Source organism: Dendropsophus ebraccatus, chromosome 1 (assembly GCF_027789765.1).
Source record: "Dendropsophus ebraccatus isolate aDenEbr1 chromosome 1, aDenEbr1.pat, whole genome shotgun sequence".
In the NCBI taxonomy this organism is placed as follows: Eukaryota; Metazoa; Chordata; class Amphibia; order Anura; family Hylidae; genus Dendropsophus; species Dendropsophus ebraccatus.
The window spans coordinates 13,327,034-13,398,472 of NC_091454.1; the positions used below are offsets into that span (position 1 = coordinate 13,327,034).

Sequence of the window (71,439 nt, forward strand, 5' to 3'; positions counted from 1 at the left end):
CGGAGTGCGGGTTAGCCCACATATTGCATTAGTCTAGTGGCCGTTAGACATTGGTACAGCTGGGTAAGGTCTAGGTAGATTGCTTCACAATGGTCTTGCCCTCACAATGTTGTGCTAGATCTAGATCATGGGTGACCAAGTCCTCACCAATTCCTGGGGTTAAGGACAAGTAGCAAGAATTAAAGGCAGTGTGCAAGTAGAAGTGTGGAGTTTGTCCACAAGGTGGCAGCAGAGTTTTGTCAAAAGCTGTCTCCAAGCTTACTCAGTGTGAGCTCACTGTAGTACTGTATAATTCCAGCTCTTAGTAAATGGAGGTATAAGTGAGAGAGTAAATATTATCTTTTCCTGCGTGTGATTTTAAAGGAGGTCAGTCCCAGTAATGTAGGGCAGCCATGGAAACAAAAAAGAACTGGATGTTGTCCACCAGTACGCCAGAGGGGGGCAGCTGCTAAAATCGCAGTCAGTCCAGTGTATTGCACATGTGTCCCTCTCTCCCAGTTCTTAGGGATATACAGGTGTCCCCTACTGCTTATGAAGAACCCCCTCTACAATGAGGCAGACAGGTGGTTTGTTTTTCTCATCACACTGAGTACTGTATCAGTGTGTGTGTTGGCACTTGGTACTTTCTGTGGTCTCTGATTTTGTCCTCCACCTTCCCCGCTCTGTATTCATGGTCTGTCGGGGCCCTCAGAGGACTGAACCCCACTGATGTTGCAGGGGGGAGGTAATGGCCGCAAGACCTATCACCAATCTGTTGGCTCCGCAGGCAAACCTCCTGCTCCGACCTTTCTGCGCTGTGCATGAGGTCAAGATGGCGCCCGTCTCCAGTCCTCAAATCTGGTCCGCGGTCGGGAGCGCTGGTGGTGAAGCGCGTCCGCTCAGAATGATCCTGTGTCCAGGTGGGCAAAATCTGAGAAAGCAGGGGAGGCCAGACGCAGTTTCAGGGTGTATGTCCCCCTAAATAATCTCTGCTTAGCTCCACTGCTAGCCATGCCCCCATGCCAGGGACTCTTCGCTCCAACAGTCAGGACAGTTACCCCAACTAGAAAACTGATTCCCAGCAAGACAAATAGCATAACGCTGAAGTCTCTTGCTGACCATGCACGGCTCTTCTGGGAAACCTTAGATAGTCTGCTGCACCCAGTGGTAAAAGCCTGGCACTCGTATTACCCCACCTGGCACTCAATAAACTGGTTAGGGCAGAAGCTAGTGACATTTAACTATCTGAACGTGAGTATGAGTATTTTCCACTCTTCAACACTACTCTTAGGGTGGTATTACACGGAACGATTATCGTTCGAAAAATCGTTCGGATTTGAACGATAATCATTTCGTGTAATAGCAGGCAACGATTAAACGACCAACGAGAAATCGTTGATCGTTTAATAGGATCAGTACCTATTTTTATCGTTTGATCGTTCGCTCATCGTTCGCACATCGTTCGGTGGAATAAGAATTCACAGCTGAAACGTACGCAATAGTGACGACTAAACGACCGCAAGAACGATCATAAATAACGATCATCGTTTCATGTACTTGGGCGAACGATTTCGGGTCGTTTGCCTTAGCGGTCGTTTAGATCGTTTATCGTTAATCGTTAGTCGTCGGAAAATTGCTTGGTGTAATAGTACCCTTACTAAACTATCCCAGCAGATTACATAGCTACCTAGACAAGGCCCCCTACACTACTTGCAAGCTACCAGTTCTACTTACTTTTCATCTTCTGTCTCATCTGCGTATTCCTTGCCTTAAGTAATTCTTAAAGGGGACCTGTCACAAAGTTAATTTCTCCAGAGTGGTGTGCAGACGTACAGTAGCTGCTGCTGGGAGATCAGGTATATTGTTGTTATTTTAAAGAAGTCCAAAGAAACTGAAAAAGGCAGACAGACAGACATGTGGGTGCGGGAAAATAATTTTAAAAAGTATCCTTACCTATCCTTGTGCCCCGTAGTGCTACTCCTGCATCCCGTTGACAGCTCTCCAAGCTGCAACATCACATACCTGGCTGAGTGACTGCCCTGTCTGCCAATCAGTGACTGGGGCAGAGCACCGCCCTAGTCACTGACTCAGCGAGTGGGCAATCACTCTGCTAGGCTGTGACATTGCAGCTGGTTTCTAGCAGAAGATGGCAGTCGATGGGACCCGGGAGCAGCACATTGGAGGCATGGGGATGAGCGAGTTTACTTGTTTATCATTTTCTCGCACCCCCCTGCCTGTCTGCCTTTTTCATTTTCATGGAACTTCCTCTTTAATTCCTACCCTACCAGGACAATTTTAGTTTTTGCGTTTTAGTTTTTTCCTACTCATGTTTAACCCTTAGAGGACCTGGCCAATTAAAATTTTTCCTTTTTCGTTTTTTTCCTCCTTGTGCTTAAAAGGCCATAGCACTTGCATTTTTCCACCTGGAAACCCACATGAGCCCTTATTTTTTGCGTCACTAATTGTACTTTGCAATGACAGGCTGAATTTTTGCATAAAGTACACTGCGAAACCAGAAAAAAATTCAATGTGTGGTGAAATTGAAAAAAAAAAAAAAAAAGCATTTCTTTTATTTTGGGGGTATTTGTTTTTACGCCGTTCGCCCTGGGGTAAAACTTGTTATATGTGTTTCTCAAGTCGTTACGATTACAACGATATATAACATGTATAACTTTTATTGTATCTGATGGCCTGTAAAAAATTCAAACCATTGTTAACAAATATATGTTCCTTAAAATCGCTCCTTTCCCAAGCTTATAGCGCTTTTATCCTTTGGACTATGGGGCTGTGTGAGGTGTCATTTTTTGCGCCATGATGTGTTCTTTCTATCGGTACCTTGATTGCGCATATGCGACTTTTTGATCGCTTTTTATTACAATTTTTCTGGATTTGATGCAACCAAAAATGTGCAATTTAGCACTTTGGGATTTTTTTTGCGCTGACGCCGTTTACCGTGCGAGATCAGGAATGTGATTAATTAATAGTTTGGGCGATTACATGCGCGGCGATACCAAACATGTTTATTTATTTATTTTTATTTATAACATGGGAAAAGGGGGGTGATTCAAACTTTTAAAAGGGGAGGGGGCTTTTTATTGACAACAACACTTTTTTTTTTACTTTTACACTTATACTAGAAGTCCCCCTGGGGGACTTCTAGTATAAGTACACTGATCTCTAATTGAGATCTATGCTGCATAGATATGCAGCATAGATCGATGAGATAGGCACATTGATTGCTTCCGTCTGCTGCAGCCGGAAGCAATCGAGTGCCGAGACGGGATCAGCGCCATTACGGAGCTGACTCCGGAAGGGATAAGATGTGTGGATCGCTCCTCCGGGACAGCGCCCCGGAGAAGCGATCCTCCCCACTAGACACCAGGGAACGGCTGCATCAAGTAATCGGATGCAGCTGTCAACTTTGACAGCTGCATCCAATTACTATATTAGCGGGCACAGCGATCGGACCGTGTCCGCTAATAGCTGCGGTCCCGGGCTACATGCGGCACCCAGGACCGCGGCGGTTCATAGTGCAGCCCCGCTCTGAACAAACGTAGGCGGCCCAGGGCGTACAGGTACGCCCAGGGTCACCTAGGGGTTAAAAGGCCATAGCGCTTGCATTGTTTCACCTACAGACCCACATGAGCGCTTATTTTTTGCGCAAATAATTGTACTTTGCAATGGCAGACTTAATTTTTGCATAAAATATGCTGCGAAATTAGAAAAAAAATATACAAGCTGTGTGATGCACTGTTAAGCCCTTCAAGAGAGGACTAGCCCACACATCACCTCAACCCATGCCGAGGACTAGGAGTCACTGATCCGGGTGGAGCAAGGTTACTAAAAGTCAATGAACTCCTTCTCACAGTGCCAGTGTACTTAGGAAATCCTAACCATTCCGCTCAACCCAGGTAACAGGGTCTGGGGCCTGTGTCACCCATTAGTAGGGTTCTGCCAAAGCTAGTGGGCATCAGGTGGTGTGAAGACTCTAGGAAAGGTCAAAACACAGGCACAAGTTGTTTCTTCTTCTTCTACAATTATTCTTCTATGCACTCCAACATCCCGGCAGATCACATTACTAATTGGGTTGAGACTCTCACGGCACTCTCCTCTCTACTACCTCAGTACAACCTTACCAACTCTACTCCATCCTACTCCGCACTTATCTCACAGATCTGGTGGTTTTATGTAAGTGTATTTATTGGAACTGTATTAAGTGTATTTCAAGATTCGTTGTATTACCTGCTGCACATTTACAAAGAGTAAACCAAGTCAACGTTAACACCTGAGTCTGTGATTATTCGCTACTACCTGCACAGCACTTGCACCGCAACCTTGGGACATTTCCCCTTTCTGTGGGGGGCGGGTCCTACCAATATTCGGGAGGGTTACTACACCGCTCTGACCACCTGTGACTACATAATCCCAAGGGACCCTGCAGAAACCCGACAGGACAGCGACCACAGGGGAGAAGGGTACAACCGGCCAAACACTAGAAAAGCATGCCATCACACCTGTGGGGTCATGTGACAAATCTCTTAAGGGCCATCCACCACCAGCAGTGGTGTCACACTTCCACCTAGCAAATGACTGCCCGTCCCACCGCTACAATATCGTATGGGGGCTCACCACACACTTAGTCATTTAGTTTACAGTGTGGTAGTCTGGAGCACTGGGGGGGGGGGGGGGGGGTTGTTAGGAGCACTGCCTCATCCCCCATAGCGCCGATTTGGCCAGGGACGGATAAGCTCTATGGGGCTGGGCAGTGCTCCTAACGGTTGTGAACGGGATTGTGAACTAAATGACTTAAAGAGAACCAATCATCAATGAAAATAAAAAAATTTTTTTTCCCTAATTAGATGTATTTACTTATTTTATTAATATTTGTAAATATAATTTATTACTTTTTTGGCTGTGTTTTTAAAATATTAACTTTTTACTTTCCTATCTCGCGCCGGCTCTTTTCAAAAGAGCCGGCGCGAGACAGGAAGCTCCCGTCATGCAAAGCGGCAAGGCCGGGCGCCGCCATCTTGATGACATCACTTGCGTTCCACCGCTGGAACGCAAAAGACTAAATCAAGATGGCGGCGCCGGTCTTGCTGTAGCGGACCAGAGGATCAGGTAAAGTATAAGATACAGACTGCAAAGGCAGTCTGTATCTTCATTTTGTCTATTTATTAAGATACAGACTGCCTTTGCAGTCTGTATCTTATACTTTACCTGATCCTCTTGTTCGGTGAAGAAAGGCCGCGCGCCGCCATCTTGAATACGTCACTTTGCGTTCCAGCGGTGGAACGCAAGTAGCAAAATCAAGATGGCGGCGCCGGCCTTGCTGTAGCGGACCAGAGGATCAGGTAAAGTATAAGATACAGACTGTAAAGGCAGTCTGTATCTTTCTGAAGTCTATTTATGAAGATACAGACTGCATTTGCAGTCTGTATCTTATACTTTACCTGCTCCTTTGTTCCGGTGCAGTAATGCCGGGCGCCGCCATCTTGATGACGTCACGCTGGAACGCATCGCTGGAACGCACGTGACGTCATCAAGATGGCGGCGGCCTGCATTACTGCACCGGAACAAAGGAGCAGGTTGTCACGGCCGCGGCGGCTTCCCGCGTCCCGGGTTGCCGCCGCGACCGCCTCCTGTCCCGTGCAGCCGCCGGGGTCCTTGTGTTGGGACCCGGCGCTGCTGCTGCTTCGGCCCCTGGGGCGCCTCACCTCTCCTCCGTGCATGTCGCGCTCTGTACCCGCCCCCTAGGGCGCGCGCGCGCCGGCTGTCTCAGATTTAAAGGGGCAGTGCGCTCCTAATTGGTTAGTGGCACCAATCACTCCCCTATAAATTCCAGCATGCCCTGTCCTTAGTGTTGGAGCCTCTACATGCTTCCCATAGCGTTGGCCCAGCCCCCTGTTGTTCCTGTGTCCTATTCCGCTACCTGGTCCCAAGTCCCTGTTCCTGAGTCCTATCCGTTACCTGGTCCCTAGTCCCTGTTCCTGTTCCCCTGTCACTCCATCTGTTCCCGTGTTCAGCCTGTCACGTGCGCTCTCACCTGCAGACCATTGCCTGTGCCATCTCCTGCCACGCCTCGCCTGCCGACACCAGCAACCAAGCCAGGGGTAGCGACCTGGGGGTCGCCTGCCGCAGCAAGTCCATCCCGCCTTGCGGCGGGCTCTGGTGAAAACCAGCGGCCCCTTAGACTCCGCCCCCTGGTGAGGTTAGTGCCATCGCTGGTGCCGGTCCAGTGGATCCACTACTCCAGGCGTTACAGTAGGCTCCAACCATGGATCCCGGCGAGGTGCCTGATCTCCGTGACGTCGCCAGAGTGGTCACTCAGCAGGCGCAACAAATCCAGAGACAGTCGCAGCAGATCCAGCAACTCACTACCGCCTTACAGCAGCAGACTACTGCCCAGCGCACACCACCTCCTGACGCTTCTTCTTCACTCCGACTGGCTCTCCCTAACAAGTACTCTGGGGACTCTAAGTTGTGCAGAGGATTCTTGACTCAGTGCACCATGCACATTGAACTTTTGAGTAGTCAGTTTTCCACCGAGCGCTCTAAAGTGGCTTTCATCATCAGCCTATTAGAAGGTAGAGCCCTGGCCTGGGCCACGCCACTGTGGGACCGTGATGATCCTGTTGCTGCCAATCTCCGGGCCTTCCTATTCGAGTTTCGCTCCGTCTTTGAGGAACCTGCCCGTGCTTCTTCAGCCGAGACTGCTCTCCTCAACCTCTCTCAAGGCAGCTCCTCTGTTGGTGACTACGCCATCCAGTTCCGCACCCTGGCAGCTGAATTGGACTGGAACGAGGCCGCCCTATTGGCCACCTTCAAGAAGGGTCTGTCTAGTCGAGTGAGAGACGTGCTCGCTGCCCGAGACCTGCCTACCTCCCTGAACGAACTCATTCTACTGGCCACCCGAGTTGATACTCGTTTTTCGGAGAGGGAGGAGGAGGTTCGGCATGAACATTTACTAAGCCGTTCCCGTCGCCATCCCCAGCTGGCGCCGGTTTTCCAGAATCCTGACCTTTCGATGTCCCAGCCCTCTCCTGAGATTCCTATGCAGGTGGAACGGGCTCACCTGACGCCTGATGAAAGAATCCGGCGCCTGGAGCGGAATCTCTGTCTCTATTGCGGTGGTTCCGATCACTTCCGGCTGGGATGTCCCCAAACATCCGGAAAATGCTCGCACCTAGGTCCGGTGGGACAGGTGTCCCTAGGTGTGAATGCCACCTTTCCAAGTCTGTCTATGCCAGTTTCCATCCGGACTCCCTCAGGACAAAATCATCAGACTACTGCCTTCCTCGATTCTGGGTCAGCAGGCAGTTTTATTGCGGCAACATTGGTCCAAAGATGGCGGCTACCCGTGACCCGACTAGCCAGGCCCCTGACTATCTCCTCGGTCACGGGCGAAATTCTTACCGACCGTGTGTACTACCAGACCGCACCTTTAGTCCTCCAGGTGGGTCCTTTACATCAAGAAGAGATATCCTTCTACGTCCTGCCCCATTCTTCCCCCGCGGTCCTCCTGGGACTCCCGTGGCTGCAAGAACATGCCCCTCAGCTGGACTGGAGAACCGGGGAGATTCTCAGTTGGGGTCAGGACTGTTCCAACCAGTGTCTCAAGTCACCTCAGTCCAAGGGTACTATGTCGTTTCCTGTCCCTGCCAAGCCTCTATCCGGCCTACCGGCAGAAGACCAAGACTCGGCAGATGCCTTCTCTGCCGAGGTGTACCCTCTCTCCGTACCCAAGACTGAGCTCATGTCCTCTCACCACCGGGAGAACTTACAGAAGGACCTCGTCCACAGGCCCACATTCCCTTGCCACGTTTTACCGCCTGATCGCCTAGTACCAGTCGTCACCTCCACTCTTCGGAGAGTACCCCCCGGAAAGACTCATGTTCACCCTGCGCTTCGAAGAGGTATTTTGAAGTGGGGACATTCCTCGTTGGAGGCCGGGCACCCTGGAGTCCGTAAGACCGGCCAACGGATCTCTCGCCACTACTGGTGGCCCAGTCTATCCCAAGAAGTCAAAGACTTTGTGGCTTCCTGTGCCATTTGCAGGCAAGAAAGAGGGGGAGGCCAAAGGGGGGGGGTACTGTCACGGCCGCGGCGGCTTCCCGCGTCCCGGGTTGCCGCCGCGACCGCCTCCTGTCCCGTGCAGCCGCCGGGGTCCTTGTGTTGGGACCCGGCGCTGCTGCTGCTTCGGCCCCTGGGGCGCCTCACCTCTCCTCCGTGCATGTCGCGGTCTGTGCCGGCCGGCGCGCGCGTCCCCGCCTCCTAGGGCGCGCGCGCGCCGGCTGTCTCAGATTTAAAGGGGCAGTGCGCTCCTAATTGGTTAGTGGCACCAATCACTCCCCTATAAATTCCAGCATGCCCTGTCCTTAGTGTTGGAGCCTCTACATGCTTCCCATAGCGTTGGCCCAGCCCCCTGTTGTTCCTGTGTCCTATTCCGCTACCTGGTCCCAAGTCCCTGTTCCTGAGTCCTATCCGTTACCTGGTCCCTAGTCCCTGTTCCTGGTTCCTGTTCCCCTGTCACTCCATCTGTTCCCGTGTTCAGCCTGTCACGTGCGCTCTCACCTGCAGACCATTGCCTGTGCCATCTCCTGCCACGCCTCGCCTGCCAACACCAGCAACCAAGCCAGGGGTAGCGACCTGGGGGTCGCCTGCCGCAGCAAGTCCATCCCGCCTTGCGGCGGGCTCTGGTGAAAACCAGCGGCCCCTTAGACTCCGCCCCCTGGTGAGGTTAGTGCCATCGCTGGTGCCGGTCCAGTGGATCCACTACTCCAGGCGTTACACAGGTAAAGTATAAGATACAGACTGCAAATGTAGTCTGTATCTTCATAAATAGACTTAATAAAGATACAGACTGCCTTTGCAGTCTGTACCTTATACTTCACCTGCTCCTTTGTTCCGGTGCATTAATGCCGGCCGCCGCCATCTTGATGACGTCACGTGCGTTCCAGCGGTGCGTTCCAGCGTGACGTCATCAAGATGGCGGCGCCCAGCATTACTGCACAGAGGAAGAGGAATTAGGTAAAGAATAAGATACAGACTGCAAAGGCAGTCTGTATCTTCATAGATAGACTTAGGGAGAGAGAATCTTTGATAATAGGGATAGTAAATTTTAGGTGATTGGTTCTCTTTAAGTGGACAGGAATGGTGCAGAGAATAAAGCTAAGAGACATACCTTCATCTCTGGCGTCTCCTGTGCAATAAGGACAAATCAGCAGGTTAAATTTGTCTAACCTGCTGATAGTTCCCCTTTAAGTGACTGGGTGTAACCACCGCTCTGCTGGTTATTCAGTGGCAGACATTAGGTTTTGTTTCTTCCTTTTTCCGTCAGCCATGGCGTCTGCTATTCTGAGAGAGGAGCTCCTATGCTCCATCTGTTTATCTGTATTTAAGGATCCTGTAATGCTGAGATGTGGCCACAACTTCTGCCGGCTCTGTATTGATCTTGTGCTGGATACACAGGATGGGTCTGGAGTTTATTCCTGTCCTGAATGCAGAGAAGAGTATCAGCAGCGGCCTGCACTGATGAGGAACATAAATCTCCATAATGTAGCAGAACGTTTCCTGGTTACTCAGCCAGACCAAGAGGAGATCACCGGGATCTGCTGCACTTACTGTGTGGACTCTGCTGTACCTGCTGTGATATCCTGTCTGCTCTGTGAGGCTTCTCTGTGTGATAAACACCTGAGAGCTCACAGCAAGTCACCAGAACACGTCTTATCTGAGCCCAGCACTTCCCTGGAGAAGAGGAAATGTTCTGTCCATAAGAAGATGCTGGAATATTACTGCACCGAGGACGCCATCTGTATCTGTGTGTCCTGCAGATTGGATGGAGAACATCAGGGACACAGGGTGGAGATGCTGGATGAGGCCTCTGAGAAGAAGAGGAGAAATGTTCTCCAGAAACTGATGACAAAGAGAGAGGAGACTGAGGAAAGAGTCCAGAGTGTGGAGGAGCGCAGGAGAAAAGCTCAAGAAAAAGCAGCTGGAGAAGACGAGAGAGTCACTGCCCTGTTTACAGACATCAGGAGACGGCTGGACGACCTGGAGAAGAGGGTCCTGAGCGAGATCTCCAGGCAGGAAAAAGAAGAGTTATTGTCACTATCTGCTCTGATCCAGCAGCTGGAAATAAAGAAGGACGAGCTGTCCAGGAAGATGAGACACATTGAGGAGCTGTGTAACATGGCGGATCCACTGACTGTTTTACAGGAACCAGACACAGGTGACTTGTGTGATCCTGAGGAGGGGGGAGGTGATGAGGACACAGGGAGACGTGATAGACAGCTCCATGATGTAGATGATCTGGATGTGACTGTGATCTCAGACACATTCCGCACATTATGTGACATAATATCAGGTATAAGGATCTATGGGGAGGGTCCTGCAGACATATTACTGGATGTAAACACAGCTCATAATAATCTCCTTATATCAGACGACCTGAAAACTGTAACCTGGACCCTAGAGAAGCAGAATCGTCCAGAAAGAGCAGAGAGATTCCAGAATTATCCTCAGGTGATGAGCGGCAGGAGATTCTCCTTAGGGCGACATTACTGGGATGTGGAGAGCAGTAGATCAGTGAGATGGATTGTGGGGATGTGTTATCCCAGTATAGACAGGAGGGGGCGTCAGTCAGTCATTGGAGATAATAACAAGTCCTGGTGTCTGGAGAGGGGTAATAATCAGTATTCAGTGATACATGACAGTAAAGGTTTCCAGTTACCTGACAATATCTCCAGTAATAGAGTCAGGATCTGTCTGGATTATGAGGCCGGGCAGCTGTCGTTTTATGAGCTGTGTGACCCCATCAGACACTTACACACCTTCACCGCCACCTTCACTGAGCCCCTTCATGCTGCATTATGGGTATGGGGAGGTTCTATAAAGATAGTGGGGGGAGGCAGCAGCATCCGCTAGGAAAACCTCTAATACGACCAAAGACATCACAGAGAGTGCCATCTAGTGGACGGATAGAATAACAGAACAGGTTAGGTTATAGCTGAGCTCTCTCTGTGCTGCACCTCTTCTCCACTAACAACAGGGGTGTCATGGCAGAAGTTGTAGAAAGTTGAACTTCCGTCTCTTTTCTAATATTTTAGTTTGTAATTTGTCTTGTGTATTACGCTGTAAGTGAAGTGAACAAAAATATTTCCTGAATTGAAATTTAAGTTTTTGTTGGGTTATGTCTCTTGGTAAAAGGGGGGTTGTCAGTCACTGTATCTGTATGGGGCCCAGTAATCCCTGATGGCGGTGGTGTTCAGTAGCTGATATAACAATCCATCTATAATAAAGATATATTCCTGTATACTAGCATGTTCAGTCAATGATTGTACTTTCTTTATTATCTGAAAATGTAAAGTACGTGCCCCCCTCCCATGGGTATACTACAGTCTCTGTAAGGGGCCTTTCTGTTGCCACCAATGTTTGTGTTGGAAACTGCAGGGCTGTCTAATACCTGATCCCCACTGTGATCCAGTGCAGCTGCACACACAAAAAGCTGTTGATACAGAGCAGTGACCCCCCCTCCCCCGTATACTCTATATTCTTATCAATAACCCTGTGAGTGCAGCAGTGCTGGATCAGAGCGGGGGAGCCTGGCAGCTCCCAACATGAACATTGGTGGCAGCAGAGAGGCCGGTGTCGCCCCCTACTACTGCCCGTAAAGGTAAAATCTATAAATAAATTTAGAAAATATACAATTACTTAAATTTATATTACAGAATATTCAAACTTTACTAAAGCAATGTATGACATAAAATAAAAAAAAATCTTACTTTTGGAGTACCCTTCCAGGAAGTAAAACAAAACTACTGCTTTCTTTCTAAAACAGAGCCACCTCTGTCCTCAGGTTGTGTGTGGTATTACAGCTTGGCTCCATTCACTCCAATGAAATTTAATTGCAATACCACACGCAAACTGAGGACAAGAGGCCATGTTTCCTGAATCTGGAATAACCCCTATTAGCTATGTATCTATAATATGTGACTCCTATGGGATCAGCTCCTTCGTGGTGACAGCTTACTGCTGCTGTGCAGGTCTCTGGAAAGACCTTAGGGTATGTTCACACTGAGCAAATGTGGCGGAATTCCGCCTGCCTCAGTGTCCCATAGTTTGTCTATGGGAGGGCTGGAGCGACTCCACTCCTGCCGCTCTCCATGCAAAGGAGGCAGGCGGGATGTAGAGACCTGTTGGTGGACTGTGATGCCTCCTGTGGTGGTATTGTAGAATCATACCCATGACACTATGAATCTTGTTCATAGAATATATTATTACTGCAGACTGGGCAGGGGTTCAATAAAGTTGGGCATATACCTTCAGGCTATGTTCCCACACAGTATTTTTGCTCAGAATTTTGCAACCAAAACAAGGGGTGGATTGAAAACACAGGCAATGTTCACACACTGTTGAAATTTAGTGGATGGCTGTCATTTAATGGCAAATAACGGCCGTTGTTTTAAAATAATGACAAACATAATTTAAAAAATAAAGAAAAATCCACTTTTTCCATATAAAAAATACATTTGACACTGCCTGAGCCGGATTTGCTGTAGGCACAGGCAATGTCTTTGTACCACTGTGTGTGCGCTGGGAGATGACAGAGAAGAAGCGCACTGCCGGATGAGGAGCTGCTGGGAGAGGAGCTGCTGGGAGAGGAGCTGCTGGGAGAGGAGCTGCTGGGAGAGGAACTGCTGGGAGAGGAACTGCTGGGAGAGGAACTGCTGGGAGAGGAGCTGCTGGGAGAGGAGCTGCTGGGAGAGGAGCTGCTGGGAGAGGAGCTGCTGGAACAGGAGCTGCTGGAAGAGGAGCTGCTGGGAGAGGAGCTGCTGGGAGAACACTGCTGGGAGAGGAGTTGCTGGGAGAACGCTGCTGGGAGAGGAGCTGCTGGAAGAGGAGCTGCTGGAAGAGGAGCTGCTGGGAGAGGAGCTGCTGGGAGAGGAGCTGCTGGGAGAACGCTGCTGGGAGAGGAGCTGCTGGGAGAGGAGCTGCTGGGAGAACGCTGCTGGGAGAGGAACTGCTGGGAGAGGAGCTGCTGGGACAGGAGCTGCTGGGAGAACGCTGCTGGGAGAGGAGCTGCTAGGAGAGGAGCTGCTGGGAGAACGCTGCTGGGAGAGGAGCTGCTGGGAGAGGAGCTGCTGGGAGAGGAGCTGCACTATTTGAGGGGGTTAAATATACTATATGGGGGCACAGAGGGGACACTATTACTGGGTGAAACAATACAGATGGGCACTTTGTAAAGAGGTGAGAATGGTGCTGTAGTGAGGAGCCTAAAATGTTTATCTCGCAGATCCTGTGGGGATGAGTAGTGGTCGGGAGAAGTCTTCATGATGGCCGAAATGATGTGGAAGAAAAGGAAAATGAACAACTCCCATCAGAGAAGACGTTGCCTGTAAGTCCCTGGGTGTAACCACTGTGTAATTACTTATATGAGGGGAAAGAGTGGGGGTACAATTAGGTTATGGGGTTCCCAGGCACATTCTTTGCACAGAGGTCCTCTGCTATCTATGTCCACCCCTGCTGAAGGCTGATATTGCTTCTCAATAATAATAATATTGCTGCAGCACATGGTTAGTGATGTTCGTGCAGTCAATCGTTATCAGCATCGGATAATTTTGAAACATATTTTAAGACAGCAATCATCTGATGAGCTCCTCCTCATCGGCTGTTCGCTGTCTGTATTACATAGGACAATATCTGCCTTATTTAGCAGATAATCTCTCTGTGTAATAGCACCCTAACACCCACTGATCAATATATTCCTAAATTTCCAGGAGGGATAACAGGGGAACAGCACTATTACAGGAGAGAAGTGTACCTGGCAGGAAGAAAATGGGTTACAGGCTGCTACACACACAAACACCTCACTGCTTAGGAAACAGTGCCACCTACTGACTTACTTACATTACTGCTGCTGTTGGATGTTTCCAGAAATAGGGAGGATCTATGCAAATTATGTCCATATTTAAACCCACTGTTACAGGAAGTCAGTTGAGTCTGAGGGGAGAAGAGCTGGAGGTGAGGAGGGAGACATCAGCTACATCTCTATGGGGAAATAGGCCCAGACAGGCTATTGTAGGGTATGGCACCAGCCTCCATCTTCACATAACAAGTATTCTCCCATCACCACGTCTTAAAAGGATTTTACTCACTACAATACAGTGAAGTAATACAATGTCAGTATGATAGAATAGAACTTACACAGGGAGATATATGGCGCTGTCTTATAGCGAGATTCCCTTTGTTGCCCATAGCAACCAGTCACAGCTCAGCACATACCAGAGAAATGTGAGAAATGAAAGCTGAGCTGTGATTGGTTGCTATGGGCAACAAAGAGAATCTTACTATAAGACAGCGCCAGAATCTCTATCCACTACAATAGATTACATTACTGCCAACCGTAACATAATGTAATTGCAGCGAGCCGGGGGTGTGGAAGAGAGTGAGGGGATGAGGAGAGGATGATGGTGATTGTAGTTTTAGGCGTGTAGGTGGCTATGAGGGGGTGCACTGAGGGCTGCAGAGTGAGAGCGTGCTGTACCTGCGGGATGGCTGGGTCTTGTGGTGCACCACATCCTTACTGACTGACTTGTTACGGTCTCTGGTGGGCACCAGGGGTTTCCACAGGAACAGGCTTCTCTCTGGAGCCTCCCTGTATTCTCCCTCTCTTCTGTGGGCTACTGCAGAGGTTTTTGTAGGGGGGCTTCAACTGTGTGTAAGGTGGTCGGTGGTGTGAACCTATAATCCCCCCCGGGGACAACCCCAAATACTGCTGTCCGGTAATATAGCCCTTGATGGTGGTTTGGTGCAGGTAGACCAGGACAACAGGAAGACAAGGAGGGAGGCAGGATAACAATAACTCCTTTACTGATGAACTTGTAGGTGTTTTACAGTCCTGTGGCATACAGCTGTTAATACTGACGGCCTTGAATGGGTTACTGTGCCTGTAGAAAAACTGGTGGTGTGTGGAGAGATGATCTGCCTCAGACCTTGGTCTGTCACTACGTGTGGGACGCTGGTGGGCACTGTGATCATGTGGATTTCTTCCCTAATGGTTCTTGAGTCTGTTTCCCTCCCTGTCAGCCAGGGAGCTTTCTGCTTTAAGTTACTAGGCCGGGCCGTAGGCCACAACTTTCGGGTCCTAGAGGTATCCAGGGGTCCTAATAAATCTTCCCCCCTGAATTCAGAAAGAGGGGTACAGAGGCCTCAGTTAACTCTGCTACCCTAAATATTGAAGTCCATTCACTTGGGTTCCTGATCTGAGGATTCCCACTGACTGTAGATCTGCTGGCCCTTTCCTGACAGTGCACCTGACAAACTTTCTCTCAAAGTCTTTTCCCATTCTGTCTGCAGCAGCTATGGTGAGTGCAATACCTCATCCAGACTTGTGCTGTTTGGGGGCGACCTTCTCCGCCGGCGGTGCTGGCCGGGTTCTGGTGTGGTGTTTTTGGGTCTGGTCCTGTGGCATGGGGGTCGCAGGGCCGTCCCATGGCCCCCGTTCCCTGACTGTGCACGCCTGCGGGGTTGGTAGCCACTGACTGGCACGGTGTGGACTTAGTGTAGGGACCCATGTGTATCAGATACCGGCACGAGGTACATGGGGCAGTATGGCTTGATCAATTCATACACAAAATTCTGATGTGTTTTTTATTTAGCCTAGGGGCACTAGTATCAGCCATAGGTGTGAGGTGCAGCGCTTTTTCTTCCCTGAACCACCTTTCTCTCAAAGTCTCTCTGTTTTAGACTCACCTCCTGCTGTTTTCTTGCTGCTCAGTTTATACTCTCTCTATCTCCGTGTTCCCCTCAGCAGCTTTCCTCTCTTTGCTCTGTAGCATATTAGCATACTCCGCCCACTTTCTAGTAAGTTCCAGGGGCTTACTACACTACCTGGAGCTATTCCCACTAAGGACAGTAGGTGTCACTGTTTCCTAACAGTTTGTGTGGTGTGCTGTGTAAAGCATGTAACCCATTCTGTGCCTGCCAGTTACACTGGTACAGAGAAACACATATAAGGCTGCATTCCCACGTTCCGTGATCCTGACGGATCACGGACGTGGAATGCATGTACCGGAGCCCCCCCGCGCCTGGACAGCATCTGTAATTAGATGCTGGGAGCGGGGGAGACTCTATTCATAAGCGCCGCGCTGTAATGAATCAGCCGCGCGGTGCTGTTACTACAGCGCGGCGCTTATGAATACAGTCTCCCCCGCTCCCAGCATCTAATTACAGATGCTGTTCGGGGCGCGGGGGGACTCCAGTACATGCATTCCACATACGTGATCCGAACAGTTTACATAGGAACATGTTACCTCATATAACATATAATAAAGCACTTGTGGACAGGTGCCATCCTAAACCCAGCCACAGAAATTGCGCTCTGGTATACTACATAATCACCCGACAAGCAATAAGGGAATTATCGGTCAAACAAATGGCCCTCTAAAGTCGGTCTTGGTGCCGGCCACTCAGTTCAGCAGAGTCTATGACGCCAGTGCACAACCTTTTTATGGTGTGGGACAGATTGGTGCCTCAAGGGCTGTAGTCCCCCCCCCCCCCCAGTGCACCAAACCACCTAATTTACATATTAATAACATGGAAGATTTAATAAAAATGGTGCTAAGGATGAAGGTAAGAAATTTGTCTTCATTCCCAGCATCCCAGTGTGGTAAAAAATATTATATTATGGTACATTATAATAAGTAAGCCACATCACTAGGCTAGGATCCTATCTGTGTCATAGACTCTGGTCAGGGTCTCCATTGTAGATTCCATTCAGCAGCAAAAAAAAAAAACTAAGGCAGGACCGCCTGCTGCATCCCATTTTAGAGGCTTTTTAAATTGGTTACCTTACACCTCAGTGACCACCAATATTCTGCTTTTACAGTGGTCCCTAATGGGATGCAGCAGGCGGTCCTGCCTTGTTTTTTTGCTGCTGAATGGAATCTACAATGGAGACCCTGACCAGAGTCTATGAAATAGATAGGATCCTAGCCTAGTGGTGTGGCTTATTAAATAAAATGTGCTATAATATAATAATTTTACCACACTCCTTCCCATGGTGCATCCTGGTGCCATCTCTTCCCCTGAGAAATGACCCACACGCATTCTGCCATCCACATGATGAAGAACATGATCAATCAGACCAGGTATAAGAGGGAACTAACCAGGGGCGTAACTAGGAACCATGGGGCCCCATAGCGAAAAAAACTGCATGAACTGAGAGAACAAAAAAGCGTTGTGTCGGGCAAGGTTAGCCTTGGGAAAGTATGGGAAAGGTTCTTGCGACTGGAGGTGCACAGCTATATATATATATTAAATCTATAGTATTTGTGCAAGCTTGTAGCTTTACCTGTAGATATTTGATGTAGCTCCTCTGCTGTGAGACAATGTCCCCCGGCAGGTCGGGTGGGTGGTTGGGGGGGGGGGGGGGGGGGGGGGGGGGGGGGCTTCAGTTCGCTCTGAGATGCTATGGTGCTGGCAAGAGGGAGTGGCGCAGTGGTGCTGTTACCCTGCTGATGCGGGCAGCTCAAAAACGCTGTGGCTGGCCACTATGACACAATGTGCAAAAATAAAGGTTAAGGCTCCCTTCACACATGTTTACAATATGGTCTAGTATCCCAACATACATTCCTAGCCAGTACCCACATGGCACTAGTGTACCATGTGTAGGGATCTTCCCGGGGGATGGTGTGTTTGGACACAGTTCACAGCAGACTTGGACTTGTAAAATAACAGCTTGGGATTTATTTGCAGCATAAACAATCCATCAAACAGAAATATAGCAACACTGTGCTTTAAGAACAAAACAAAAGGTCTTGCCCGTCTGGGCGCTAACTAACAAAGCAGGTTACCTCTCTGACACTTCAGTCGGCAGTATTGCGGGGTGTGAACAGGCCCCAACAGCGGCTGTCTTCCCAGCTCTCACCAAACAGACCACGCAGGCTGTTTACTCCTGTCTGAGAGCCCCCACCTGCATCTCTGTGGAGCTCTTACCTTCTCAGGCTGATTAGGGTCAGAGCTCACCTGATGGCAAAACCCAAACTGGATCGGGGGGAGGGAATGGCAAGTCCCACTACCAAAACCTACCTGCCATTCCATGTAAATCCAGGCCCGGTAAAAATAAATAATAACTCAGCAGCATAACACTGCTGAGCAACAGATCCCTCCTGGACTTACCATCTCACACTATGCATCAGCCTAGGTGAGATGTACACCCCCTCGAACACATCTCCTGTGACCTGTCTACACATGCTACCATCTCCCCTTCATGTACTGTGTCATTGTTTTATGTGTTGCAGAACTACAACTCCCATTGTTATATGATGTAGTCATGCATGTTATCCCACACAACATGCTGGGGGATGTAGTTCTACAGCTTACTCTGTACCCCATGCTGGGAGATGTAGTCCTGTATATTACCACACACCATGCTGGGAGATGTAGTCCTGTATATTACTACACACCATGCTGGGAGATGTAGTCCTGTATATTACCACACACCATGCTGGGAGATGTAGTCCTGTATATTACCCCCACACCATGCTGGGAGATGTAGTCCAGCATATTACCACACAGCCTACTGGGAGATGTAGTCCGGCATATTACCACACACCCTACTGGGAGATGTGGTTCTACTGCCACAGCTTCCCCGTCCTATACTGTGTCATCCTGTTGCAGAACTACAACTCTCATTATGACCTGCTAAGAGGGCTTGATGGGGGTTGTAGTTCTGCAACCTGGATGTCCACAGGCTGCAAAACTACAACTCCCACCATGAACTGTTAGCAGGACATGGTGGGGTCTGTAGTACTCTGGGGGTACTCTCACCTGCCCTGGTTCCAGCTCTGTTCTTTGCTGGTTGCTGTGGCTTCCTTCCCTTGATCTTCTCTCTGGTCCAGGAGGGAAGTGAAGGTGATGAGGGGGGTGCGGGCATCGCCACTAGAGGGGGTGTATGGTGGTCCTGGCACATTTTGCGGAGGATGGGGGAGGGGTACATGCTCTGGCACTGGGTGCAGGGAAAGGGAGGAGTGTGCGGGAGGCCTGGATTATAGTGAGGGGGAGGGGTACCTGCTCTGGCACTACGTGCGGGACGGCCTGGGGCTACTGGGGGGGGCAGGGGGGGGTGGCGGGAAGTTGCGGTCCGGCTGCTCTGACACTGTTGCGGGCGGCAGCCCAGGGCTACTGTTTGGCGGATGGGCAGAGGAGGTGGAGCACAGGCGACTCAGGGACACTCTGACACTGGGGGCACCCTCACAGAATGAGCAGAGGATGTGGCCCAGCTCAGGTGCTCCAACATCCTCCTGGGACTATGACTCCGCCCCCGGTAAGTGCGCGGCAGAGCATGCGTTCGGGCGTACACTTACGTGGGGGGAGGAGACAATACGGCAGCTGCTGCAGCATACAGTGCTTCTTATAGCACCAGCAGGACACGGGAGGTGGTGAACTTGAGAGGCAGGGCCGGCCCCATGCGGGTAGGTAAGGGCCCAGCCAGAACACACCTGACTAGCTTGCCGGGCCCCTTGATGTGGCAGGCCCCGTAGCAGTGGCTACAGCTGCTACGGCGGTAGTTCCGCCACTGGAACTAACCTTTAGTTACATCTCCTACTTTACCCTACAGACCCGCACAACACAATTTTTTTATTCATACATCATTTTTAGTTGAGTGGCAGCAGTAGAGGGCAATATCGGCTGCCCCCAATGTTCATGGTGGGAGATGCAGGGCTTCCCCGCTCTGATCCAGCTGTATGTACCCTGGATCAAAGCAGGAGACAGCCCTGTAGTTTCCTACTTAAACGTTAGTGGCAGTAGCGAGGCCCCTCAACGTAATATGATGTATAAGTAACTATACATTTATTTAAATGAAGTTATATAATAAAATTAGAGATGAGTGAACCGAACCGTTACGAACCAGATTCATTGCGAACTTTCAAAAAGTTTGTTACGAAGTTTGTTAAAATCGCAACAGCGTCGCAAAACTGTATTGTTTTCACAGAATGGAAGAGGATATAAGGAATTATTACTCCTATAATACCTTATATCCTGTTTTTATGTGAATATCAAGGTGTGTGATGTCACTACAGGAACAGGAAGTGCCTGAGCGTCCATACTCTTTCTCATTGTGTATCTAGACTGCAGAGAGAGAGGAGCTCTGTGCTAGTTAGGGAGGGAAAGCACATAGATAGATAGGCAAACAAGTAGATAGCTACAGGGAGGTAGAGAGAGGGAGAGATAGGCAGAGATATGAAGTAAAAAACTTGTGATATCCAGGCAGAGATAGGGAGATAAAAGACAGAGAAAAGTGAGAAGAGTCAGAAACAGCTACCGTTCTGTGACTGAGAGGAGACGCTAGTTGTTGCTGCTGTGCTGGGTGCCGTCAACCCCCGTATAGCTGCAACCAAAAAAGTTCATTATAAAAAAAACTAAAAAAAGAAAAAAAAAGTTTGTTTGTTTGTGATACCCTGTACATTGCTGCTTTGCTGGGTGCTGTCAACCCCGTATAGCTGCAACCCACAAAGTTGTTAAAAAAAAAACTAAAAAAGTAAAAAAAAGGTTGTTTGTTTGTTCGTTTATGATAACCTGTACATTGCTGCTTTGCTGGGTGCTGTCAACCCTGTATAGCTGCAACCCAAAAAGTTGTTTAAAAAACCCTAAAAAAGTTAAAAAAAAAAAAGGTTGTTTGTTTGTGATAACCTGTACATTGCTGCTTTGCTGGGTGCTGTCAACTCTGTAGAGCTGCAACCCAAAAAGTTGTAAAAAAAACCCCTGGCCTGGAATCAATCAACTGCTGCCTCCTCCTCCTCAAGTAGCCTCTCCTCCATAATACTGGCCTGGAATCGATCAACTGCTGCCTCCTCCTCCTCCTGAAGTAGCCCCTCCTCGATAATACTGGCCTGGAATCGATCAACTGCTGCCTCCTCATCCTCAAGTAGCCTCTCCTCGATAATACTGGCCTGGAATCAATCAACTGTTGACTCCTCCTGCTCATCAAGTAGCCTCTCCTCAATTATACTAGCCTGGAATCGATCAACTGCTGCCTCCTCCTGCTCCTAAAGTAGTCTGTTTTTAATTATACTGGCCTGGAATCTATCAACTGCTGCCTCCTCCTCCTCAAGTAGCCTCTCCTCCATAATACTGGCCTGGAATAGATCAACTGCTGCCTCCTCCTTAAGTAGCCTCTCCTCGATAATACTGGCCTGGAATCGATCAACTGCTGCCTCCTCCTCAAGTAGCCTCTCCTCGATAATACTGGCCTGGAATCAATCAACTGCTGCCTCCTGCTGCTCATCAAGTAGCCTCTCCTCAATAATACTGGCCTGGAATCGATCAACTGCTGCCTCCTCCTGTTCCTCAAGTAGTCTGTTTTTAATTATACTGGCCTGGAATCGATCAACTGTTGCCTCCTCCTCAAGTAGCCTCTCCTCGATAATACTGGCCTGGAATCAATCAACTGCTGCCTCCTCCTCCTCATGTAGCCTCTCTTCGATAATAATGGCCTGGAATCAATCAACTGCTGCCTCCTCCTTAAGTAGCCTCTCCTCAATAATACTGGACTGGAATCAATCAACTGCTGCCTTCTCCTGCTGCTCAACTTGTCTCTTCTCAACAATACTGGCCTGAGAGGCGAGCAATCAACTGCTGCCTCCTCCTGCTGCTCAACTTGTCTCTTCTCAACAATACTGGCCTGAGAGGCGAGCAATCTACTGCTGCCTCCTCCTGTTTCTCGACTTGTCTCTTCTCAACAATACTGGCCTGAGAGGCGAGCAATCAACTGCTGCCTCCTCCTGCTGCTCAACTTGTCTCTTCTCAACAATACTGGCCTGGGTGCAATCAAGTGCTGCCGCATCCTCCTTGTAAACTTTTTTTTCAATATTTTTTGTCACTATTTTGGCACTTTTATTCACTATATTTTATTATTATTATTATTATTCCTATTATTATTATTATTATTTTTTTTTTTAAATTTTCCTCATTATTTTTGCACTTTTTTCCCCCCACTTTTTTCATTGTAATATCAACTGCAACTAAACGAAACTATACCCTATCACACTCCCACTATTGTAGCTGCAATTATTCAGCCGTTAGAGCAAGGTTAGTTTTCGGTTCGGACTAATCCGAACTTCACAAAAGTTCGCCGAATCGAACCGAACCGAACTTTTCAAAAGTTCGCTCATCTCTAAATAAAATTATAGTTAAGTAATAATATATATATGTATATATATATATATATATAAAACTGTTAATCTCCGCTATCTTCTATGGGCTACCCAGACGAGCAGCCCCTCCTGCAGCTTCCCCCCCCCCACACTTGCTTTCAGTGCATGTGATAGTAATAGCGTGTAGTAGGGAACGAGGTGCAAGTGAGTGCTGACCTGACAGATTGTTCCCTTGCTCTTTATTATCAAGCGTTTAATACGGCCCTTAAAGGGGAACTCCATATAAGGAAAACTTGTTTTCTATTAAAAGTACATTAAAAGTTATATAGATGTATACAGTGTATTACCATATCTGTACAGTTCTGCCACACTGGTAGCTGATTGAAATCCAGGAAGTGAAGAAAAATGGCCTCAGTGCCAATCCACATTGTCTCCTGCTCCCACTGCTCTAACACCTTAGGAGACAAATATTCCATGCCATTGTGTGTGCTTGCTGTGCACAGGCTGATGATGCAGACAGGGGGCAGGGTGTGATGTCACAGGAGGCTTGGCTGGATTCCCCAATTCCCTGAGTGATTCACCATCTCTGACCAGCCAGAAGCAGCTGCTGCAACTTTACTGATTGTGCAAAATTCTGCAGTGAAATTAGGGCTGTGTTCACACATGTTGGAGTGTCATTGCAGTACTGCAGCATCTTCACAAAAATGATACAGTAACAATTAAATGATGCTAAACGCCACAGAGGATCAGAGCCGACACTGCCAATCCCAACTGGAAATAAGGCATAAATAGTATATTCCATGTAAGATAATATCGGATAAAGTTCTTATTGTGGGGCTCAAAGATAAAAAGTGCTTGATCATAAAATGTGCATGGAGATTAGAAGAATTTTTTTTTTAAATAAAATTCAAAAAGTTCTTTATTCCAATATCAGCGTTACAGGTAGAGTATACAGTGTGCTGTGTGGGTGGGAACACAGGGAGATGATAAAGTACAGCAAATAATTCAGTAACACAATGAAACTGCAATGCACTCTGGAACCTGTAGTACTGTGTACAACTGCTCAACCAGGAAGTACAACCACACAATACAGAACAAAGCCCCCGAAAACAAATGCATTTTTGTTCGTTTTAAAACTGGGATAGATAGGTAAGTAATGCTATTTGCTTCTGCAGAAGGTTCATTTTTACTTACCTCTACCTGGAGTTCCCCTTTAATGTTGGTCATTAGTGGTGATTCTTGGCTGCTAATAGACTGTTTTGTTGACCCAGAGTGTATATCTACCCTATATGTAAAGTGTATGTTGTTAAGGGGTTAAACAATGTCAATCAGGTATGTGCCCCAAAAAGGACCTCAATAATTTGCAACTTGCCTTGTCACAGTACAGAACGTAGAACGGTTGCCTCCATACATTTAATAGTGGCAGCTTTGGACTACTGCAGCCACAGCTTCCATTCAATAGGAGTCAATGCTCCAGTATTTCAACGTACTCAGCATCCAGAGCTGGTCAGCAAAACTTCAAGAGGTTAAATTAATGGGGGTGGCCACTACTCTGGTTATCCAGCTCAGACACATTTTGTTTAATCTCTTCCTTCCTCTGTCAGCCATGGCGTCTGCTATTCTGAGAGACGAGCTGCTCTGCTCCATCTGTTTATCTGTATTTAAGGATCCTGTAATGCTGAGATGTGGCCACAACTTCTGCCGGGTCTGCATTGGTCGTGTGCTGGATACACAGGACGGGGCTGGAGTTTATTCCTGTCCTGAATGCAGAGAAGAGTATCAGGAGCGGCCTGCACTGATGAGGAACATAAATCTCCATAATGTAGCAGAACGTTTCCTGGTTACTCAGCCAGAACAAGCGGAGATCACCGGGATCTGCTGCACTTACTGTGTGGACTCTGCTGTACCTGCTGTGATATCCTGTCTGCACTGTGAGGCTTCTCTGTGTGATAAACACCTGAGAGCTCACAGCAAGTCACCAGAACACGTCTTATCTGAGCCCAGCACTTCCCTGGAGAAGAGGAAATGTTCTGTCCATAAGAAGGTCCTGGAATATTACTGCACTGAGGACTCTGCTTGTATCTGTGTGTCCTGCAGTTTGGCCGGAGAACATTGGGGACATCAGGTGGAGATGCTGGATGAGGCCTCTGAGAAGAAGAAGAAGAAACTGAGAAATGTTCTCCAGAAACTGATGACAAAGAGAGAGGAGACTGAGGAAAGAGTCCAGAGTGTGGAGGAGCTCAGGAGAAAAGCTCAAGAAAAAGCAGCTGGAGAAGCCGAGAGAGTCACTGTCCTGTTTACAGACATCAGGAGACGACTCGACGACCTGGAGAAGAGGGTCCTGAGCGAGATCTCCAGGCAGGAAAAGGAAGAGTCACTGTCACTGTCTGCTCTGATCCAGCAGCTGGAAATAAAGAAGGACGAGCTGTCCAGGAAGATGAAACACATTGAGGAGCTGTGTAACATGGCGGATCCACTGACTGTCTTACAGGGACCAGACACAGGTGATTTGTGTGATCCTGAGGAGGGGGGAGGTGATGAGGACACAGGGGGACATGATAGACAGCCCCATGATGTAGATGATCTGGATGTGACTGTGATCTCAGACACATTCCGCACATTATGTGACATAATATCGGGTATAAGGATCTATGGGGAGGGTCCTGCAGACATATTACTGGATGTAAACACAGCTCATAATAATCTCCTTATATCAGACGACCTGAAAACTGCAACTTGGACACTAGAGAAGCAGAATCGTCCAGAAACAGCAGAGAGATTCCAGGATTATTCTCAGGTGATGAGCAGCAGGAGATTCTCCTCAGGGCGACATTATTGGGATGTGGAGATCAGTAGATCAGTATATTGGAGGGTGGGGATGTGTTATCCCAGTATAGACAGGAGGGGGCGTCAGTCAGTCACTGGAAATCACAACAAGTCCTGGATTATAGGGAGATATAATAATCAGTATTCAGTGATACATGACCGGGAAGTGATCTGGTTACCTGACAATATCTCCAGTAATAGAGTCAGGATATATCTGGATTATGAGGCCGGGCAGCTGTCCTTTTATGAGCTGTGTGACCCCATCAGACACTTACACACCTGCACCGCCACCTTCACCGAGCCCCTATATGCTATATTATGGGCACGGGGGGGTTCTATAAAGGTATTGGGGGAGGCAGCAGCATCTGCTAGGAAGAGTTGTCATACCCTGCAACATGACCAGAAAGCAGTGACATCACAGAGAGCGCCATCTAGTTGATGGACAGCATAACAGGTCAGGTTATAGCTGAGCTCTCTCTGTGCTGCACCTGATGACATTATTGTTTCTCCTCTCCACTAACAACAGGGGTATAATGTTGTATAAAGCTGGTCCATATGTTACCTTGTATTTAGGCTGAAAATGACCAAAAATATGTCCTAAACTCAAACAGAAGTTTATTAGGGCTATGACTTTTGGCAAAGGGGGCCCAGTCACTGTATCTGTATGGGGCCCTGTAATGGTGCCTTTACACAGGCAGATTTAGCTGACCAATTTTGGAAGCCAAAGTCGGGAATGGACTTGAAAAGACAGGGAATCTCAGTCTTTCCTTTATGACCTGTTCCCTGTTTATAGTCTGTTCCTGGCTATGGCTTCAAAAATCAGTCAGATAAATCTCTCTGTGTAAACGCACCATAATTCCTGATAGTTGCCCAGGTGTTCAGTAGCTGATATAACAATCCATGTATAATAAACAGATATTTTACTGTATATTAGTGCCTTTCTGTATTACCGTGTCTTTAACTATACATTCTTCCACATTTGAAAACAGTAAGTACCCCTTTCACCGCTATCTCTGACTCCACCAATGATAAACTAAAAGAATAGGATCACTGTTAAAAAGAGGGTTGTGTCTTCAGGTCACCGCCTTCTCCAAAATGATTGACAGCTAGAGGAGGTGGAGTGGCCTGAAGACACAACAGGACAGGAGAGCCGGAGAGTGGGATGCCAGATCACACAGCAGCGCGCTAGTTATGTATGCACTGCATGTGTGATCTGGAAACTGAAAGCACAGATCTATGCATATCTGTGCTGTCATGGCCGCACAAACAATAGAAGGATTATTTGTGTGGCCTGGCAGCTAGATTTATTGTGCTTTGTAAAGGCACTGCAAACGAGTGCCAATCACGTTGATCGGCACTTGTTTGCATCCTTACATCGCCCCTTGTTGTGCCGTGTAAAAGGACCCTAATACATGACCTATGCCATGTGACCCTCTCATCACCCCTTGCCCAGTATTAGCATGCTGATGTTGGTCAGATCTTTGGTGAGATCTTACAGAGTGAAACTGCACAACACGGCAGCACCATCTACCTGCAAAGTTTCATACTGTCTAACATGGAGGAGGTTACGGAGAACCTAACCCCGGAGATCAGATTACTGCTACTCACACCAAGGTATAAATACTGACAACTCCTTCACAAGCACTGGTCCTGTGGCGACCCCTACTGGGCTATATACTGGCTGGGAGGACAAGTCAGGTAAGATCTGTAGATGACCTATGTCAACTCTTGCGGTCATATAGAGAAATGATACCCTGGACACTATAGTTATCTGTAATAATATTTAGTGATAGTTGTTACTGCTTTTGTACTACGCCGGTCTGGAGGGTAAAGGAGGGGATACAACCCTGTGATGGATTCTACACAATGAGGAGCAGATTACATTGGTACAGCTTTAGGCTGGGTTCACACTATGTATATTTGAGGCTGTATTTGGTCCTCATGTCAGGTCCTCATAGCAACCAAAACCAGGAGTGGATTGAAAACACAGAAAGGCTCTGTTCACATAATATTGTAATTGAGTGGATGGCCGCCATATAACAGTAAATAACTTCCATTATTTCAATACAACAGCCGTTGTTTTAAAATAACAGCAAATATTTGCCATTAAATGACGGCCATCCACTCAATTACAACATTATGTGAACATAGCCTTTCTGTGTTTTCAATCCACTCCTTGTTTTGGTTGCTATACAGCCTCAAACATACAGCCTCAAATATACGTAGTGTGAACCCAGCCTTATAGATAATGTTATGTTGTAGTCAGTAAGGGTTGGTTCCCTCTTCTCCCTTTTCTAGGTATCGTCTGGATAACGTGATAAATGACACAAGGATGTTAGGTAGATGTGGATGTGGAGCTGTATCCATAATCTGAATGTCCGAAGCCTACTTTGTTGTAATTAAAGGGGTACTTTAAATTTTCTTTCAAATCAACTGGTGCCAGAAAGTTCCAGAGATTTGTAATTTTCTTTTTGAAAAATCTTCAGTCTGAGCAATTTCTACGAATCTGGCAACCCTGGCTTCAGCACCGCCAGCAACTATAATTCTTGAAGTCCTTGAGGCTGAGCCTTCAAGTATCTGCCTTACTCTAAGGCTCTAAGCTTGACAGTGCACCCAACTAGCGTGCAGTCGCTCCAGCCGCAGGAAGTTCAGGTATCCATGGATACAAGCACGCCAAAACCCGTTACTTGCACAAGCCCCATTCTGATCTAATAGGGCTAGTGCACATAACTGACCCAGTATTGTTGTATCCATAGATATCTGAACTTCTAGCGACAGAAGCAACTGCATGACGATCAGGTCTTTAATAGACTCTTTCCTTTTAATCTGATAGACTAGAAGGTTGGCTATCTGTGGGACTATTGACTCCTCATGTGAAAAATTTAAAGTGACTGTACCACCAGGCAGTGGCGGATTAAATGTACTCTGGGCCCCGGGCTGTCCACCCAACCTGGCCCCCCCCCCCCAGTCAATTCGCCCACATTATAATCTGCTACTGCGTCCCCCCCCCCACCACTGTCCCCAATAAACACTGCCTGCCTCCCCTCCCTGCTGTCCCCAATAAACACTGCCTGCCTCCCCTCCCTGCTGTCCCCAATAAACACTGCCTGCCTCCCCTCCCTGCTGGCCCCAATAAACATAATGTTTGGTCCCTTGCTGCTACCCCCAGTAAGCATTGCCCACCCCACCTCCACTGCCCCCAATAAACATATCGCCACCTCACCTGGTCCCCTGATGTTGCCCCCCTCAAGGTCACAGCAGCACAGAGGATGTCAGGAGAGGAGGGTGCTGATCTTATAGGAGGGGACCGAGCAGCACAGAGGATGTCAGGAGAGGAGGGTGTTGATCTATAGGGGAGGTCCCAGCAGCACAGAGGATGTCAGGAGAGGAGGGTGCTAATCCTATAGGAGATAGTCCCCCTTTATAGATGGTCTCCCTCTTTCCCCCCTCTTATAGATGGTCCCCCTATTTCCCCCTCTATAGATGGTCCCCCCTCTTTCCCCCCTCTTATAGATGGTCCCCCTCTTTCCCCCCTTATAGATGGTCCCCCTCTTTCCCCCCTTATAGATGGTCCCCCTCTTCCCCCCTTATAGATGGTCCCCCTCTTTCCCCCTCTATAGATGGTCCCCCTCTTTCCCCCCTTATAGATGGCCCCCCTCTTCCCCCCTCTATAGATGGTCCCCCTCTTTCCCCCCTTATAGATGGTCCCCCTCTTTCCCCCCTTATAGATGGTCCCCCTCTTTCCCTCTTTATAGCTGGTCCCCCTCTTTCCCCCTCTATAGATGGTCCCCCTCTTTCCCCCTCTATAGATGGTCCCCCTCTTTCCCCCCTTATAGATGGTCCCCCTCTTCCCTCTCCCCCCTTATAGCTGGTCCCCCTCTTTCCCCCCTTATAGCTGGTCCTCCTTTCCCCCCTTATAGCTGGTCCCCCTCTTCCCTCTCCCCCCTTATAGCTGGTCCCCCTCTTCCCTCTCCCCCCTTATAGCTGGTCCTCCTTTCCCCCCTTATAGATGGTCCCCCTCTTCCCCCCTTATAGATGGTCCCCCTCTTCCCCCCTTATAGATGGTCCCCCTCTTCCCCCCTTATAGATGGTCCCCCTCTTCCCCCCTTATAGATGGTCCCCCTCTTCCCTCTCCCCCCTTATGGATAGTCCCCCTCTCCCCCCTCCCTTATAGATCGTCCCCCTCTTTCCCCCCCTTTATAGCTGCCCCCCCTTTCCCCCCCCCTTTATAGATGCCCCCCAGTGAGTAAATAACACAAAAATAACAAAATATAACTCACCTACCCTGCGTTCCCCCGTCGATCCTCTCTCCGTCTGATGCGCGGCTGCCGGGGGTGTCCGGTCCTCTCCCCGGCAGCGCGCGCATCACACAGCTCCTAGTGCCGCCTGGGCCCTGACTTCCGGTACGTGCGCTCCCAGTACCGGAAGACAGGGCCCCAGGCGGCACTAGGAGCTGTGTGATGCGCGCGCTGCCGAGAGAGGACCGGACACCCCCGGCAGCCGCGCATCAGACGGAGGCAGCCGGAGACTCTTGTGACCGCAAGCGAAACAATGCTTGCGGTCACAAGAGTGCAGTGGCGAGGGGGCCTCCCGGGCGGCATTATAATGTGGGCGGCAAGGCATGGGCCCCCCGGAGCCTCGGGCCCCGGGTGGCCGCCCAAACCGCCTACATTATAATCCGCCATTGCCACCAGGCCCAGACAGAAGCACTGGAGGCAGGCCGACCCACCCTTAGTGGGAGGAAACCCTAGCCCCTCTATGATAGGGTTCCATTGATTCTAATGGAGTCATGTTATGAAGGGGCTGGGGTTTCTTCCCACGAAGGGTGGGTTGGCCCGCCTCCAGTGCTTCTGCCTGGGCCTGGTGGTACAGTCACTTTAATGTGTTCTCGGACCCGGACTGTGACTGCAAGAAAGTCCTCTAGATAGTAATAGGGGCTGATCAACCCTCAAGCTGTCAGGTCGAGTTTCACCAAGATTTGCATGCTATCTTTTTCATCAACATGGTCCAACTTGGCTGGACTGTGGAAAATGTTCTGCTTTTTTGAGAAGTCTCCAGCAACTCCAATCTGACTTTCATTCAACTTCTGTGCAAAAATTTATGTTGGAATTAGACAGACATACACAAGTCGTATGGAAAAGGTCCAGCAATATATAGTGCATATTCTTGACAATACCCTAGATATGGTCGAAACAACATATTTATGTAAGCTGACTTGCTCAATAAATTACTGAAGAACACCTCTGGATGCTGATGGACCTTTTCCATATGATATTGCATATACCCACTGAGGGATTGTGGGTTCACCAGCGTGCATCCTACCTACTAGATACTCTTGGGTCCATTGGTGCTGTTGTACCTACTAACAATTTCCTGCAACTTGATAGTCTTCACAAGTGTCAGAGAGAACCTACTAGAGCCTGGTTGTTCTTATGATGCTGATCTTCAGGTTGTTAGGTTGAATCTCATCAGTTCATTTCAGAGACGAGTGCCATCTTTCCTATAAGGGATGCATTATTAGTTAACACGTTCTAGCAAGACTGGACCATGGGCTTGACAAAGTTCTGCTCTGGGGAAAATCTCCAATAACATCCTTGACTCAACTGAATGAGTTGGGAAACGTTGACTTTCATTCAACCTCTGTGCAAGCTTAAAATCAGCTTAAAAACAGACATAACATGCTTTACAGGACTACAATACTTACAGGGTATTCACATAAATAAACATAAAAACAAGTGTAGTCTGCAATCCTAGACGCAGAGCAGTCCAATATCATACACAGTGTGTGAGCAGGAACCAAAGCGAGGTGATGCTAAAGCTCAACATAACTAAAACATTCCACCTATGTGAACCATCCTGCAGACATGGACTGCCTAGAGGGGTGGAGGAAAAGGTTAACAGCAATGCACATAACCACACGTCCAGGAAGATAAATTAAGACAAAATCATAAATCATGGAGTCCATGGAGAAGAGAAACTAATGCTGGGTGTGACCTTAAATAGGGTGTGTGGGGGGGGGGGGGCTCTAGTTATTAACCCTTTGATAACCAGTCTAATTTTCATTTTTGCGCTTCTGTTTTTTCCTCCTCGTGTTTAAAAGGCCATATCACTTGCATTTTCTCACCTACAGACCCACACAAGCCCTTATTTTACTTGGCAATGACAGACTTAATTTTTCCATAAAATATGCAGCGAAACCCCAAAAATACAATTATGCGGCGAAATTGAATTGGGGGTTTTGTGTTTACGACATTCGCCCTGTGATAAAATTCACATGTTATCTATGTTCCTCAAGTCACTATGATCACAACTTGTATAACGTTTATTTTATTTGACTTTTGCTTTTAAAAAATTAAAACTTAAAAAAATAAATAAATGTGTTTAAGTCTATTACCATCCTTATAACCAGGGCTGTGGTGTTGGAGTCGGAACTAGTTTTGGTTGGAGCTGGTGAAAAATGTACCAACTCCCACTCCAACTTTAAAGGGAATCTGTCAGCTCCCGGGCCCTACCTAAGGTGCTGACAGTGTGCTGGTAGCTGGAAGTTCCCTAGTAAGCATGGCACCTGTTGGTAATTTGTCTGTGCAGTAGATTATGCACAACCCTACTGTAATGAGGAGTTGTTTGTGCTGCAATCTGGCACACCTCCCCACTTCCTCCTCACTTTTTTTCATGAGTAATACTGCCCGGCCTCCTGCTCACTCAGCTGTCAGCCAGTGTCTCTGATTGCAGATCAGTCCTCTGTAGACAGTTTGTCTGAAAGAGACACTCAGATCAAGGGTACAAACACACACACTGTATACGCAGCTTATTTACTGCTGCAATACGCAGCAGATTAGATCTAAATAGCTGAACACCGCATCAAATCTGAACCACCAAGTCTGCTGCGTATACGGTGTGTGTGTTTGTACCCTTAGTTGAATCTCTGAACCCAAATGTGTTGGAGCTGTGGTCTAGGGGTAACTCACCTGTCTAGAGACCTCCCAGCAGTTGATTCTTTTCACGTGGGGCCCATCCTAGACCACCAGGTAAGGGTATTTTAAGCCAATTTTACACTGCTGAGAGCACTGCGGACCCCTCTCTTGAACCTCCGTAGCCACACCCAGGGCCGGATTAAGGTTGGTGGAGGCCCTGGGCAACAATTTTGTTGCCCCCCCCCCCCATTTTCTTCCCTCACAAATAAACCATACAGCAATCTATATAGGTGGCTGATTGCTGTAGGGGACTTAGCACCTACCCCTCCTCACTCCTGGCTGTGTGGCTCAGCATCCTCCTCTGTTCTGCATGTGATGGTCCCTAGAGGCTGCAGTCCAGAGGAAGATGTCAGGCCCTAGAGACAGGATGGTCGAGGGGCGAGCATCGCGGTGTGTTCCCACTTAATTCAATGCGAGAACACAGCACTTTAGCAATTTCTGTGTGCTCTTGCCCACTGTGTCAGCAACCACAGCAGCATATGCAGATGAGAATCGCAGGCAGAACCTGGACTTCTAGGTCCCATCTTCAGTTCCCAACCATATAAACTACCTGAAGCAGTAAAAAGCACCCAGAAAGCACGTAAAGGCTGTGTAGAATCTATAGCGGATATGGTACATGTGAATATACCCTAAAGATCATGGCATATATAGCTGCACACAGGCTACATGTCATATGAGGCACACAGGCTATTTATCATACACTGCACACAGGCTATATACCATAGACTGCACACAGGCTATATATCATACACTGCACACAGGCTATATACCATACAATGCACACAGGCTGTATATCATACACTGCACACAGGCTATATATACACACCATATGCTGCACACAAGCATTATACCATACACTGCACACAGACTGTATATCATACACTGCACACAGGCTGTGTATCATACACTGCACACAGGCTATATGTCATATGCTGCACACAGGCTATATACCATACACTGCACACAGGCTATATACCATATGCTGCACAAAGGCTATATACCATACACTGCACACAGGCTACATGTCATATGCTGCACACAGGCTATATATACCATATGCTGCACACAGGCTATATATACACCATATGCTGCACACAGGCTATATATACACCATATGCTGCACACAGGCTATATATACACCATATGCTGCACACAGGCTATATATCATATGCTGCACACAGGCTACATATCATATGCTGCACACAGACTATATACCATACACTGCACACAGGCTATATATATCATACACTGCACACAGGCTACATGTCATATGCTTCACACAGGCTATATATCATACACTGCACACAGGCTACGTCATATGCTGCACACAGGCTATATATATCATACACTGCACACAGGCTATATACCATATGCTGCACACAGGCTATATGTCATATGCTGCACACAGGCTATATATATCATACACTGCACACAGGCTGTATAACACGCTGCACACAGGCTATATGTCATATGCTGCACACAGGCTATATATAATAGGCTGCACACAGGTACATACCATACACTGCATACAGGCTAAATACCATACACTGCACACAGGCAATATATCATACACTGCACACAGGCTATATATAACATACACTGCACACAGGCGATATACCCCTGCTCTGATATATGCCCCCATAGGATATGCCTCCTGCTCTGATATATGCCCCTATAGTATATGCCCCCTGCTCTGATATATGCCCCAATAGTATATGCCCCCTGCTCTGATATATGCCCCTATAGTATATATCCCTGCTCTGATGTGCCAATACAAAACAAAGCCTCATACTCACCTGATCTGGGCAGATGACAGGTCTTCTCTCCTCTGGCTCTTCTCTCCTCTGGCTCTTCTCTGTTCCTTCAGCCTGAAAGCCACTGTGACAGATCCTCCAGCATGCTTCATGATGTCACATCCCTGCTGGAGAGATCATGTTTCCTTACTGAGGTCCCACGCTGTCCTCTCCTCAGTGAGGGGAAGGGGCGAAGTGGGAGTGAGGACCTTGGAAGGAGACAGGTACCTGGAAGCTTGACAGGAAGAATCCATTCAAAGACCCACCAGGGGGGAGTCTGAGCCTGCCAGGACGGAGATGCTTACACAGGATTAACCCTACACCTCCCTCCCTGGACAGCATGCAGTGTGACCAGTGCTGTGTCCAGGTAGGGTTTCCATATGCTTTTTGCGGGACTGGCATCCAGACACCACTTTCTGGTTTGGGCTGGTGGAGGCCCCCTAGTGGTGGAGGCCCCTAGGCACGTGTCCTTGGTGCCCTCCCTTTAATCCGGCCCTGGCCACACCAGTACATACAAGTATGTCCTGAGTCGTCAAGGTATTAAGTACAAACTTAATTCATAAATTCCATTTGTCCTACTAATTCCTGAGGGAAGAAATACCCCATCATTGTACTGTTGGTTGGGACATAAGGAGGTCTTTATTATTTGTAGACTAAATATTAACAAAGATGGATTAAAAGCGTACTCCGGTACTTTAAAACTTTTTTATATATTGCTGCCCCTTTATACAACACGTAATAACAAATAATAAACACCTCACCACACCAGATTCTGCAGCACAAAGGGTTCACATCAATTACCTGTTAATTATAACAGTATACACCGCACAAATAATATTGTTTTAGCCCTTGTTGGTTTGTAGCCAGCCATTGTGGATGAGCAGTGTTTCCCTGAATTGTACATCCACAAGTTTTTGCACCATATCTGTTGAAGCTTTCAATTAGAGCTGTTGTACTTGTTCTTTATTATTTAGTAGCTTATCCCCAACCTCTCCTCAACACTTGTCCCAGCACTTACCCATCTCTTCAATCTATCACTAACTTCTGGCATCTTCCCATCTCCATATAAACATGCAACCATCACACCCATCCTCAAAAAGCCATCCCTTGACCCTACCTCCTTATCCAGCTACCGCCCCATCTCGCTTCTCCCCTTTGCCTCAAAACTCCTGGAACAACATGTCTACCATGAACTTTCCTCACATTTTTCATCCAACTCGTTTTTTGACTCCCTGCAATCCGGTTTCCGCTCCCACCACTCCACAGAAACCGCCCTCACCAAAGTGGCTAATGACCTGCTGACTGCCAAAACCTCGCGCCACTACTCTGTGCTCCTTCTCCTTGACCTATCTTCTGCCTTCGACACAGTTGACCATTTTCTCCTCTTACAAATCCTCTCATCCCTTGGTGTCACTAGCCTAGGTCTCTCCTGGATCTCCTCTTACCTCTCCAACCGCACTTTTAGTGTCTCCCACTCCCACACCACCTCCTCTCCTCGTCCCCTTACTGTTGGTGTTCCCCAAGGCTCTGTACTCGAGCCTCTTCTCTTCTCCATCTACACCTCTGGCCTGGGACATATCATAGAATCCCATGGCTTCAGGTACCATCTTTATGCCGATGACACTCAGATCTACCTCTCTGGTCCGGATGTCACCTCTTTGCTATCCAGGATTCCAGAGTGTCTATCGGCCATATCCTCCTTCTTCTCCTCCCGCTTTCTAAAACTCAACATGGACAAAACAGAACTTATCATCTTTCCCCCATCTCGCTCCACCCCGCCTTCTAATCTGTCAATCACTATCAATGGCTGTACTCTGTCCCCTGTCCCCCAAGTCCGCTGCCTTGGCGTCACCTTTGACTCTGCCCTGTCCTTTAAACGACATATTCAGGCCCTGACCACCTCCTGCCGCCTTCACCTCAAAAACATTTCCAGAATCCGCTCTTTCCTCACCCCTGACTCCACCAAACTGCTGGTCCATGCTCTCATTATCTCCCGCTTGAACTACTGTAATATCCTCCTCTCTGGCCTCCAGCTAACTCCCTTGATCCCCCCCAGTCTATCCTTAACTCTGCTGCCCGACTAATCCACCTTTCCCCTCGCTTTGCCTCAGCCTCTCCCCTCTGCCAATCCCTCCACTGGCTCCCCATTGCCCAACGTATTCACTTTAAATTGTTGACCATGACATACAAGGCAATCCACAACCTGTCCCCTCCGTACATCTCTGACCTGATATCCCGCTACCGTCCCTCACGCAACCTTCGATCCTCCAGTGACCTCCGTCTCCGCTCCCCCCTTGTTCGTACCTCGCACAACTGCCTCCAAGACTTTGCCCGAGCCTCCCCCATACTCTGGAACTCGCTACCCCGACACATCCGTCTCTCATCCACCATCAAGTCCTTCAAAAGTAACCTGAAAACCCATCTCTTCAAACAAGGCTACAACCTACAATAACTCTGCATCACACTTGAATGGCTGCACTTTACCTCCTGTTTCTCTCCCCATACACTATAGATTGTAAGCCCTCGCGGGCAGGGTCCTCTTCCCCATGTACCAGTCTGTCTTTTGCCTTCATGTAATGTTTTCTGATCTTGTATTGTTCCTGCCTGTTGCCTATCTATTGTATAGCGCTCTGGAACTAAGGGCGCTTTATAAATAAATAATAATAATAATAATAATAATAAATAGCTGTCACAGCTTCAGGTCATTGCTTTGTTGCTGCACACCGACTTCTGTACTACTAAGCAATAGAGCTGACACCCAGCAGTCTGAGCTTGCACAACGGTAAAGAACCTTAAATGACACCGTCTCATCATCTAAGAACCGGCTGGACCAGCAGAATACCGGCCGGACAAGCCAGCTTTAAACAAAGTAGCCCTGGGGAAACTGAAGGAGTTGGAATATTTTACCAACAATATGTCACATTCAATAAATTCTGAACGCGGCATACCATGGCTGTTTTCAAGCACAAGCTACAAGACATATGTCCCATCTATATGCACAGATATACAGCTTAATTTCTTCCTTCCTCTGTCAGCCATGGCGTCTGCTACTCTGAGAGACGAGCTGCTCTGCTCCATCTGTTTATTTGTATTTAAGGATCCTGTAATGCTGAGATGTGGCCACAACTTCTGCCGGGTCTGTATTGGTCGTGTGCTGGATACACAGGACGGGGCTGGAGTTTATTCCTGTCCTGAATGTAGAAAAAAGTTTCAGGAGCGACCTGCACCAATGAGGAACATAAATCTCCATAATGTAGCAGAACGTTTCCTACTTACTCAGCCAGAACAAGTGGAGATCACCGGGATCTGCTGCACTTACTGTGTGGACTCTGCTGTACCTGCTGTGAAATCTTGTGAATCTTCTCTGTGTGATAAACACCTGAGAGCTCACAGCAAGTCACCAGAACACGTCTTATCTGAGCCCGGCACTTCCCTGGAGAAGAGGAAATGTTCTGTCAATAAGAAGATGCTGGAATATTACTGCACTGAGGACGCTGCTTGTATCTGTGTGTCCTGCAGTTTGGATGAAGAACATAGGAAACACAGAGTGGAGATGCTGGATGAGGCCTCTGAGAAGAAGGGGAAACTTAGAAATGCTCTCCTACAACTGATCACAAAAAGAGAAGAGACTGAGGAAAGAGTCCAGAGTGTGAAGGGGCGCAGGAGAAAAGCTCAAGAAAAAGCAGCTGGAGAAGCCGAGAGAGTCACTGCCCTGTTTACAGACATCAGGAGACGGCTGGACGACCTGGAGAAGAGGGTCCTGAGCGAGATCTCCAGGCAGGAAAAGGAAGAGTCACTGTCACTGTCTGCTCTGATCCAGCAGCTGGAAATAAAGAAGGACGAGCTGTCCAGGAAGATGAGACACATTGAGGAGCTGTGTAACATGGCGGATGCACTGACTGTCTTACACGAACCAGACACAGGTGACTTGTGTGATTCTGAGGAGGGGGGAGGTGATGAGGACACAGGGGGATATGATAGACAGCCCCATGATGTAGATGATCTGGATGTGACTGTGATCTCAGACACATTCCGCACATTATGTGACATAATATCAGGTATAAGGATCTATGGGGAGGGTCCTGCAGACATATCACTGGATGTAAACACCGCTAATAATTATATTCTTATATCAGACGACCTGAAAACTGCAACCAGAACACAAGAGATGCAGAATCGTCCAGAAACACCAGAGAGATTCCAGTCTCCTCAGGTGATGAGCAGCAGGAGATTCTCCTCAGGGCGACATTACTGGGATGTGGAGATCAGTAGATCAAGATGGTGGAGTGTGGGGATGTGTTATCTCAGTATAGAAAGGAGAGATCAGTCATACATTGGAGATAATAACAAGTCCTGGTGTGTGATGAGGTGTAATAATCAGTATTCAGTGACTCATAACAGTAAAGAGATCCGGTTACCTGACAATATATCCAGTGATAAATTCAGGATCTGTCTGGATTATGAGGCTGGGCAGCTGTCCTTTTATGAGCTTTGTTACCCCATCAAACACTTACACACCTTCACGGCCATCTTCACCGAGCCCCTTCATGCTGCATTATGGGTAGCAGGGGGTTCTATAAAGATATTGGGGGGAGGCAACAACATCTGCTAGGAAAACTTATAATAACATAAGACATGTGACCAGAAATCAGTGACATCACAGAAAGCGCCATCTAGTGGATGGATAGGATAACAATAGCGGTTATAGCTGAGCTCTCTCTGTGCTGCACCTAAGGACATTATTATTTCTCTCTGCCACTAACAACAGGGGTGTCATGGCAGAAAATGTATAAAGCCTAAATACATTGTAAGTGTCTGGCTCTTTTATTATATTTTAGCTTGTAATTTGGCATGTATTTTAGGCTGTAAATGACCAACAATAGTCCCAGTCACTTTATCTGTATCGGGCCCAGTAATTTCTGATGGTGTTCAGTAGCTCATATAACAATCCATGTATAATAAACAGATATTTTCATGTATATAATATTGTCCTGTCTCATTGTGTCAGTGATTGTATAGTCTTCAACATCTAAAAACATAAAATAAGTGTCCCCTCCCATGGGCAAACTGCAGTCTCTAACTCCACCTATAATAAGGAGCTAGAAGTATAGAAACACTGTCATAAAGCCACACCCATACAATGGGATCTGCTTACCAGACCACGCCCACAAGATAGAATGAAGACACTGCCAGTCACTGTATAAAGTCAAAGCCATGCACACTGACTCCACCCACATCAGGGACCAATGGTGTAATAAAGCTACACCCACTCAAAGGGGACCGGTAATGAAACCCCAAAAATGAGATGCTACTATCATTATCTATGGGTGCCCCGATTACAAACTGTTTTACCGTTTCTTGATATGCCCTGTTCCTGAGATACGTGGGTTTATAGTTTCTCTGACAATTTAGTTAATAGTCAGATGGACGGGAACTTCATTTTTAATGATGAGAGTAAATATTGGGTAATGGGTGTGATAATACAGTTAAGGGGTATGTATTAGCATAGACTCCCCTCAATGTAAAACATTCATACCCCCTGACTATATACTTATACCCATCACCTACCTGATATTTACTTTCATTTTTAAAATTTACCTTGTACCCATCTGATTTCTAACTAAACTGTCAGACAAACTATAAACCCAGGAATGGAAGGACGTATGAAGAAACTGTAATCCAGGCACCCTACAATATTTCCACATAGCAACATATATTTTGGGGGGTTGGATACAGGTCGTCTTTCTGTACACATTTCCACTCACCCAACTTCAGCTTTGTTAGAAGAGTTTCCTGAGTAAGATTTCCAGACAGGAAACGGGTGTCCCTGTCTGTTCTGATCCAGAAGCTGGAAATAAAGAAGGACGAGCTGTCCAGGAAGATGAAACACATTTAGGAGCTGTGTAACATGGCGGATCCACTTGTCTTACAGGAACCAGACACAGGTGACTTGTGTTATCCTGAGGGGGGGGGGGGGGGTACGTCCATTTTTTCAATACATTCCCGATCATGAGGAAACGGGCACCCGTTCCATCTGTGGTGGGTGCCGGCTGTGAGTGATAGCCAGGCACCCGCCGCAACTAGTGAGACGCAAGCCAAGTTGGGATCGTGGCAGTTAACCCTATGGAACAGAACAGAGGGAGAATTCTACCTCTGTTCACCATCAGACAATCAGATAGTAAAGTCCTCATAGTAGGACAGTACAATAAAGTAAAAATGTTTTTTTTTTTTAAAAACACAAATAAAAATATAAGTAAATAAAGTACGATACATTCTTAATAATAATCCCCATAGCCCCTAATGCATTAACGGGTTATGATTTGGGGCGGTAGCCCCGGGTCCTGAGCTCGTGGGGGGCCCTTGGCCACCCAAACCGACTTATTCTTTCAGAGGTACAGTATATTGTTGGAATATGCAATATGAAGGAGGAAGACTACATCTACCGGTAAGTGGAAAAGGGACAGGGAGGACAAACAGTGAAAGGGGGGGGCAGGGTGACCAGTCTAGGGTGAGGGCATGGGGGATACAGAATGACCAGTCTAGTGTGAGGGCATAGGGGATACAGGGTGAACAGTCTAGGGTGAGGGCATAGGAGATGCACAGTGACCTGTGTACAGTGAGGGCAGGGGGATGCAGGGTGACCAGTCTTTGAGTGGGGGCAGGAAGATACATGGTGACCAGTCTAGCGTAAGGGCATGGGGGATACTAGGTGACCAGTCTAGGGTGGGGGCAAGAAAATACAGGGTAACCAGTCTAGGGTAAGAGCATGGGGGATACAGGGTGACCAGGCCGGAGTAAAGGCAGGGGGATACAGGGTGACCAGTCTTGAGGTGGGGGCAGGAGGATACAGGGTGACCACACTAGGGTTGTATTTAGGGGTCTGGTTGAAGTCTAGAATAATGTGAATTGAACTGGGAGGTAGTACATTAATTCACACTTTAACCCCTTGATAACACCCATCTCCAGCCTTGTGCCATAGAATAGCATTACACTGGGGCTCACGCTGAAGAAAGATAAAAAGCTCTGCCTTATACTTCAAAGGTACAAACAGCAGGTAGCAGAGACAATGGCACCTCTGTTAATGTATTTAGGCACCAAATTCAAAATAGAAGTAATTTAGAAAATGAAGTGTTAGCACAGTGCTCCCTAATAATTGTTTTTTTATAACACTTCACAGCTACCAGGTAAGTATGACATTATTTATCCCGTACTATCAACAAAACGCTAGTGCCGCCATAGTTACAGTAGGGTAGGGGACCCAGGCTTGCGGATGCAATAATAAAGAAAGAAAGAAAAAAAAAAGTACACGTATTTAGTCCCCAGTGTGACAATCGACTTTTCCCTCTGTGACGCGGTTTCATTAGAATGAAGGGCATGGGGGAGGGGTTTCATCACACTGGGGGTGGGCCAGGCCGGTTCTTGGGAATAGACAAATGCCGTGCGTGGGAACCGGGCCACGGTTCATAAAAAGGACCACGGCATCGGCATCCCTGTGCCAGTCTATTGATCTAAAAATCTTAAAGCGATGTACGTGATGGTACATTAGTTTTAAGGCACCTTCTGAACCCCCAAAGGTGTTAATGGGTTCAGGACCATTGTATGTTAAGTCCATAAATCTATGTAACACTTGTAACTGGTTCCGATGCTCTGAAATGTCATCCCAAAGTAAGAAATCAAAAGAGTTAAATAAGCACAAATATAACATATAAACTCTATGGAACTTGAGTATTTAACCAAGGTCAGTTCTGGGACTTCTTTGGTCATGTTTCACCTGTAAAATGGTCTTTTTTAATGTAAATCACTATGTGAACGTGGCCTAAGCAAAACTACATCCCTATTACTGATTCACTTTACCTCCTCTTCCTGTGGCAGCGCTCCCCACCTCACCCCATATCTCCCCCAAACCACTTTCCTTGTTCACAGGCCCAGGACAGGGTTGTCTCCTTAGTGATACATTACCAAGAAGGTGGGAGTCTCCTCCTTCTTTCTGTTAAATCATGGTCATGTGACTATGATTATGACATCATCGCAGATCCCTAATCTCCAGTATTTATTGAGCCTGCAGTGATAATGCAGGGCTGCTGCTATTATTATTAGTACTGTGCAGCTGATCAGCCAGAAATTAGTGAATAGTGATATCGGTTAAAGGCACCTGGCACCTGCACAGAGGCTTAACCTACACAAATAAATTATTGGCCATATTTGGCCAATTATCAGCCATTACAGACGATAATCTCTGTGTAATAGAAGGCAACGATCAGCCGACATCAATGTCTGTCGTTGTCTTTCAACATATTGAAAGACAAACGATTAAGATAGCAACGATCTGCTGCCGTCGCTCCATGTAATATGGCCAGCGGCAGCCGACAGCCACTATCTCCCATGGGCTCCCGGGACGATCAGAATGTTGTCCGGGGACCACCAACTGCAGCTCCCCGCAGCCTCCCCCGCACCTACCTGCTCGCTGTCAGTGCGTGTTATAGCACCAGCAGCAAGCTGGGAACAAGGAGCAGGCGAGCGCTGAAGCTTGCTTTTGTTGATCGCCCCGTGTAATAGGGGCTTTAAAGTACTTGAACAGATCTTTATTTTATGGTGTTAGATTGGTGATTCTTAGGCTGTATATCCACGTTCCGAGTTCCTCACGGAACACAGATGTGGAATGCCTGTAAAGGACTTTCCCCCGCCTGGGCAGCATAAGATGCTGTGATAAGATGCTGAAAGCGGGGAGAATTGTACAGATATGCGCCGCGCTGTAATAAATCAGCCGTCTGTCATTACAGCACGGCGCATATCTGTACAATTCCCCCCGCTCTCAGCATCTAATTACAGTTGTCCGGGCGGGGGAGACTCCGTTACAGGCATTCCACATCCGTGGACGGTAAGGAAATTAAAAAAAAAAAAGGGCTAAAGGGCTTTCCCTTGTTGTTTCCCTCTATGTTCCTTTTTTCCCCCCCCCCAGTGTCCACGGGGGTGGGGGGATTGTGAGGAGGGGATGGTCGATATAATTTGATGTTTATAATTACGCATGGATGGATTAAATACCTGATATTTGGATATTAGAATTCAATGTCATTTATACAAAATAAATTGATATCTCTTGTTTATTCCTTTACTGATTTTGTGTTGGTGAAAAAAATTAAAAATTATAAAGGAATAATAATAAAAAAAAGTACTTGAACAGGTTACCCATAGTGGGATACGCCTGTTGTCAGTGCTGAGCCTTGCCGCAAAACCAGCTAGTATTATGGGCAACATAACAATGGTGTGTGGTGGGCATACACTGTAGAAGTAGGGTAGCATAAACCCCAAGCCCGTGTGCAGGGCTAATATCGTTTGGAAGCCGAGGGATGTGTGTTACATGTATACAAGACATATGCAACAAAAAAAATAAATAAATAAATAAATAAAAATAATAATAAAATTTATATATATATATATATATATATATATATATACGCAAGTACACACTGTCCTATGTCTAAAGAGGTGAATTGGTTATTATTGCTATTAATATGTCTTGTATCCAAAGAAGGGGTTAAGGAAGTTAACCTGGTGTGTCCTTCCGCAGGAAATCCAGGAAACAGAAACTATCACATGACCTTTGTCATGTGACTCCTAGGTCATCACTTCCTTCCCGGTGACAGCATGCTGCGGCTGTGCAGGTCTCTGCTGAGATCTCACACTGGGAAAGTGTTGTACTGCACAGCGCAGCACACCAGTGCCACCTATCTACAGAGCTTCATACTGCAGAACACGGAGGTGGTTACGGAGCACCTGACTCCAGAGATCAGATTATTGCTGCTCACCCCACGGTGTAAATACTGGCACCTCCGCCCTGAACACTGGCCCTATGGCGACCCCTACTGGGCTATATATTGGCCGGGAGGACAGGCACTGGCCAGGTAAGTGATTTAGGGTCCTATTACATGTAGCGATTTTTAACGATTAACGACTAATGATAAACGATCGCAAACAATTTCGTTAACCTGAAATTGTTCACCATATTACACAGAACGATAATCGTTAGTTACAATCGTTACTATGATCGTTTACTCCTTTTGATCCCAGCAAAACACTAAACAATGTGCAATTACACTGAACGATTAGTGAAAAAACGCGGAACTTGAGCGAACGAATATGGAATTTCAGCGAACGATTAACGATAATTTTAGATTCAGATCTAAATCAACGATTAACGACATACGAACAATTTTTGATCGTTGCCTGCAATTATACCGAACGATTATCGCTTAAATACGAACGATTTAACGATATTTTGCATGATAATCGTCCCGTGTAATAGGGCCCTTAGTGTATAGCTGCTCTTGTGTTATTGCTTATGTTTTATGTCGGTTTATGCCTATAGCTGTATCCATGTTTTCCAGGACTTCATAGTGCAGCATGCAACTTTTCCAGCCGCCTGAAGTCAAATGCTAAGCCTTCGGGTTTGAAGAACAGTGCTGAACCAGAACAGTTTAGCATCTCCGCTCAACACTAGTTGTATTCAGTCATCGTCAGTATCCTTTTATTCCTTTTCTAGGTATCTGCTAGATAATCCAGATATCGTACATCGCAGGAGGGTCCTAGATCTTGGTAGTGGATGTGGAGCCGTATCAATCGCCGGGAAGATGTCCGGAGCCTCCTATGTCGTAGCCAATGATATTGATCCAGGTGAGGGGTGGTTGGGGGGGGGGGGGGTACGCGGGCTTAATGTGGCATCTGGGTAGTTACATTAGTACCCAAGTCTTCTTATAATTACTAGTACCCCAATACAGGTAATACAAAGTACTATAAACAACAATCAGCTACAATATTAAAACCAGTTTTCTGGGAGAGAAATGGCACCTGTTGGTGTCAGATACCATCAGACACCTAGAGACGTCTTGTAGAGTCTGGACCTCAATGGGTTAGTATTAGGTTGTTGGTGACAACTATGGGTAAATCTCCTTTCTTGATGACCTCTTGTCATTGTTCTTCATGTAGGTGGTATACTGCTGTACCAAGCAATGTGTATACAGCTTTTATACTTTCATAATGTTGTCCTGTTGCAAATCTGTCTTCTGATCTCCAGTTGCAGGAGCAGCGATCGGTCTGAACTGCCAGCTAAACCGCATAGGCAATTTACTCTTTCATCCCGAGAATATAATCGGTGAAGACGCAGGACGTTGGGATGTGATTGTCCTGGGTGACATGTTTTATGATGAGCAGCTGGCCGATTCTCTCCACCGGTGGCTCAGACGATGTATACAGCAGCATGGGACCACGGTCCTTATCGGAGACCCAGGACGAGGGCATTTCCTTGGACACCCCATAAAGAAACAGCTGAGGAAAGTAGTAGAATATTTCTTACCAGAGACGAGTAAGCAAGATAACTATGGACTGACCACCAGTGCCGTGTGGAGATATGAACCTTGATGTCCATGACTTATACCTGATACTTCAGTACTATTGTGTGGCTAGACCATCAATCTATTTTTGCCTGGAAAACTCCTTTAGGCTATGTTCACACTGCGTATGAATCCGTCCGTAGATCGTACGCCACCAGCGTGGAAAAAAATCGACATGCGGCCGGATGCGTACGAACCGCGAACATACGACCGTAGTAGTTATGCTTCCCTAGCTTGTTTCGAAGCGATCTGAGGCTGTTCATTTACTTGGAAATCTTCGCCCAGCCCCGTCAACCACACAGAACCTTTTGGATCGAAAAAGTTCAAGTTTAATTTGGCTAAAATAAGTACTCTGTACGGGACCGCATGGGAATTCACGGCTGTGAGTTTCAACATTTCCGTCCTCAAACATTGGTCTTCATTTTTCACGGCGCCGTATACGATCTGGCCGTAAGCTCATACGTAGTGTGCACTGTGCGGGCGTATATCGTATACTTTCAAGCGAACGCATCAACCTCAAAACTACGTGCGTATATTCGCGGTTCGCACTACGGACGGATTCATACGCAGTGTGAACATAGCCTTAAGATGCTTCCACGCTGTCTTTGTTGTACACCTCAGATGTTCACAGGCTTCCAGGTTGAAAAACCTGTATATATTTTTTTAATGATTTTTTGGTAATAAGTCAAAATGACCCGATAAGCATCCGATCTGTGTCCATATTACACAGGGTGATAGCAACCCGTTCAGCCAATAATCACACTACAACTTTAGTCTAGGATCATATGTGCCCTTAGGCTGGTGGGACACATGGCGGAAATGAACGGGCTTTAGGCTGGCATCACATAAGTAAGCCTGGCCTGAGGTTACCATTACCCTACTTACATGGCAGGAGGGTGGTGACATGCATTGTGATAGTAAACCTATTCAGAGACTGGCATCACATCACTGAATGGGCTCAGAGACTGATGTTATGCTTGAGGACACAGCCTGAGGCACTAGAGATGGGCCGATGCTGCACTGGAGGGAGGTGCGTGACTGGCTGAAATGACACTGCTATGAATATGATAGTCATGTCTTTTCTAGAGATGATTGAACAGCGCTGATGATCGAACCATTGGTATTTGACTCCCACAGTCTTCCCATTCCGTGGGGAGACGGACTTGGGCTGTCTCCACCTTCCCCACGGAACAGGAAGACTGCGGGAGTCAAATACCAATGGTTCGAGTTCGTACGAACCTGAACATCAGCGCTGTTCGATCATCACTAGTCTTTTCGGCTCTGTTCACACTGGCATCATAGGAACCTATGGCTCCTGCATTAATGCCACCTATAATTTCATTTGCATTTCAGCCATATTTAGAGCATGTTCCAGTTTCTGTCTATGTGGACATCCCCATAAGGGCTCATACACACATCTATTCCTTATGTACAGATGGATCCTGGCCATAGTATTTAGCTTTGGGCACCCTACATCCTGGCCATCACTGTCCCATAGATAGATAGATAGATCACTGTTCATATGCATCTCTAGGGTTATTTCAAAACAAAGAGGATTTATTTAATACTATGAAGCAAAAAAACAAACAAAAAAAAACAGCGTTTCAATAAAATACAAAAAAAGGAGCAACTTTCTACCTCTCTAAAGCTTCATAGGTTCTTACCTGATGAGCAATGACATTGAAGAAAGACCAGAGCAGTAACGTTATAGAAAACTAAGTGCTAATGTCTTTTTATAGTGTTACTGTCGCTTGAATTAACTATTGATTTCGCACGGACGTATCAAATGTTAAGATTGCATAGGGTCTTAGTGCTAAGACCCCTTCTGATCATTAGTTTTGTCCAGGTGAAGCATTCTGTAGTGCGCTTCTCTCCTTGGCTCAGTGCAGGTGGACAAGCTCTATAGACTATAATGGAGTCTGTTTCCAGTAATGGGACTTTATGCTTCGCGTGCCTATATTTAACAATTGGATGGGGTCTCAGCACTGAGACCCTAACCGATCCTTAAGGGATTTTCTCATCAGCAATTCATCTTTCAAGCTGCTGACACTGTTAGATAGCTGTTAATTATTTTTTTTTTTGCAGAAATCAATAGTACAGGCGATTTTAAGAAACTTTGTAATTGGGTTTCATAGCCGAAAATGAATTTTTGTCACGAAAAAGCAGTTTGAAGCTCTCCCCCCGTCTTCATGGCTTTCCTATGGAGAGAGGGAGATGAGGCACCAAAACAGGACAACAAAGAGTTAAAGCGTAACTGTCATTTCAGGGTCATTTTTTTGAAAACATTAAATATCAATAGTACAAGCGATTTTAAGAAACTCTGTAATAGGTTTTATAAACCAAAAGAGTTTCCTTCTGGACTGAAAAAGCAATCTCCCAGCCTCCCCCCTCACTTCAGAAGAAGCAGGATGTCTGTGTCCATTATGTGACTATGGAGAGGGGAGGGGCTGTTAGGAGTGACTGAGCACGGAGCAGTCTTGCACAGCACAACACCCTGCAATCTTCTCTCAGTAAGTTCATAGATAAGCACTGACCTTTCTGACCCCAGAATCCTGCGGTTTAGGTGCCCAGAGAGTCTACAAACAGCTGACCTTCATGTCACCTCTTCCTGCTCCCTCATTTCCCTCGGCCCCTCCCCCCTCCATAAGGATAGAATGGGAGAGCAGAGCCCGTCTTCACTGGCTTCTCTGTAATGAAGACGTGTTTGCCTGATAATGCACAGATAAGAAGTCAGGGGGGGAGGCTGGGAGATTGCTTCTTGAGTACAGAAGGAGGCTTTTTTGGCTGATAAAACCTATTACAGAGTTTCTTAAAATCGTTTATACTACTGATTTCTGCAGTAAAAAAAAATATGACAGTTACGCTTTAAGTTACTGCTACATCATTAGGCTCTCTCCTCTGATGTCACCACTGACCTCTCTGACCTCTGAATAGCTCCCCCACTGTGTAATCCTATAGTCAGCAGCAGAGAACAGAGAACAATCTCGCTCCTCCCCCCTCCCCTCTCCATAGCTCAGACAGGATCCGACTGATATAAAAAGTCGAGATTTCCTGATTCTGAGCAGTGGATGACAGAAAGGAGAGGAGGGGGGCTTGGGAAAAGGCCTTTAATGGCATATTTGCTTAATAAACCCAATTACAAAGTTTCTTAAAATCACCTGGACTATTGATTTCTGCAAAAAAAATTTTTTACGACAGCTACACTACGTCGAGGAGACATATGGTACTTTTTATATATCCATCTGTGCTTCCATAACATAGAAAAATGATTTTATTCTCTGGTGCCAAGTCTGAAGATCTGGAAGCTATAATATCTCCTTGCTCCCCTTTACATCCCTGTGTGATTGACAGTCAGTTGGAAGCCGGATTCCAGATAACTGTCAATCAAGCAAGGATCCTGTACACGTCTGTGTATATCTATGGAGGAGAGAAGCGGTGACAACAACATCTCACCAGCTAACACTGATCCCCCTTTAACCTCTATGAGGGGCTTCACATATACAGTATACATCAAAAGGACAGATGTAAGACACAATAAAACGGGAAAGTGCTTATGTGAGCGGCCCCAGGAGCTGACACTTTTACACAGTCCATGTGACCTGCCTCAGCTTTTTCGATCCCAGCAGCTGTTCTATGGCGACTGCTGAACGATCTGGAAAAGATGAAACACAGCAACATTAGTAAAACCGACTGTGAACGTCCTGCAATATGCGACGTCCATTGTATTGCTGTTTCAGTCAAGTGTTTTATATAGGAAACAATAATGGACTTGTCACCCAGCTTTCTCTCTCTCTCAGTGATCTCTAAGGACGTGTTATGTGTCCCGTCAAGTTATAAAGGTGCAGGGAGAGGTGGGCGGTAGCACGCTTTAGTTTCTGTCTCTTAGTGATCTCCATCTTGCTTCTCTGGGTGGCCCTATTATAAGTCTATGGAGCTGTCGGAAGTCTGAGCAGTGCAGAGCTTGCTGGTAATTGTAGTGGACATGACCATTAGTTCCACAAACAGTTACATTACCCTCCATGGGCTGTAACAGACCCTGCCCACTGCTGACAATCTTCTATCTTTCTAATTAAATATTCACAATACACAAAGACAAACTGCTAACAATGCTATATACCTGTGACAGAGAGGTCAGACATAGGCCCAAATTTATCAGCTCTCTGTTAGCGTCTAGGCTCCTGAATCGTGTCGACCCTACAGGAACTACCCGCTCAGCTGTGTCCCGCCTCACTCACTGATTGGCTGAGTGGGGGACCATAAGCGGTGATGCTGCACTGCAGGGGCATGGGGACTGGTAATTAGGACTTTTTTATTATGATCCCATCACCCCCTGCCCCCCCTGGAATTTCTGACTCTCTCTTTCACACACACACACACACACAGTCTGCTGCAGCCATAGCACACATACACACCGCCTACGGCAGATATACCTCACACACACAGTCTGCTGCAGCCATAGCACACACACACGTTGCCTACTGCAGCCATAGCACACACACACAGCCTGCTGCAGCCATAGCACACACACACACACACAGCCTGCGGATATATTAACCCGACCATCTTATCTAATAGGGCCAGTGCTTTATTACTGATATATGGAGGAAATGCATCACCCTTTCTAGCTAAATGTATAAAAAATGTATTTCTGTGTGAGAAAGTGTTTTTCTGTTTTTTATAAATAAGGGCCTTAGATTGATAGAACATAAACTATAATAATGAGGAACATTTAAAAAATTCATATAAAAACTCAATTATAATATTTTAAAAGATTTTTTAAAAGTCGCCTCATTTTTTGCGACTCATGGGACATGCAAGCATATACCAAAGTTGGGAGAGGTGACATCTCCTCTATAAGCATCTTCCATCATAACGCAGAACATGAAAAGCACTGGCTAACCTGTGATTTGTGGGCATCCATGGAAGAGCAGGATGTCGATGCTGGGACAGCAAGTGAGTATGGCCTCCACCGCATCATCCGTCACGCGTGTGCAACGGACTATGTGAATCTCCTGCAGGGAACAATGGAAGGTTATAACCTCAATACAGCGAGCAATCTTGTCCTTTGCTCGAGATGAGATGTGCACATACATATCTATGGTCAGGATAGGCTTTTGGCTTGTAGATGGAAACAAGGATGTTCCTACTCACTGACAGCAAGCAGTGGTCATGAAATCAACCACAAACCAGCTTGAAGTTGCAATACAAAGCACAACCAGCGAACAAGAGAGGTGCAGTTCTCAAAAAAAAAAAAAAAAAAAAAAAACACCATTTAACCTCCCTAAAACACCTGCGAATATGAACCGTACCTTTAAGTTTTTTGCACATTTTCCAGTCACTAAAGCTACAATGCCGTCATCAGTCACCTGTAGAGGGCGATAATAACACCACAGTCATTGCTAATAATAACATCATGGACAAGAAAGAAAATGGGGCACGGGCAATAGGTCTATGTAGCTCTTACCTGTGTGGCCGACAAGTCCACACTGTGCAGCAGAGGACAGTACTGCCCCAGCGCCTCCAAGGACGCATCGCCAACCCTGATACAGCCGCTCAGGTTAATGATCTGCAATAGGGGGCAATTCTGCGAGAGAGCCAGGACCCCGGCGTCTGTCAGACTGCAACATTTCTTAAGAGTGACCTCATGGAGGTATGGACAAGACTGAGCAATCGCTGTGATTCCTGGAGAGAAAAAGAGGTGACATAATTGCGGGATGGCTTAGTCCTTTGGCTTCTAAAATTCAGGAATAGAAAAACAAAAAAAGGACAAAAAAGAAAATCGTTAAATCGCTTGCATTTAATCATTAATCATCCTGTGTAATTGCAGGCAACGATCGAAAAATCGTTCATGTGTGCTTGATCGATTATTTTGATCTGATCCTAAAATCATAAATCTCGTTTGCGATCATTTATTGTTAGTCATTAATCGTTAAAAACCGATTAGTCTAATAGGACCGTAAGAAGCTTAGACTTGATAGGAATTAGCAACGTGAGGACTCTACCTTCAGACGTGACAGAGGTCCTCTCTTCTCCTTTGCTGGAGTTCAGGTTTATTTTCTTGAGTTGTCGGCAGCAGGTTATCAGCCTCAGGGCGTTGTCAGATACGTCACAGTCACGGAGGTCGAGTTTTTTAACAGATGGATGTAAGACCTGGGAAAGATACAACCGCGTCAGTACAAGATGGCAGCACAAAAAGAGAAATGTAGTAGTGACCAATGCATGGCATCGGGGTAAAGGTTAGGGTTCACATTGCTCTAGATTCCTATAATGCTCTCAGTCTGGGTGTCTAGGTAAGCAGTATTATATATATATATTAATGAATGAGGTCTAACACTGGGGGGGCTGCACAATAGGCCTAATAGGCTTCTGTATTGGTGGCTGTCGTTGGGCTCCCATCTACTATTGGATCCTACTGGCACTCTGTTATTATATCATGGGGTCTACCATGTCTACCATTTAGATGCCGTAGTCGCCACTGATCGTGAGTCATCCCAATACCAACCAATAGTGGCAGGTGTTGTCTCAATATTACAGCCGACACATGCATGTGATGGCGGAAAGTACCTTAAAGGGGTTGTTCACCAAAATTTTTCAACACTTTCTGCTCGCTACTTTTTCAATACTTTCTACCTGCTACTGTTCTGGACTATCACGTGACACAGAACTGGGAGAGAAAGTGCTAAGCGAACACTTCTCCCAGCTCACCCTAGCGATGAGATTGGGGTCTGAAAAACTTTTGATATGTCTCTATGACAGTGCCAATTTAAAGGAAAGCTCCACAATTCCACCTCACACTTATGACACTCTGTCACTGTTGCTCAATTGAGTGGGATAATTCCATCCAATTGCAAGACCCTTACCCGTCCAATGTTGGCGTCTGTGAGAAGCCCCTGGACACACAGCAGTGTTATCAGCTTGTCCTTGAGGTGCGGGGGAAGAGGCTCCAGGTCCGACTCGTATCTGGTGATGTTTCTTGATAAGCAAACAAGGCACCTGCCGAGACAAAACCCACAGAGAACAATATATACTGCTTTACTAACGTACTTCCCATCTACATAAAATGGGTGAATCTAGAAATATAAAAATGCTATCATTAGACCGGGGCAGGGGCAGGCATCAGCGACGGAGCAGGGGTTCCCTCATGGGAATAGTGATCCGAAGCTCCGGAATGCTGCTCCAGGATCAGGTGAACTACAATGGCAGGCTCGGCATCGGCGGTGATGAGGATAGCTTTGGTACTACTTCCCCAGATGATGGGGAAGTAGTACAGAGCATATGTGGCGGCAGCGGGGGGGCCAGATTGGTGATGGGCATGGCCTTGGTACTATTCCCGCATTATCTGCTCATACTATGAGCAGATGATGGGGGAGTAGTACAGTATACAACAGTGCATACAGTTTTACATTGACATCCATTGATTCCATAGGGTGTCCAGCAGGGGCGCACTATATATATAGAAGTCAATGGTACTCATTGAATTTTATATATAGTGCGCCCCCTGCTAGACACGCCATTGCAATTACACCTGATTCGTGGCGTCATGGTATTTCAGAGAATTTAAATAACATATTAAAAAATACTTTTGGCTGAACTTCTCCTTTAAAGGGAACCATTCACCCCGTGGCCCCCGGCAGAAACTGACATACAGTGACATAAAGGTCAATATACTTACCACATCGCTCCCGGTCCCGTCCCGGATCCCGTTGTTGACACGGAGAAATCGCCGATTCTTCTTCTCCCGCCCATTATGGTAATGAGCTGAGATGAGTCCAACGTCCATAGGAAACGACGGACGAGTCCAACTTATTCATGAGGTCCTCTTCTCGTCGCCGCCCATCCACGCCTCCTGGAACTTGATTGACGTCTTCAGTCTTCAGACGAATTCCCGCGCAGGCGCCGTTGCGATGGTCTCGTCACCTCTTCTGCGCCTGCGCGGTAAACAGGATACGTGTTCGAGCCAATCGGCGCACGCGCAGTAAACAGTGAAGCTGCGGAGCGGCTTCAATTGTGAACTGCGCATGCGCCGAAAACGACTGTCACGGCGCCTGCGCGGGATCCGGCGAGAAGAAAGAAGACGAGGAGGAAGAGGACCCGGCGTCAATCAAGTGTCGGAGGCGGGGAGAAGGCTGGACTTCGGACCCGGCGGCGCTCATTACCATAATGAGCGTGAGAAGAAGAATCGTCGATTTCTCCGTGTCAACAACGGGATCCGGGACGGGACCGGGAGCGATGTGGTAAGTATATTGACCTTTAAGTCACTGTATGTCAGTTTCTGCCGGGGGCCACGGGGTGAATGGTTCCCTTTAAGAACAAGCCACAATACTGGCCAAAGCCTCTGGATAAAGATTTTTTTAATAGCCCAAAACAATTGCCAATGACAAGTTGTCTGTCAGCTAGAAAAATTTAAAGGGGATCACTGAAACACAGGATGGTGTCACAAATAATAGTGAGTTAACGTTGGGGCAGATGGCCGATCAGACTGACTGTGGCTACACAATCATCAGGGACCACATTACTGTCTGGAGCTAATCTATGAAAGCTTTATATAATGACAATTGTTTCTGTTGCCCATAGCAACCAATCAAAAGTTTTCATGGGCATGACTAAAAATGAAAGCTGCGCTGTGATTGGTTACTCTGGGCAGCAATCAGACAGATTTAGCAAACAGTTCAATAAAAACGGTCTCTGGTTGTCCATGGCAACCAATCAGAGCGCTAGAAGAAACGAAAGCTGTACTCTAATTAGCTACATGTGAGCATATCATGTGACTGCTTCAACTAACTTTATTGATACCAAACAATGCACAAGAGCAGTTTGCAAATGTAAACACCCCCTCCCCCACCAAATATATGAAACACAGGTCCCCCTCTGTGTGTGGCCCCCCGGACTCTCACCTGTCTAATAAAGGGTCCACCCGGTAGCAGTTCATCGTTACCACACTCAGCTCCCCAGTCTGGAACCGTGTACAAAGAGCAGGCACCTCTACAATACGTACACAGCGCCCCCTGGTGACCACTTCACTCTCATGCGTTCTCTCCGATTATATGATCACTTCGACTTTACTCGGTATCGTTCAGCAGCAAGTAACGTTAACCCGGGAGCATAACAAACAAATGGTGAATTGCTAATATAGTGCACAGTGTCACTTTGTAGACGGTCCCTTAATCCCAATGGTTTCTGGGGATTGTAGTTTTCCTGTCTGCAGCCTGTAGATAAGTGCTCCCTCTAGCGTCTGATGGAGGAATAACACCTCAAAACGCATTCCTGTCACAGTTTACGTTATTATAGCTGTAAAAGAGGTGCATGGTGCTTTAATGTGCACATAAGGCTGTCTATTTTGGGGCTGGAAAGTGTACAAGGTTCACCAGTAAAATAAGCCTCAAAATGTCATGTATTTATGTTTTACATAGTGTTCTTTTAGCTTGTGTTTTAACCTTTTGGCACATTTTGGTTTACACCTTGCTTTCTGCCCCTCCATTGCGGTATAAGGGTGGGTTCACATTGAGGAATTCTCGCGGATAAACTCCGCGTTATTCCGCCGGCTGTACGCACTCACGGATGAGCGCCTTTCCACCGGCTCCATAGACACCTGTCTATGGGCCGGCTGATTCCGCATTCCGCTGAAAGAATTGACATGTCAGTTTTCTGCGGCTGCTATTCATTGAATAGCAGCCACAGAAAACCCTGTCAGTGCACACTGTGCATTGTACATAGTGTGCTGTGGAGAGTTCTGATGCGGGCGCGCACAGATGCGTCCGCATCAGAACTCTGCAGCTCTAAAGATCATCCGGCCGGTACTGCAGTACCAGCCAGGATGATCTTTTCTGAGACCGGCTATTCCGTGACCCGGCCGGGTCACAGAACTGCCGGTCTCTTACGTAATGTGAATATAGCCAAAGAATTAAAAAAGTTATAAAGGTTAGAATAGGATAATTTTAAAGGGGCTCTCAAGGCAGGGGGCTTTTAGCTGTATGCCCGAGGAGGGGGTGATTGAAAATATTAAACTCCACTGACTTCCATGGCTCCTGCGCCATTCCTTGCATTCTCTATGGAAGCGTGTGACTTCCGCCGTTCAATTACAAGATAGAGAAGAGGAATCACTGCAGAAGCTGAAGTGAGCACGTGCCGTATTTGAACGGCGCCGCGGGACCGGAACGTAGACACCGATCAGCTGGTGTGAGTATGCGTGCCAGCGCCTGCCGGAAAGCCAATAATAATTTTTTTTAACTGCTTCTTTGAATAAAAATTTAAAAATTTGTAAATTGTTAAAAATTTCCAGTCTTTCAGTACTTATCAGCTGCTGTATGTCCTGTGTATTCTCTCTAGTCTCACACAGTGCTCTCTGCTGCCACCTCTGTCCATGTCAGGAACTGTCCAGAGCAGGAGAGGCTTTCTATGGGGATTTGCTCCTGCTCTGGACAGTTCCTGACATGAACTTAGGTGGCAGCAGAGAGCACTGTATCAGACTGGAAAGAATACACCATTTCCTGCAGGACATACAGCAGCTGATAAGTACTGGAAGACTTTAGATTTTTAAATAGTAGTAAATTACAAATCCATATAACTTTCTAACATTTTCTAATTTGAAAAAAAAAATAAAATTCTCCTGAATACCCCTTTAAATTAAGAAATATTCTGGCATATAGAAACGGATGTAAAAATGTAACCAAGATTGTCTCCCTTTGGCTATCCGAAATGTCTGGAGGTAAGGATAAATGATTCACAATTAGGTAATATCACTATAAATAATAATCAGGATGGTTCGCATGAGCCAGACTTCCCTTCGGGTCTTACACTGAGAAAATGAGGAACCTGAGGTTATGCATTAAGCAGAACTTAACATTTCCTTTGTTTTACTTCCTATTTTGTATTTTTTATTTTGATCGCTATGTTCCAGATATGAGAATTGTGCAACAAAATATGGAGATGGCGGCCATTTTGGTGCTTTACTTTTCCACCTTCTGAGGAGAAATTTGGATAGAAGACAGACACCAGGCACAGAGATGGAAGGAAGATCAGAGAATCCTAAAAAGAAAATAAATCTGAAAGGTAAATTCCAATCAATGGCTAGTAGTGATATAGAGATACGCAAAAAAAAAAAAGAAAAAAGGGGGATACAGGTGAAGCCTGTGCCAGCTTTAAGCTATAAGCATAGTGTGCTTTATAAGAAGTAGAGACATATGGTCAGATATCCTTACTCCTTCCTCTTGGAAACTACAAGGACAGTAGGCTAGGGATGCTTTATGCATTTGTAATGTCCCACTAAATGTTTTTCTTTCTTTTCTTACACCTTGGTAAAACTATATTTCTCTAGTGTCACGGGTTAGGATAGGCCGCAGTTCCTTACTCTAACCACTAGATGTCACACTCAGACAAGCACAGCTGAAGCTAACACTAGGTCTAGCTACACACACACACACACACACACTTGCTCTCTTTAGTCTACACTTCCTGTAGTGATTCATTCTGATGTCAGAGAGAGAAGAGAGCAGACAGACCTAGCTTCCCAACCTTCATGGACAAGACAAGACTCTTAGGGAAACTGAAGTCAAGGGAGTCTTCATCCTTGCCTATGCTGTGGACATTACAGCTAAAACAGGACAGTCGACCACCTTAGAGAAAAGGAATGGATAAACTTAAGACAGGATCTGCAGTAGAGCACAGTGCCAGCAAGCCGCTCTCTACTCACAGACACTCAGCTTTGTAGGAAGGACACTACAAGCCATCTCCACCCAGGGACTTGTACTACCCCAATAGGACAGAAACCCGACACTGTGGGGCAGAAAGCAGTTAGGTGAGATAACTGAGACTCATCCATACGTGAGTACGAGGATTTCTTCAAACACTCTCAAGACACCTGTTACAGTTTCTTTTATCAACTCACCTATCTACCTGTTGGTTTATCATTATTGATTTTTGCACCTGAGCACTATTTGTGACTATTTTGTTACTCAAGTTTGAAAGTTGTTTAAAGTGGGACTCTACCGTCCCACTTGCACCTACACCTCGCACCTTACCTTAGTTCAAACTGCTCCTGGCCACCATGACAAGTAGCCTCCAAAACACAGCTGGTCTGTTCATGTAAAAAACGCAAAGGGATATACCTAGTGGTACATTCACTTTAAGTGTTAATGTGTATTTACATGCATAGTTCTGCTAGGCCTTCACTATTCGCTCTGTGGTTGATTCTTTGTTCTCAAGCATCCTCCATCTTGTAGAGACACATGTAATGCTTGTTGCTTGTTGCTTGTCCCAAGTAAAGCAAACAGGTTGAATCTTTCCATGATGTCTGTGTGCTCCTTGAGGGAAAGGACCCTGTAAAGAGCACTGCCTCAGAACATGGATCCCAATGTGGTGAAGACAGAGGAGCTCCTAGAGGGCAAGAGAGAGTCAACAACATGGACCCCAATGTGGTGAAGACAGAGGAGCTGCTAGAGGGCAAGAGAGAGTCAACAACATGGACTCCAATGTGGTGAAGACAGAGGAACTCCTAGAGGGCAAGAGAGAGTCAACAACATGGATGCCAATGTGGTGAAGACAGAGGAGCTCCGAGAGAGCGAGAGAAAGTCAAGAACATGGACCCCAATGTGGTAAAGACAGAGGAGCTCCTAAAGGGCAAGAGAGAGTCAACAACATGGACCCCAATGTGGTGAAGACAGAGGAGCTGCTAGAGGGCAAGAGAGAGTCAACAACATGGACTCCAATGTGGTGAAGACAGAGGAACTCCTAGAGGGCAAGAGAGAGTCAACAACATGGATGCCAATGTGGTGAAGACATAGGAGCTCCGAGAGTGCAAGAGAAAGTCAACAACATGGATCCCAATGTGGTGAAGACATAGGAGCTCCGAGAGGGCAAGATAGAGTCTACAAACAAAATAAGGGTTATGTAAGAGACAACCCTATCCTGGTCCTAATAAGTGTTTCAGACCATGGGATGCTGGCTGAGGCTGGGTAATGTCAGAATTGATATATTTGCTAAGTTCTACACAATACCTTTCTCCTTGGCGCCTTCCAGGTATTGTATTAAACTATGCTAAAGCAAACATATCCTCAAAGAAACCAAATAAATCTAACAATTGCACCTGTGCCAATTTATGGTCACAAGTAATATTTATACTGTGTGATTTGCCATACAATATATTAATGTGACAGGTAGGCAAATGTGTATAATAAACTCTTTCACGAGCTAGGTAGAAGGATATTTCTGCCTATACCCAGAACATTGTGTCTGAGTTGATATTCTTCCCAGCATGCTGCTCCATGTACTTTGATTTGGAACCACACAGATAATTACAGGTCTGTTGGGCACCTACCTAAAGTGGCATACAGGTAAATGCTATGGGCGTTGCCCTAACACAAAGACTTATATGAAAACGTTCAACTTTTATGCTCCATAAAATTTGCATATGTGTTGCGTGTGGGGGGCTAGTTAAAAAAAAAAAAAAAAAAAAAAATCGGCATACTTACCTACTCTGGTCTCCTGCAGCTTGCAGTCCAGCTCCTTCCAGTCTCCATTGGTCACCTCTCCAAAGCGAGCAGTGTCAACAGCCTTCAAGTCACTGTTGTGGCTGCAAGCAGCATTGTGGATGCTGTCACAAAGGGCCACTTTCTTCCCCAGTACTCTTTCATTTAAGTGATATTACTCAAGCGCTTGCAGAGCAGGAAGAAAGCGCAGATGCAGATGGACTGTGCAGGAGAGTGAGTATAGCTGGGATTTTTTTTTTTTTTTTTTTTAAAGGTTGGGGGTTGCCTGCTTGGGGGAGGGTAACCACCTACAGAGGGAGATACTATTTAACCCCCAGTAGGTAGTCTCCCCCCCCCCCCCCCCATTAGCTTTCTGACCTAGGCATCCACCCATTCAGGAGAAATCTTGGACACGGTTGTGTTAAAGTGGACAAGGAGAGAATATACAGTATCAACCCTTAAATAATCCAGTATACATAGGCTCTGGCTTTAAACTTGTTCACACTACGGAATCCGGGTGGAGTCAATTCTTTGGGCGGAAAGCGGAATCCGCCTGTGCATAGAATGGAGTCTATGGCATGGGCGGAGATGGGGGCGAGCAGTAAAATCTGCGGCGGGTTATCCGCCCGGATTCTGTAGTATGAACGCACCCTAAGGCTACGTTCACACAGAGCAAAAGGAGCGGATTACGCAAGGAAATATTTCCGCCTGAAATCAACTGACGCTGAATTCCGAGCAGAATATAAGCAGAATGCAAGCAGAATCCCTGCGTATTCTGCTAGGAAAGTGTTCAGCTCGTAATCAGCTCTTGACAAATTCAGCGCGGAATACTCGAGGAATCCGCGCTGAATCCGCATGCATTCAGCGCTGAAATTCAGCGAGTATTTGGTGAGTAAACTAGACTATACCAGAACATATACTAGAATCCTCCTCCCCCCCTTTTCCCCATTTCCGCGCTGATTCAGCGAGTAATTTCCGCTTGTATTACGCTTGTATTCCGCGCTGAATCCGCGCTGAATCCGCGCTGAAACAGAAAATCAGAGCCCCATTGATTTGTATAGGCTTCCGCTAGCGGAAGAATGAACATGTTCATTCTTCGGGCTCGTTCCCACTGAGCAAAAGCAGCTGAATTTCTGCGCTGAATCAGCGCTGAAATTTCAGCCGTTAAAATAGGTGCAGAGCTAATTTCCATTGTGTTGAATGGAGATTCTGCTCTGCAGTTCACACAGTGGAATTTCCGCACTGAACTAATCCGCTTTCCGCCAGAAGAATGAACATGTTCATTCTTCCGCTAGCGGAAGCCTATACAAATCAATGGGGCTCTGATTTTCTGTTTCAGCGCGGATTCAGCGCGGATTCAGCGCGGAATACAAGCGTAATACAAGCGGAAATTACTCGCTGAATCAGCGCGGAAATGGGGAAAAGGGGGGGGGAGGAGGATTGTAGTATATGTTCTGGTATAGTCTAGTTTACTCACCAAATACTCGCTGAATTTCAGCGCTGAATGCATGCGGATTCAGCGCGGATTCCTCGAGTATTCCGCGCTGAATTTGTCAAGAGCTGATTACGAGCTGAACACTTTCCTAGCAGAATACGCAGGGATTCTGCTTGCATTCTGCTTATATTCTGCTCGGAATTCAGCGTCAGTTGATTTCAGGCGGAAATATTTCCTTGCGTAATCCGCTCCTTTTGCTCTGTGTGAACGTAGCCTTCTGGCGGAAAGCGGATTAGTTCAGTGCGGAAATTCCACTGTGTGAACTGCAGAGCAGAATTTCCATTCAACACAATGGAAATTAGCTCTGCACCTATTTTAACGGCTGAAATTTCAGCGCTGATTCAGCGCAGAAATTCAGCTGCTTTTGCTCAGTGGGAACGAGCCCTAAGATAAAGTACGGCCTGAAGTAACACACAGACAACTGTGATATGAGGAAATCTCGACACAAAAAACATGTCACTTTATTTTATACCATAAAGTAAACGTGACCATCTATAAATGTACAATCCTGGACATGACGGTTGTCTAGTCAAAAGTGTTGTCCACCCTGCAACAGCTGGGAGATAAGGAAATACTCCCAATTTGACATATTCTTGATTTCCTCTTATTACTGTAAGTGCCAAGGACATAGATTACGGAGTTTGTGATACTTTCCTGTTTCCTTTATTCCCAGGCCCGAAGCTGACTCCCACTATCCTATGTTAGTGTCCAGAGTGAGTCGAGAACAGCTGATGAATGCACATAGCAAACACCAGATTTAAAGGAGAAGTCCATTGATATGAAAAACAAACAATCCCCACTCACCTCTCCCCATGCCTCTCCAGCAGTGGATTGCCTCTCCCGGATCTCCTGCACAACCTACATCACAACCCGGCTGATGGATTGCCTGCTCATGGTCCCAGAAGCTGTGAACTGGCGATTTGGGGGGCACAGGGAGAGGTAAGTAATGATTGTTTATTATGTTTGCCCCTGCCGGTTGTCAAATCTTTCAAATCGTCAGACTTCTCCTTAAACCATTTCATTCAGAGCTTGTGTAAGGATAGGAGATTCAGGTCGTGGGAGGCCTTGTATGTCATGGTTAACAATTTAAACTGAATTTGCCGAGCAATGAGTAGCCAGTGAAGGGATCAGCGGATCAGAGGGAAATGGTAGAGGAGGAGCAAGGGTGTTGTATGGACGTTACAGTAGTCCAGTTGGGAGATGATGAGGACGTGTACCGGCATGACTTGTAGTTAAATAAAGAGTGCATTTGGAAGTTGTTCTTAAAGTGGAGATGGCAGGAGGCGGTCAGGTTCTGGATGTGCAGTTTGAATAACAAAGCAAAATTAAAGGTGACCCCAAGGCAGTGGACTTGTGGAATAGGGAAGAGAGTGCAGCTATTGATTTTGATTGAGAGATTAGATGGGGGTGGGGGTGGGGGAATAATGAATTCTGTTTTGTCCATGTTGAGTTTTAGAGGGAGAAGAAGAAGGAAGATATTAGCCGATAGACACTCTGGGATCTTAAAAGAGAAGTGACATCCAGACCAGAGAGACTTTGAGAGTCATCAGCATAGAAGGGATACTAGAAGACATGGTATTCTATGATCTGTTACAGGTCAGACATGTAGAGGCCCCGGGACAGAGCCTTGATCTTGATAGAGCCTAGTGATGAGCGAGTACTAAAATGCTCGGGTGCTCGGTACTTGAGACGAATATTTCCCAATGCTCGGGTGCTCGTTTCGTGTAACAAACCCCATTGAAGTCAAGGGGAAACTCGGGCATTTTTGCAGCGGACCCAAGCTCGTAAAAATTTTAAGCCCATACAAGGGCTGTTGTGTTCTTTGTCTAGTATCCCTGCCTACTGGAACGCTAATTCCCTTCCTAACACTTTCAGCCAACAGTCGATCACTACAGTGTGCAGCTAGGATCGTGGTAGCTGCCCTTCCAGTCCCAGCCAGTAGCCTGGAGTACTCTAAACAAAATAAAAATTTTAAGCCCTTACAAGGGCTGTTGTGTTCTTTGTCCAGTATCCCTGCCTACAGGAACGCTAATTCCCTTCCTAACACTGTTTCTGGCAGCAGTCGATCACCACAGTGTGCAGCTAAGATCGTGGTAGCTGCACTGCAAGTCCCAGCCAGTAGCCCGGAGTACTCCAAACAAAATAAAAATTTTAAGCCCTTACAAGGGCTGTTGGGTTCTTTCTATAGTATTCCCTGCCTACTGGAACGCTAATTCCCTCCCTAACGCTCTCCCTGACAAGCAGAAGCTCTGTTCCTAATCTCTTCCAGCATGCATGTTAGCCTAGCCTCTGCGGCCGAGATTTTATATGGCAGGGTCATCTGATCTGGCCAACCAACCGCTGCTATCAACATGTATGGGACCCACGTGATGCTAAAAGCTCCAAAAGACTCTCCTGCATGATGATTGGCTAAAAAAAGCCGGCAAACATGCAGAGGAAGATGCCATTGTCTCGAGTATCGCGAGATGCTCGTCCGAGTAATGAGTACCATCGAGTACCCTAATACTCGAATGAGTACCAAGCTCGGATGAGCATGCTCGCTCATCACTAGACGCCAACAGTGAGGGGAAGAGGTGAGAAGATGATGTGTGAGTGGGAGATACTGAATTCCCCTTGGTGAGGACCACGCCTGTGGAGATGACCCAAGCTTGGGTATGCAAAAGTTTGTAGGGGGAGGGAATGATTGATGGTCGGCAGCGGATAAGCAAAGGAAAGGGTACACAGAGTATTGGCGTGAGGCTTTGGCAGTGAAAATATCATTTACCACTAGTGATAGATAATTGTAAAGAGTCACCCTACAACATTTAAACATCTCCCCTCTTTTCTGGAAGCCATAGGCCTAGGTTAGTTCAGCCATGATGCCTCTAGCCACCATCTTAGCTCATACTAAACTAAAAGGTAAAGTTTCTTCTCATCATAAATATTGAAGAGCATGGAGTTGATGCCATTGTATTTGCCCTAATGTAGGAAGGTGAAAGGCCTTGAACATGTTTCATGTGTCATGATAAGATATCAGTGTACTCCAGGGGTTTCCAGGAGGCCATGTGGAGATGTCTAGATTTATTGTATAAATCAATAAACCATCAGGAAAAGAGTCTTGATATAGCATTTATAGTCTATATTACTATAATTACATAGAGGACTGTTAGTATTTTTATTTGTAGAGGTTACTTTGTTATGAACAATGATCAATGTAATGAATCATGTGAAGGAAATAAATGCTGCTCCTCACTCCTGAACAAGGAAGCTGACTTGTCTATGTTTTCCTATTCTGTTACGCTGCCTTAAAATAAAAATTTAAATCAAGTTTTTTTGTTAAACATATTTTTAAAGAATATTTGGTGTTTTTTCCATTCATGTTAGTGGGAAAGATCCTGTCTATTGCTGCCTGTGTCCATAGGGCTTGCAGAAAGTGGGTCAGTGGCTTCCTAGGGTTAGACACACAGTACTCAGTCCTGGGAAAATACTGACAGTAAGCTAGGCATGCATAGAGAATCCCTGGATTACTGTATGTATGGCAGGGATTCCATGGGCCCAGGGAATTTACATTGCACAGCTCTATGCAAACTGTTGATAGCTGTGTACTGTGCCCATGTTAACCATATCATGCTGGTATGCTACAATATGGGAATGTCAGTTTTAAAGTAGTACTTCAGCGAAAATCTTTTTCTTTCAAATCAACTGGTTTCAGAAAGTTATACAGATTTGTAGTTTACTTCTACTTGAAAATCTCAAGTCATCCGGTACTTATAAGCTGCTGTATGTCCTGCAGGAAATTGTATTTTCTTTCCAGTCTGACACAGTCAGGAACTGCCCAGAGCAGTAAAAGTTTTCTATGGGAATTTGCTACTCCTCTGGACAGTTCCTGTCTCAGACAGAGGTGTCAGCAGAGAGCACTGTGTCAGATTGAAATAAAAACACCACTTGCACCACCTGCAGGATTTTTAAACAAAAAAAAAATTACAAATCTATGTAACTTTCTGAAAGCAAGTCATTTGAAAGAAAAATATTTTCACTGGACAACCCTCTGTTTGTTATATAAAAAACAATTGCAAACCAATCTACCCCTTTCTGTGAAAACTCTAGATAAATTCTATGTTAAAAGTCTTGAAGGTATATACTGCCTGTAATTTTTTTGTGATTGTTTGCACTAACTTGTAACAATGTTAACATTTGAGACAAGGCGATTTATGGTCGCAGCATTCACACCATGTGTGGTCATTATTCTTCTAGACGTGTATAGACTTCTTCAGTATTATTATTCACTATATAACTGCCTATAGCGAATCTGTACCACCTGTCCGGTGCCACAGAAGATTCACTTTAAACCATGACAGTGCTTATAAATAGGATTCTATGTGTAATATCCCCTTTAGGGCTTATCATGTGCTGTGTGCAGGAGACAGGGAGAGAGTCTGGACTGTGTACCTGCAAACTGAGCCAGTCTGCCTGCTGTAGATGATCCACACTGTGCCTCAAAGGTAAAGCCTTCCCTCACACCCATTAGGCTCAGGGCAGCTGTCCCCTGTGTAAATACCACTGTGCTTACTTCCCTCTTTGATAGGCGGCAGCAGCAGCTCAGTGCTTAGTGTAACCCCTTCCTTGCTGCACTTCAGCCATTTCTTTTATTTCTGCTTACATAATACCTTGCAAAGCCAGTGCATCAGTAACCTCTTCTCTCCACATTACATCCAAAGTAGCGGACTGTGTAAGTCATCACACACTGCTTTGACAGTGAAGGTGAGCACCCTCTTATACATATCATATGGAATGAAAATACCCATGGAATAACATCAAGAAATGGAAGAAAGACTACAGAAACATGAGTCCAGACGTAACCAATGGTTGTAGTGTTCCATATCATTGCCCAGATGTAACCAATGGTTGTAGTGCTCCCAGGGGCGTAACTAGAAATGGCTGGGCCCCATAGCAAACTTTTGATTGGGGCCCCCCCCCCGCCCGCCCCCTCTCGATCGACCACTATGCCATCAACACACTCAGCTCTACACAGGTTCTGTACACCATATAAATTACAGTACAGTTACATCAGGTGACTTACAGGAGACTTCTTCTCTGATCAGAGTTCTTCCCTTTTCATTTTCTTTTCCATCTGCCCTGGGCCGTTATGAGAACTTCTCCGGGCCACGAATCCACAGAATCTGCCAGACAGACATATTAGGCTCCACACTCTGTCACCATCCTCATCTCTACCAACTGCACATCTGTATTGGCCCCTTTACACCCACATTTAGTGGGTAGGCTGACTCTATGTGATCCCATTTTAGTACATGGCCCTCCTCTCTGTCACCCCTCCTTATAGATAGCTTCCTTATGTTGCCCCCCCCCCCCGCTGTCCCCCTTATAGATGCCCCCCCATGTTGTATAGATGGCCCCCTCTTCCCCTATATTGTCCCCTTATAGATGGCCCCCTTTCCCCCAATGTTGTACGTTTATATCCCCCTCTCCCCCTATGTTGTCCCCCTCTCCCCCTATGTTCTCCCCTTATAGATGGCCTGCTCTCCCCCTATGGTGTCCCCCCTTATAGATGGCCCTCTCCCCCCCCCTTATAGATGCCCCCCCTTCCTTATAGATGGTCCCTCTCTCCCCCCTTCCTTATAGATGTCCCCCTCCCCCCTTCCTTATAGATGCCCCCTTCTCTTCTAGATGCCCCCTTCTCTTCTCCCCCCATTCCTTATAGATGCCCCTTCTCTTCTCCCCCCTTCCTTGTAGATGCCCCCTTCTCTTCTCCCCCCCCTTCCTTATAGATGCCCCCTTCTCTTCCCCCCCTTCCTTATAGATGCCCCCTTCTCTCCCCCCCTTCCTTATAGATGCCCCCTTCTCTTCTCCCCCCCCTTCCTTATAGATGCCCCCTTCTCCCCCCTTCCTTATAGATGCCCCCTTCTCCCCCCTACCTTATAGATGCCCGCTTCTCCCCCCCCCCCTTCCTTATAGATGCCCCCTTCTCCCCCCCCCTTCCTTATAGATGCCCCCTTCTCCCCCCCCCCTTCCTTATAGATGCCCCTTCTCTTCTCCCCCCATTCCTTGTAGATGCCCCCTTCTCTTCTCCCCCCCCCTTCCTTATAGATGCCCCCTTCTCTTCCCCCCCTTCCTTATAGATGCCCCCTTCTCTCCCCCCCTTCCTTATAGATGCCCCCTTCTCTTCTCCCCCCCCTTCCTTATAGATGCCCCCTTCTCCCCCCTTCCTTATAGATGCCCCCTTCTCCCCCCTACCTTATAGATGCCCGCTTCTCCCCCCCCCTTCCTTATAGATGCCCCCTTCTCCCCCCCCTTCCTTATAGATGCCCCCTTCTCCCCCCCCCCTTCCTTATAGATTCCCCCTTCTCCCCCCCCCTTCCTTATAGATTCCCCCTTCTCCCCCCCCCTTCCTTATAGATGCCCCCTTCTCCCCCCCCCTTCCTTATAGATGCCCCCTTCTCCCCCCCCCCTTCCTTATAGATGCCCCCTTCTCCCCCCCTTCCTTATAGATGCCCCCTTCTCCTCCCCCTTCCTTATAGATGCCCCCTTCTCCCCCCCCCTCCCCCCCCTTCCTTATAGATGCCCCCTTCTCCCCCCCCCCTTCCTTATAGATGCCCCCTTCTCCCCCCCTTCCTTATAGATGCCCCCTTCTCCCCCCCCCTTCCTTATAGATGCCCCCTTCCCCCCCCCTTCCTTATAGATGCCCCCTTCTCCCCCCCCTTCCTTATAGATGCCCCCTTCTCCCCCCCCTTCCTTATAGATGCCCCCTCCCCCCCCCCTTCCTTATAGATGCCCCCTTCTCCCCCCCCTTCCTTATAGATGCCCCCCTATAGATGCCCCCTTCTCCCCCCCTATAGATGCCCCCTTCTCCCCCCCCCTTCCTTATAGATGCCCCCTTCTCCCCCCCCCTTCCTTATAGATGCCCCCTTCTCCCCCCCCTTCCTTATAGATGCCCCCTTCTCCCCCCCCTTCCTTATAGATGCCCCCCTATAGATGCCCCCTTCTCCCCCCCTATAAATGCCCCCTTCTCCCCCCCCTTCCTTATAGATGCCCCCTGTATAGATGTCCCCCCTATAGATGCCCCCTTCTCCCCCCCCTTCCTTATAGATGCCCCCTTCTCCCCCCCCCTTCCTTATAGATGCCCCCTTCTCCCCCCCCCTTCCTTATAGATGCCCCCTTCTCCCCCCCTATAGATGCCCCCTTCTCCCCCCCTATAGATACCCCCTTCTCCCCCCCCTTCCTTATAGATGCCCCCTGTATAGATGCCCCCTCCCCCCCCCCCCCCCTCCCCCCGCCACCGAGCAAAGCAAGTTTAAAAAAAAAGAAAGAAAACTCACCTAACAACACGCTCCCCCGTCGAGCCTTTTTCCTGTCACCCCGTCTGATGCGCGGCTGCCGTCTGATGCCGCGTCCTAGCCCCGGCAGCGCGCGTATCATAGAGTTCTGTGTGGGCCTGTGGCCGCGACTTCCGGCACACGTCTCTGTGCCGGAAGTCGCGGCCGCAGCACAAGCCCACACAGAACTCTATGATACGCACGCTGCCGGGGCTAGGACACAGCATCAGACGGCAGCCGCGCATCAGACGGTGGGTGACAGGAGCGCTGTGGACCGGTCCCGTGCTCCTCCTGGCCCAGTGACTCCTTTTCCCTATGGTTGGGGAAAGGAGTCTCCGGGTCGGGAGGAGCACGGGACCGGCCCCCGGCTACAGCACCCGGGAGGCATGCTCAGCCGCCGGGTGCTGCAGGATATGTCAGCTCCAGGGGCCCGCGTCACGGGCCCCCTGATGCGGCGGGGCCCCGTAGCAGCCGCTACGGCTGCTACGGCGGTAGTTCCGCCAGTGAGTGCTCCATATCATTACTCAGGTGTAACCAATGGTTGTAGTGCTCCATATCATTACCCAGATGTAACCAATGGTTGTAGTCAGGGCCGCTTTAACCAGAGGGCACATGGTGCACGTGCACCGGGCCCACTGGTTAAAGGGGCCCCCCCGAGCAGGCCGGCCGTTGCTATGTGCGACCAATGCGGTCGCACAGGGCTCCGGCCACCAGCCTGTCAGGGGGGAGCGCCATGGACGGGTAATCTACTTACCCCTCCATGGCGCCCCCTGCAGGGCCCCCCCGGCGTTCGCCGCTGCCCCCGCCCGCTGCTGCTGCGGCGCTTCAGCGCTGCAGCAGCAGCGACACTGACAGAGAGAGAGCCATTGGCTCCCTCCCTGTCAGTCCCTCTTGTGGCCGCACTTCCTGCGGTCACAAGAGGCCGCACTCTCCCTCTAGCGCCTGACGTCACTTGAGCGTCAGCGCGAGGGTAAGGGGAGTGCAGCCTCTTGTGACCGCAGGAAGTGCGGCCACAGGAGGGAAGAGAAGAGGAACACGTGGACCTAGGTGAGTAACAGTGTTTGTTTTTTTCAATGTTATATGGGAGGGGGAGCTATATACTGTTGGGGAGCACAGGGCGCTATATACTATGGGGGGGCACAGGGGACTATATACTATGGGGGAGGACAGAGGGCTATATACTATGGGGGAGGACAGGGGGCTATATACTATGGGGGAGCACAGGGGGCTATATACTATGGGGGAGCACAGGGGGCTCTATACTACTGGGGAGCACAGGGGAGCTATATACTATGGGGGAGCACAGGGGGCTATATACTATGGGGGAGCACAGGGGGCTATATACTATTGGGGAGCACAGGGGGCTATATACTATAGGGGAGCACAGGGGAGCTATATACTATGGGGGAGCACAGGGGAGCTATATACTATGGGGGAGCACAGGGGAGCTATATACTGTGGGGGAGCACAGGGGGCTATATACTACTGGGAAGCACAGGGGGCTATATACTATGGGGGAGCACAGGGGGCTATATACTACTGGGGAGCACAGGGGAGCTATATACTATGGGGGAGCACAGGGGAGCTATATACTATGGGGGAGCACAGGGGAGCTATATACTATGGGGGAGCACAGGGGAGCTATATACTATCGGGGAGCACAGGGGAGCTATATACTATGGGGGAGCTATATACTATGGGGGAGCACGGGGAGCACAGGGAGCTATATACTATGGGGGAGCACAGGGGAGTTATATACTATGGGGAGCACAGGGGGCTATATACTATGGGGGAGCACAGGGGAGCTATATACTATAGGGGAGCACAGGGGAGCTATATACTATGGGGAGCACAAGGGAGCTATATACTATGGGGGAGCTATATACTATGGGGGAGCACAGGGGAGCTATATACTATTGGGGAGCACAGGGGAGCTATATACTATTGGGGAGCACAGGGGTCTATATACTATTGGGGAGCACAGGGGTCTATATACTATGGGGGAGAGCACAGGGGGGCTATATATTATGGAGAGCACAGGGGGGCTATATACTATTGGGGGAGAGCACAGGGGGGCTATATACTATTGTGGGAGAGCATAGGGGTCTATATACTATCGGAGAGCACAGGGGGGCTATATACTATTGGGGGAGAGCACAGGGGGGCTATATACTATTTTGGGAGAGCACAGGGGGGGCTATATACTATTGTGGGAGAGCACGGGGGGCTATATACTAATGGGGGAGCGCACAGGAGGGCTGTATATAACTGGAGGAGCACATGAGGGTCTATATACTACAGGGACACCTTAAAACTATGGAGGCACAGAGGGGTGTAACTATGTAGGAGTACAGAGGGGTGTAACTACTGTATAGGGGTACAAGGGACCTAACTACTGTATGCGTTGGAGCCTAAAATATTTGTCTGGCAGATTCTGGAGAGAAGATTCACAGCCAGGGGAAGACTTCAAGGTGGCCCAGGCTGGATGGAGAGAAAAAGAAAAGGTGACAGACTCTGAGACTCAGAGAAGACGCCCCCGGTGAGTCACTGGATGTAACTGCACTCTGTTATAGGGTTGTAGTGTTAGGGGTCATGATGTGGCGGTATTATGTAATGGTATCATTGGTGATATCTTTCTGTTTTGTTTAGTGCAGTTTTTATGTAATATGTAATCACTGTATGGTGGAAATAGTGTTATAAGGTAACTACTGTATGTATTGGGGCTCTTGATATTGGGGGCAAATTCAGTACATTATACAATGTGCCGAAAGGGAAGGGGGGGCCCACTCTTGAGGGCTGTGCACTGGGCCCACCAATGTATTAAAACGGCCCTGGTTGTAGTGCTCCATACCATTGCCCAGATGTAACCAATGCTTGTAGTGCTCCATATCATTGCCCAGATGTAACCAATGGTTGTAGTGCTCCATATCATTGCCCAGATGTAACCAATAGTTGTAGTGCTCCATATCATTGCCCAGATGTAACCAATGGTTGTAGTGCTCCATATCATTGCCCAGATGTAACCAATGGTTGTAGTGCTCCATATCATTACCCAGATGTAACCAATGGTTGTAGTGCTCCATATCATTGCCCAGATGTAACCAATGGTTGTAGTGCTCCATATCATTGCCCAGATGTAACCAATGGTTGTAGTGCTCCATATCATTGCCCAGATGTAACCAATGGTTGTACTGCTCCATATCGTTACCCAGATGTAACCAATGGTTGTAGTGCTCCATATCATTGCCCAGATATAACCAATGGTTGTAGTGCTCCATATCATTACCCAGATGTAACCAATGGTTGTAGTGCTCCATATCATTGCCCAGATGTAACCAATGGTTGTAGTGCTCCATATCATTACCCAGATGTAACCAATGGTTGTAGGGCTCCATATCATTACCCAGATGTAACCAATGGTTGTAGTGCTCCATATCATTACCCAGATGTAACCAATGGTTGTAGTGCTCCATATCATTGCCCAGATGTAACCAATCGTTGTAGTGCTCTATATCATTGCCCAGATGGTTGTAGTGCTCCATATCATTGCCTAGATGTAACCAATGGTTGTAGTGCTCCATATCATTGCCTAGATGTAACCAATGGTTGTAGTGCTCCATATTGAACTTGTACATTTGCTATGTGAGAAGGTCTGATAGAGCCTCTTTAAAGCAGCACAGCACAATAAGAGATTGATGTGCAAAGTACAATTTAAAGAAAATGTGCCATTTCAAGTCGTGAAATTTTTTTTCACTACCTGGTCGGTGCCGACACAGAGGTCCAAATTTTTCAAAACGCTGCCTGATTTCTGCGATCGCGCTGGTTTCTTCATGTGCACAAGCCGGCTCTATGCACTGAAGATAAACCCCCAGCTTAATGATATCCCCTCCCTCGGTGACCCGACCAGACATGATTCTAATGGAGGTACATCACAGAGGTAAGATGTCATTACATAGGGGGGAGTATGGGGCTAGGCATGCCTCCAGTGCATAGAGCGGGCCGGTGTACGTAAAGAAACCAACACCAGGTAGTTTTTTGATAAATGGACCATGCCA

At 47.2% G+C, this 71,439-nt stretch overlaps 4 protein-coding genes across 4 annotated transcripts; 3 read left to right on the forward strand and 1 right to left on the reverse strand.

Annotated features, from left to right (window-relative positions):
• The first annotated feature begins 9,321 nt into the window (after positions 1 to 9,321).
• LOC138773964 (uncharacterized) lies at positions 9,322 to 25,870 on the forward strand. Its single transcript, XM_069954517.1, has 3 exons — positions 9,322 to 10,900; positions 13,967 to 14,001; positions 23,599 to 25,870. The coding sequence occupies exons 1-3, from the start codon at positions 9,322 to 9,324 to the stop codon at positions 25,399 to 25,401; spliced, it is 3,417 nt and encodes a 1,138-aa protein (XP_069810618.1). The 3' UTR covers positions 25,402 to 25,870.
• Positions 25,871 to 36,766: 10,896 nt separating this feature from the next.
• On the forward strand, positions 36,767 to 38,341 carry LOC138774024 (E3 ubiquitin-protein ligase TRIM11-like). The gene is made up of 2 exons (XM_069954588.1): positions 36,767 to 37,018; positions 37,151 to 38,341. Exons 1-2 carry the CDS (start codon positions 36,767 to 36,769, stop codon positions 38,339 to 38,341), a joined length of 1,443 nt encoding a protein of 480 aa, XP_069810689.1.
• A 5,030-nt stretch (positions 38,342 to 43,371) lies between these two features.
• ETFBKMT (electron transfer flavoprotein subunit beta lysine methyltransferase) lies at positions 43,372 to 45,251 on the forward strand. Its single transcript, XM_069952375.1, has 3 exons — positions 43,372 to 43,631; positions 44,270 to 44,400; positions 44,801 to 45,251. The coding sequence occupies exons 1-3, from the start codon at positions 43,375 to 43,377 to the stop codon at positions 45,142 to 45,144; spliced, it is 732 nt and encodes a 243-aa protein (XP_069808476.1). The 5' UTR covers positions 43,372 to 43,374; the 3' UTR covers positions 45,145 to 45,251.
• Positions 45,252 to 47,961: 2,710 nt separating this feature from the next.
• AMN1 (antagonist of mitotic exit network 1 homolog) lies at positions 47,962 to 54,306 on the reverse strand. Its single transcript, XM_069967719.1, has 7 exons — positions 54,011 to 54,306; positions 51,977 to 52,109; positions 51,119 to 51,266; positions 50,581 to 50,798; positions 50,426 to 50,482; positions 50,017 to 50,128; positions 47,962 to 48,768 (listed from the first exon to the last, which is right to left on the reverse strand). Exons 1-7 carry the CDS (start codon positions 54,043 to 54,045, stop codon positions 48,698 to 48,700), a joined length of 774 nt encoding a protein of 257 aa, XP_069823820.1. The 5' UTR covers positions 54,046 to 54,306; the 3' UTR covers positions 47,962 to 48,697.
• Between the last annotated feature and the right edge of the window lie 17,133 nt (positions 54,307 to 71,439).

Excerpts from the sequence above, each read along its gene's own strand:
- LOC138773964 (XM_069954517.1), top strand. The coding sequence starts at position 9,322 with ATGGCGTCTGCTATTCTGAGAGAGGAGCTCCTATGCTCCATCTGTTTA. Across the intron at positions 10,901-13,966 it reads GGGGGGAGGCAGCAGCATCC|GAAGTCAGTTGAGTCTGAGG; the intron begins GCTAGGAAAACC and ends CCACTGTTACAG. Across the intron at positions 14,002-23,598 it reads TGAGGGGAGAAGAGCTGGAG|GAGTCAATGCTCCAGTATTT; the intron begins GTGAGGAGGGAG and ends TCCATTCAATAG.
- LOC138774024 (XM_069954588.1), top strand. The coding sequence starts at position 36,767 with ATGGCGTCTGCTACTCTGAGAGACGAGCTGCTCTGCTCCATCTGTTTA. Across the intron at positions 37,019-37,150 it reads TACTTACTCAGCCAGAACAA|CCCGGCACTTCCCTGGAGAA; the intron begins GTGGAGATCACC and ends GTCTTATCTGAG.
- ETFBKMT (XM_069952375.1), top strand. The coding sequence starts at position 43,375 with ATGCTGCGGCTGTGCAGGTCTCTGCTGAGATCTCACACTGGGAAAGTG. Across the intron at positions 43,632-44,269 it reads GGAGGACAGGCACTGGCCAG|GTATCTGCTAGATAATCCAG; the intron begins GTAAGTGATTTA and ends TTCCTTTTCTAG. Across the intron at positions 44,401-44,800 it reads AGCCAATGATATTGATCCAG|TTGCAGGAGCAGCGATCGGT; the intron begins GTGAGGGGTGGT and ends TCTGATCTCCAG.
- AMN1 (XM_069967719.1), bottom strand. The coding sequence starts at position 54,045 with ATGAACTGCTACCGGGTGGACCCTTTATTAGACAG. Across the intron at positions 52,110-54,010 it reads GTGGACCCTTTATTAGACAG|GTGCCTTGTTTGCTTATCAA; the intron begins GTGAGAGTCCGG and ends TTGTCTCGGCAG. Across the intron at positions 50,129-50,425 it reads AATGTGCAAAAAACTTAAAG|GAGATTCACATAGTCCGTTG; the intron begins GTACGGTTCATA and ends TGTTCCCTGCAG.